The sequence below is a fragment of the Melospiza georgiana genome, chromosome Z (genome assembly GCF_028018845.1).
Source record: "Melospiza georgiana isolate bMelGeo1 chromosome Z, bMelGeo1.pri, whole genome shotgun sequence".
NCBI classification, from domain to species: Eukaryota; Metazoa; Chordata; class Aves; order Passeriformes; family Passerellidae; genus Melospiza; species Melospiza georgiana.
Window position 1 is genome coordinate 20644937 of NC_080465.1, and position 72089 is coordinate 20717025.

The 72089-nt window shown below is 38.7% G+C and overlaps 1 protein-coding gene across 4 annotated transcripts; it reads right to left on the reverse strand.

Moving 5' to 3' along the window:
* Positions 1 to 12267: 12267 nt before the first annotated feature.
* Positions 12268 to 58781, reverse strand: PCGF3 (polycomb group ring finger 3). 4 transcript variants are annotated; one of them, XM_058043731.1, is made up of 11 exons: positions 58694 to 58733; positions 37480 to 37522; positions 32959 to 33021; positions 30136 to 30253; positions 25357 to 25453; positions 21511 to 21566; positions 20419 to 20529; positions 19829 to 19917; positions 18070 to 18207; positions 15992 to 16072; positions 12268 to 14671 (listed from the first exon to the last, which is right to left on the reverse strand). In XM_058043731.1, exons 4-11 carry the CDS (start codon positions 30242 to 30244, stop codon positions 14624 to 14626), a joined length of 729 nt encoding a protein of 242 aa, XP_057899714.1. In that variant the 5' UTR covers positions 30245 to 30253; positions 32959 to 33021; positions 37480 to 37522; positions 58694 to 58733; the 3' UTR covers positions 12268 to 14623. The 4 variants fall into 4 exon arrangements, with proteins under 4 accessions (XP_057899714.1, XP_057899715.1, XP_057899718.1 ...); XM_058043732.1 differs by lacking the exon at positions 37480 to 37522 and having other exon boundaries at positions 58694 to 58761; XM_058043735.1 differs by lacking the exons at positions 32959 to 33021; positions 37480 to 37522 and having other exon boundaries at positions 58694 to 58781.
* Positions 58782 to 72089: the final 13308 nt, after the last annotated feature.

The following is a 72089-nucleotide window of genomic DNA, read 5'->3' on the forward strand; positions in this document are numbered from 1 at the left end:
TTTAGTCTCAGAGAAAATCAGCTGGTGACTCCAAAGTTCAAATGCTGCACAATGGCCAACCTGCTGGAGTCCTCCTTCTAGCAGTCAAGTGTCAGTTCTTTGCCATTAAGCTACAGGAAGAGACCAAACAGCAGTGCACAGAGGCAACTATGGACATGACTATTCAGTGTTTGATCATTTCTGAAAATGCTAAGGTTTACATCAGTGGCCCACAAGAGGAGAAGCTGTGAAATAAATGTTTTCTGGGGCAGAGAGACTCTTCCTCTTTCTCTCAGAAGGAATCACATCTTCTAAGAGTTAAATCAGTGTCTTATGCCTTGAATATTTTCAAGTGCTCTCTTTTGTCTCGCAGGTAATAGCACTGAACAGCAGCACCACCAGATCACCATGCAAAACATGAGACATATCTTTAATTTTGCAGGTGTCAATCTCTCAGTAGCATTTCTGATTTTTTTTTTCAAAGAAGAAAAGGCTTTCCAGAAGAGATGTGATGCCTTAAGAGAACAACATGGGCTTGTATGTTTTCTCTTTTCTGTGTTGTTCCTTCTGAAACATTAAAATACATAGGCATTGCAAGAGGGAGCCTGCTGAATTGTCTGTGTTCTGGTAGAGGGTCTGAAGGGCAAGAAGCAAAGCAACCAGTGATTCTTTATTTCTGCCATTACATGTCTTTGCTTGAATAGAGGTGACCCCTGCAGAGGGTTCAGAGTGATTTGGTGACACGTAAAGGTTATTCACAGCCTTGGTGGTCTGGTCAGACACTCCATCCCACGGCGAGTTTGCCTTTCTGGGAGCTGCAGAGCAGGCTTGACTCCTCATTCCTTTCAAACACTGCCACTTCCCGGTTTAACTGAACCACTGCAGCTCTTCACTCATAAGGAAAGCTGGGATGTGGACTAGACATGCCCTAGAATGGAATTGCTCCAGGAACACCTTGCATTACTGTAAGAGGCTGAAGTCCTAGACTGAAGCAGGGAGAAGTCTGATAAAGTTTGTTCGTATCTTGAGGAAAATTTCAGTAACTGTTTTGGGACCAGTTAGACTGGTCTCAAATCTTCCATTTATTTGTCCTAACTAAATCTGCAGAGCAGCCACCAAGCTACAGTATGCTTCAAATGTCCCCTGCTAGCTCCCTGGAACAGATGGGAGACTTTCTACTCTTAAAAAGCATTACCCAATTAGCCCCCTGAATTTTATGCATTTCTACTATCTTCTCATCATTTCAAATATTCCTTTGGAAAGTTAAATAAAATTTGCAGCTATGAAATATACAGGAATTTCTGCTGTTTTCCCATAGCTGAGTTTATTGCAGACATCTCAAATGGAAGTTTCTTAGGGCCAACAGTTAATTTGCTTCAGATATTAGCTATGAAATCTCACAGAATCCTGCAGTCCTCAAGTGTTTCTCTAAGGCACACAGTGGTCAGCTGCGGGCTTAAAAAAGAAGCATTTGAATATGAAGAGACACTATGAATATTTAATCACTTGCACACATTGCTTTTTAGGGTACCACAAATATTTGGAGAACATCATCCCTGTCTTTCTCCAAATGTAAGACAGGTGGTGCTAATGGAACTGCAGTGGGTGGGTTTTAAAAATACCTCCCTGCAGAGATTTTTAGGAGTGGTTGGATGTGACTCTCATGCAGCTTTCCTCCAGTACTATTTATAACCAGCCCAGCCATCTGAGGTGCCCTTGAAATATTTTATTTTGTCAGCATATAACATTCTGCATACACTGCTGGTTCCCTCTGGCGCAAAGCAGTTGAAAGAATTGTTCTGCAAACAGTAGCTTTAGGTTATGTTCCAGAAAGCTGATGAAAGCCTGGAAGGACCTCCAAAATGATCCAGACCTCCAGGACTAACCTGACTTAGATTCACAATCTATTTCTATTGCAAACCTGGAAAGGTCCGCTTTACCAAAGTACTTCCAAACTTAGTGCCTAGCACACCAAGAGAGCTCTGCTTGTCCTGTCCCCAGGCCCCTTAATTTTGTCCAGCAGTCCAATACTTCTATCAGTGAGCTAAATCTATTAAAGTACCTTCACGCCCACAGACTGCACATAAAAAGCATGGCTGGATGAGGGAGGTTTTAGAAAATGGTTAGAGAAAGGCAAGGCTGACCAGGATGAAGAGAAGACATCAAACAGCACATTAAACTAAACTCAGCTTTTTTTGCACTCCCTGGACTAAGATGTGCTCAGCAGAACCTGCAATTAGCTCAAGAAAATTGACTTTTGAAAGTGCAAGCATGGACAGACCCCCAAAATGTAAGCCAGGAGGAGGCATAGTATAAAATAAGCCATTACTTTAAGTGCTCTCTAAATGTCAGTCCTCCTTCGTGCAACATTTCACAGCAGTCCACCTCTGACTGTGACCCCACTTCCAGTCTGTCTAGAAAGCCTGTTGCTTTGAAAAGCCATCAGATAGATGCCACACTGCTGTTTGTACACTCAAAGCCTGTGGGCAGCTCAGCTTGCATTTTACTTTGCCAGCTATAATCCTTTATTCTTGCCCTGAAGATATATATTCCAATCCCAGCAAGGCTGAACACATGAGGAGAGGAATCTGTGCAAAGCACTTACAAAACCTCATGATGATCACCTACAGAGGCTTTCCAGGAAGAATGGTTTTCCCTGCAAAGGTGAACACTGCCACCACAGTGCAAGAGATGGGAAGTATTTAACATAGGCATGCTTGATAGTGTTAAAAGTAATAGGCTTCTTCTTCTCTTCTACAAAGTAATGGTGGGCTTTAAAGAGAGTTTATTCACAGTGCTTTGACACAAAGTCTGCACAGACACAAAGTCTGCCTGCAGCTGAGCTGAGATGTGCCTCATTGTCCTTTAAGGATAGCTTGCAGCAGTGGGCATCTTGTCCAGTCTCTCCAAAAACAAAAGTGAGCAAGATCTGCAACTGGCTCTTGTCTACTACCCCTCCTGCTACTCTGCATGCCCACAGCAGCAAAACTGTATCACTTTTGCACCAGAATGATTTATTTTTAGCCTTCATCTAATTCTGACACTGGGACAATGGCAGGAAAATTAAGGACTCTTGAGGAGCCTTGTTCGACCCCTCTGAGGGCTGTCCCCGGAGAACCATCAGCCCAATGTTGAGGTGTCATACCCACACTCATTCAGGAGCAGGTCTCCAGATCAGGTGTCTGAGGGGGTTTGCTGCTTAGGGCTATGAGATGTTTTATGAAATGCAGGGGAAGAGCAGTTCTGGATGGCACAGGACTCAGTCAGGGTGCAGGTGTCTGGGGATGGTGAGTGATGTGTACGTGATGGTCGGTAGCAGGAGCTGGAATGGACCTGTGGCCTCCAAGGCATGTATGTCCAAACAAAAGCAGCTGGGGAGACTGGGATTTGGTGTCCAGCGATCAGATGGGCTGGGTACTGAGTCCAGTTCACCTTGTACTGAGTAAATGCTTTCTGTGAATGACTACAGCTGAAGCTCAGAGGCCCCAGCATACACAAACACACACAAGCACGTGCAGTCCACTTGTTCTGCTACTGGTGCCAGTTCTGAGCTTTTGTTTTTTCTTTGGTTTCTAGACAGAAGTGCCTTTTTTTTTCCTCAAAACTTTGCTCTTCCCTAACAAATGCACTTTTTGAGCTCTGTGCTGTTCAGCACCTGGTTTTTTTAATGTTATGCATGGCTTTGGCTGCTCTGAAACAATCTGCAAATGGCTAGCAAGGAACACAGTTTTCAAATAGACCCATAGGCACAGTAAGACAAAAAACAGATGCATGAGTGTCAAGGACAGCCCATCTAACTCAGCTTTCATGTCTATTATCGAGAAGTTGGGTTTATACACTGTGGAGAATAAAACCAAGAGGCTTCCTGAATTACAATTTTAATGGTAAAAGAGATGTGTTAGCATACAGCCCAGGGTACAGTAACAAAGTCAGTTGTCCCTAGTGTATCACATTATCTGCAGTCATCATCTACCTCATCCACTCCTCTGAGATCTGCAGGTCTCTAGACCCTGTAGTTACAAGGGGATTTCTAACTGTTTCTATACTGCAGTTCAGAGAATGGATCCACCATTGCCTTGGCCCAATTGTTTGCTTCGAGGGTGGTCAGCTGAGCAATCCAACACTGCCCTGCTACCATTAACAATCACTGAATTAACTCGACCAAAAAAAAACACTTGGAAAGGTGCTGCCATAGTGTGATACAAGATGCCCTAAAGTGAAACAAAAGAAGTAAGGGAAAACAAAGGAAATAGCTCTTTGATAAAGAAAGAAAAACTGCAGCAAAATCAGGAAAATCCAGTTGTAAAATAATCAGAACCATTTCTGGACTCCAAGACCAAGAAGACTTAGAGAAATGGAATGAGCAAAGAGTCTGAACATGGTATAAACCTTTGAGGACTTAGAATGCCAAGTTGTGCCTGCTTTCATGTTGAAATCTTGCAGACACGTGCTCCTATAGCTCCTGCAAGCACCTGCCAGCAGATGGATGGGATCTAGCTGGCATTGGCTCTGGATCAGTTTAAAACAGCTGCATGCATCTCTGATAAAACTGATCTGTGGGAGGGCAGGTGGACTATTGACTTCTCAGTTAATAACTGTACCCTAGCTGTCACTTTGATGGAGTGGCATAGCCATTCTCTCAAATATATGCCTTCTTTTCCCTGAGGCTGGCTGGCTGGCTGGCTGCCGTCCATAAAGCTACATGCTTGCCTTTGGATACCCCTGTTGCTACTTCCAGGGCTTACCTCTCCCACTGGCTCCTTGACCACCTCAGAGGTGGTCAAAAGACCCTGGAATACCCCAGGACACAGTTTCTTCCCCCCTAGCTGTGACTGGCCATCTCGGAGCCTCCTTTCTAACCAAGGACCTGACTCCCTCACAGCCACAGGACTCAGTAAATGCCTTCATGCACAGCTTCTGCACTGGGGCTGCTGGGTCACCAGGAAGTGTGCAGGGGCACCGTCCCAGCACTTCCAACATGCAACAAGACATTAAGTGGTATGTGACACAAAATCCAAAGCAACCTCATGTACTGAAACAGGCATTTCTCAACTCATCCCTCTTTTCCATTGCGTCTTTTTCCAATTACTTTGGACCCAGAAGTGTATAGACTTCTCAGACATCCCAAGTAACCCCTGTGAAGCCTGTATTTTTTCCGTTGTCTAAGTACAGACTTCACTGTTTCACAATCAGCTCACCCTTCCTGATGACCTTCAGAATCTCCTGCAGAATTCCAATTTTTTCTTTGACTTTAAATTAAGTCTATCATCAATTATGTAACAGTGGCTGTCCTTTCAGATCCACAGCCACAATAATTACGTTTTGTATGTTCCAGGCACTTAGTGTGTTAGTCTACACAGTTCTTAACTCTTCCATGAATTATGGATAATGACTGATTAGTAACAAAATCAGCCTCCTCTCCAATTCCAGCACAAAATCCAGAAAACAGTAGACAATTTTGAAGATCATGAGTGCCTGTGTCTGCAGAACCTGATATTAAGAGAAAGGCTACAAAAAGCACTTCATTGTTATGTCTGCTTGCCAAAATCTCCCAGCTTGAGATCCATAAATAGGAAAGCAAAACCTGTGCAAAATGTGGAGAAGAAAGTGAAGGGCAGAATCTCTGACCTTTGCCTTCCCTCACCCACCAGCACCTGCTGTGAGACACCCCAAGGCCTCTGGGAGCCAATGCTGCCAGCTTGAGAATCCTCCGATCCTTCTTCCTTGGATCCAAGTCACAAATGAGCTGTGGAAATCCCCCATCTCACTGCTCCTGCCTTCTGTGGTGAGAGTTGGACCACAGGGATCAGGCACCATGCCTGCATTTCGGGGGAAGGGTGGCTGCTTTCTACTAAGCTGCTCCTGAGATTGGAGAAGGCAAATAAGACACTTCAAATGGCAGAAAATAACAAAAAAATGCAACAGTGTGGTGGTGAGCAATACTATACTTTTTAAAGTAACCTTAGCTTTTTCTAACTTTTCTCTACTTTTCTTTCTCCTTGACTGTTTTTACTGTTAAATAAAATATATAAAATTTTTTGGTATCATTGTCTAACCTTGTTTTGGTTTTATTCTTGTTTCTGGGAATAACTGAACTTTTGAGTTCATCCTGCTTTATTCACAGAGCGTTTTCTTTGCTCCTCCATGGTGGGGGTGGACTGTAACAGCACCAACAGAACTGGCTCCTGCTCCCAGCGTGAAACAGGATGCTGAACTGTCACCTGCACCACCTACAACACAATGTGCAACATCAAATGGGCCACACAGATCAGAGCAACTGAACAAGGAAAGAGGGAGAGATGAGGCCTTGTCATATCCAGAAGGAACAGCTCCCACACTGCAGCAACAAAGGCAGTCAACCCACCAAAGCCAATGATACAAGAGGATGAAGCCCAAGGCAAGCTGAAAGCATACTTTCTTAAGAAGGATCCTCAGAGATCAGACAAACAGTCTCAAGATGCCAATCAGATATGAAAAATGCTGAAGGTGGGACCCATCTACTATCTCAGATCTGAGACCTTTCCTGAAGGCAATGTGAGGTACCCCAGGTGCCCATCACAGCCCTGTGAACAACTCTTTGCAAATGCTTAGCCTCCAGCCATTCTGATTAAAACTGGCTAAGTTGCTTGTGAGAGCTTGTGAGCCTGAACAGACAACCTTGTCTGTAAAGGATACTCTAATCTCAAAAAGCTCTTGCAGAGGGAAAAGGTAAAGCAGTCCCTGTCATATTACAACACACAGACATGGGACTGCTTGTTTCCTAGGGAAAGAGAAGACACTCATCAGAATGAAAAGCCTGTTTTGTATTGAGTCACAACACAGAGATCTGTTGAGGTGCCACTGGTACAGGATCCAGAAAACAACCCATCATCTGTGCTTAAAATCAGCATTGACCATTTTTAACTAATGCCCACTGCAATGGCTGCAATAAAATCTAGAGAGACCCTCAAAGCTGAGCATTTCAGTTGAAATCATCAAGTCTCAGATGTTGCAGCTGCAGTCCATAACACTGACACAAAGCAGAAAAAGGAATCTTTTCCAGAGGCGTGCGAGCAGCCTAAGGGATACATTCTACCTGACGTCCAGATTCACTAGTGTACTCTCTTTCCAGGCACTTCTGTAAAACAGCAAAATGCATTTAAACAATAATCCAAGTAATGCTAATACAGTCCATTGCAGCTAGTTACAAAGGCATTGCTTAAATGGGAAAGCAGAGGCATTTGGACAATACATTGGATTACAAAATACACCAAAGCGGAACTTCTGCTCTGCACCCTGCTGAGAATCAGTAGAAAAGACCAGAAGTAGAGGCATTATTTGCTGCATCAGCAGTCAGTTCTGTTCCCAACAGTAATGGAAACTGTCATATGGCGCAGCCTTGGAGCACCCACAATTAAAGCCTTTGTGCTCTCTTTGAACAAGGATTCAGGCAAGCGACAGTGAACTTTGCATCAAAGGAGAAAACAAATAAACAAATAGCCTTAAAGAATTTCATTTAAGTTGAATAAGAGAGTTGAATGAATTAAGAGAATGAAGTTTCACTTTCTTCAGGTGTTTGAAGAAACAATTGCAAACTACAAACAGGGGCGGGAAACAATAAAGGCTTTAATGGCAACATCTCCTCATGGAAATCACCCAATCAGTCTTTGGACTAAAGCCAATGGCTTTCATTTTTGTTCTGTTCTTATTTCCATGGACACATCAACATGCAGTCATTACACGAAACACACAAAGCACAGACATGTCCAATTCAAGCCCTTCAGTAAAACACATCTAGACAGTGACAAGTGCAAGTGTATTGCCATGTGAAAGACTAGACATATTTATACAGATGGGGACCACATCTTCCTTTTAGTAATCAAATCTCTCAGAGTACTCTTGTAAACCTTTCTCCACTAATGCCAGAACATTGCTTGACTTTCTCAAAGAAAAACTAATCAAAAGAAAGCCTAAAAAAATCAGGAATATAAAAAGCTAAACAAGGATGAAGCTGGAAATTAAAGATGCACAAGCATTATGGAGGTACTGGGGATTTACACTGCAGTATACCTCTATTCATATGCACCACTGCAATGCACCATGGATTAGCCTAACTTGAGTTGTGACCAATTGAATCCTGAGTGACTACACCTACACCTGGGTTTAAACAGCTGAATTTATCTATCTTAAATGCATATATTCAATTACATGGATTTTTTTCTCTGATTCCTCTAATCCCAAAGAATAAGTTATTGCACAAAAAGAGGTAGTGCATTCAAAGTAATGATTTTTTTTTTATGGCAGAATAGTAAATCAGCAAAATAAGAAAATATCAGTTACATATAAAGTAAGAAATACCAGTAAAACTTTTTCATATTGTTACTTCTTCTGGGGAAAAAAACTTAGTTAGCTCCTACAGGCTGCCGGGCATGTTTATGCTTTCAGGACTAGCAAACACAACTGTTGGCAAAATTTCTTTTTGTGATGCTTGGGAATTTCAGTCAAACAGGAGAATTTTTACTCCTTATTTATAAGAATAACACCGTGTTCAGGAAAGGGATGGAGCCAGGCCCATCACTGGTTACTTCACAGACAGATGGAAACAACCAGTGGTACAAAGTTCAGGTAAGTATTAAAGCCACTTATAATAAAGGCATGAAGACTTCCAAAAAGTAACACTTGCTGAATTAGTGCTAATTTTCATTCCATTTTAAGTGACTATGCTCAGGCAAAGGGACTTTTCTGCAGTTAGTCTCTCATACTGATATTTAAATGAAGATAGTGAATGGCAAATGCCTCAGAACAATTGTGCATGGTTAGTATCAGTGCAAATAAGAAATGCATGTATGAATAAAACTGACTTCAAAGTGGCCTGGATTTACTGGCAGTTCCTAACAAGCCAAGAGTATAAATAAAGGTACTCAGCATGTAGAGCAGTTCACAAGCTATACATCTGCATTACATGTAATGCAGATGCCGCAAGAAATTCACCTACTGTAGTATCTGTTTTGCATTATTAATGTCTCAACCAGGGTAAGGTTGTAAGAGTAAGATTGAAAGGAACACATACAGATCAGGAAAGTACCTTTTTATTCAGGTACATAAAGACACCAGGATAATGCTGTTTTCCCTCTGAGCGACTGAAGCCGTTTAATTTCCTATCTGGCAGTTACTTGACACACACTTGTCACAAACATACTGCCAGTGGAGTAATACTTTAAGCCATCCTTCTGTTTTGAGTAAAAGGCAGATTTTATGACAATGCAATGCCACACCACCTCTGTTTCAGTCACACTGTATTTATTCAGTGCTACGATGACTGCTAGCTCCTTATGTTCCTTCAAGAGAATGGGACAAAAACTTTCAGCCTCACAGCATTTCAGTTAGTTTCTCTGCTTTTATTAACAAGCATATAATATTCATTGGCAAAACACTGGATACAAGCTTCACTATCATAAAATCAAAACATTAAGCATTAATCCCCAAAAGGCTTATTCAGACAAAACTAGCCACCAGTAGTACAGAAATTACACAGCAACACAAAGCATAAAAAATTGTAAACTTTTAAATGAAGCTAAGCCAAAAATATGGTTTTACACTCTGACAGTTCCAGAATCTTTATTATGCCACATATGAGGATAAAAGGCTTAGTGGTTGCACTGGCTAATTGTCCCTTAACTGCAAAATGATCCTGTTTGCAGAAGGAAAGAACAAACTTTCCTTTTGTCCAGATAAGTCACTTGAATTAAAGATTCCATCAAACCAATATTTTCCATTTCAAACAGAAATAACAAAAATAGCAGAGTATCAGTACTCAAAACTCAGGACTTCTTCCTTCAGCCATACCTCTGTTTGAATGAATGATCCCACTGGTTTCTGTGGAACCATCCTAAACTTTATTACTAAAGTTACCAATGTAAATGTTCATAGAATTGGACATGTAGTTCCTACCCTACGACCAGGACATGCACAGGTCATTGTGGCTTCAAAAGATTTCCAAAAAACTCTTAAGTAGGATAAAATATGGAACAAATAGTAGAGTCATACCTTTATTTTGTATATAAATAAACAGGTAAAACATTACCTGTTGATTTGCCACAAGACCCAAGTTCCTAGGTAATTTTTGTCCTGACTGCAAATTTTGATGAGAGCAGAGATTGAAGCATTGTTCCATGTTCTTTAGTATTGTTCTCTGCAACTTTTTCTTCAAAAATGGATCTCAAGACCCAAGTAGCATCTAGTTGTATCTTATGTAGGGAGATTCATGCGTGGAACAATTTCTGTTACCAACTTTAGGCAGACTAACTAAAGTTGCATTAATGTTTTCAGTGAAACATCCAAACTGAAGTGATTACCTGAGGAAAAGCAGAAACTTGATTTTTCTGTTCAGTAAAGCCTTCTGTACAAAATGTGTACCTAAGATTCATCTCACTGATGTACAGACTGGTTGGCTTTTTCCTATTATCTTTATCTCAATGTAATATTGAGAATGCTGTAAAACAGCAAGTTATATTTATCATCTAGTAGAAAAAAAAAATCTGTATATCCCCTAGGACTGTGTTGTTATAAAGACAATAAGAGCCAGATAAGCTTTCAAAGGCTCATAGCCTACTGGAAAAAATAGCACCATCATAGTTGTAGTCTGATATTTTTTACGGTCCCATATCTCCTGAGTGACAGTGTTGTGTATACTATTGCACAACCATAGAAAAAAATATTCCCAGGTGTGATGGTACACAAATATACCAGACCTAACAATGGCACAAAACATTTTCAGATAGGCTGCAAGTCTTGTCGATTGCTTCCACAATTCACATTAAGGTTTCTTGCAAGATCGTTTATTTTAAAATATTGCTGACAGATAGTTCTTGTACTTACAGAAATTTTAAATCCCCCATTTCACTCGTAAAATAAAAAATGGAACAAAGCATAAAACACACACACCCACCCCCAAATAACAGCCCCAAACAAAACTCCATTTGAACAAGTGAGAAAAGCCATCTACATTCCTTTTCAATGTAATGGTAAGTAGATGCTACATTTACAATTTAAACATAAGCCTAATAAATGCATGTTTCAAACCTATTGCACAAAAGCATAAGTAATGCTCTTTATCCATACAAAACAAAAACATACAGATGAAAGCTACTCAAACTCAATGTAAAAGGAAGAAGCTTGTAAAAACATCTTACAATTTCAATTTATATGCCCGTAAATAAAGCTGGACCACTAAAACCAAAAATACTTGGATGGTAAAATAAGACAGAAGGCTTAAAATAGAATAAATAATTTTATAAAGTTAAAATTTAAACCCCCAAATCTTATTTAAATTCAATATTATATATTCTATCTGAATTCTTTATTTTTAATGAAAGTATACTTAATGAGACTCTAAGCCCAGGTGATTCATCAGTCTCACTGCTGCTGAGGATAATGCAACAAGATACTTCCTTACTGCAACTATTTACCAGCGTAAGAAATTATAAAAACTACTTCACAGTAATGGCATCTTCACAAAAGCCAAAATCAACGACCATGATCTCATCAGAACTAAGAAATATGTATGGCCGTGTCCAAATTTTAGTTCAACTTTCAACAGTATCAGGGTTACTTTACTCAATATAGTCTTGATATAAACTGTCTCTTAAGTGTCACAGAAATTAAACAAGGCTCTGACCCAAAGAAGACCTCGCTCTACACTGTAGTCTTTTAGTGAGACTAACATATGGTACAGACAGAGTCACACCACTCCTGAGGGCAATTTTTGAAGTGAAGATGTTATCACATGTGATTTAGAAAAACAACTGAGTAACTTTGGAGTTTTTTGTTGGTTTGGGGGTTTTTTGTTTGGTTCTCTTAGTTTGTTTTTTTGCTTTTTTTGTTTTTTTTTAATGGTGCGATATTATCAGATTAAACACATTGCAAAAGCAGTTACACACAATTACAAGCAAAAACCCCAGCTATAGGTATTAATACTGGCTTGAATTTATGTATCCACATAAACAGAGTTTTCTATATACTGATAGCACCATAACAAATTCAAGTGATTCTAAAGATGGTTATGAAGTTTTAAGTTTTCTATTGTAAGTTGTTACAGCAAGAGATAGATTTGAAAGGCTTCTGAATTTGCGTGTTCGTAAATTAATTTCTCAGTTGCTCAAGTACACAAGGAAGAAATGAAATCCCAATGTACTTTAACAGCACTGCGTCAATATCTAGTCATACAAAAGTTTCCTGCAGTACACACACTTGAGGTAGACAGATCTCATTTATATGTGTATATGTATATATATATATTTTTTGTGTATATATATATATATATATATATATATATGTATATATTCTGATTAAGGTGGTTAACCAGAATGCTGTCTGGCAGCTTTAGTTTAATGTCTACATCAGGTACAGCCACTTGGTGTATACTCTGTGTGCACAGAGCTGGGACCCTTACAGTCCTGTCCACATTCTCAGGGCCTCGGTGGCAAAGCCAGACTCTTTTTCACACTAGAACAGTAACAATCATGTAAGAAACAGCTCCAGAGAGGCCCAGTATGTCAGCCTGTGTACACATCCATACCACCTGCATTGACTGCTTTCATGGAAAGTTTTAAAAATGGTAGACACATGATCTTGTTTGTTCTTTTCTGCCAGATCAAATAATACTAAAGACAGAAAAAAAGCTGAAAATACACAAACAGCAAGACAAAATCAGAGCCAAATTTGATTGCACGAATCACAGACATGCACACAAACACCACACAAGAACCAGATGTGGAGTTCTGTGTGACCTAAACATTCAAATACAGCTATCTTAACACTTTCGTCTGTATGGACAGCAGCATGGTCTGGCCTTTGTGTGGCTCTCCTTTCCATCTCCACAATTCAGGAGAATCCTTTTCATTCTCTGCTCACATAATTTCTTTTTCGTTTCCTTCCTCCTCACATCTGTGACTGTAATCAAAATAAGGAGCCCTGTTGTCAAAGGTAAGCACAAGGAGCAGCAGAGCTGGGAAAGGAGAACTGAAGACTCCAGAGAGGGAAATTAAGGGAAATGTGCTGAGGAATGTAGCGCTTTGAAAACTCAAGAGGAAGAATATTTAAAATGCTTACATAAATCTCTTGCAGTATCAGCTTCTGGTTACTAAGTAACACTTTCTAGCAGAAGCAGCAAAGGAGCACAGCAAGAGGAAGCAGGGCTTCTTATCAAAAGATAATTTATCAAAAAATAACAGGGTTTAATAATAGGAATAGCGACTAGCATTTTCAGCTGACAGGAAAACTCTTCCAAAAATTAGGTTAACTATTTCCAGCTGGCCATAATAGGGCATACACTATTTTCAGTGACTTCACACCTGCGCCAGACAAATGTTCTTACAATTGTACTATGGATGATACATAGTGGATATAGCTTGCAGAAATCACTTTCAACTACAGTTTTTTAAAAGCCAATTATTTCCAAAAGCCTTACAAAAAGTGCAGTGAGCCCTGCTAAGTGCCATTGGGGGTGCTTTCTATAACATATATAGTTATATGTGTATACAGATGTATGTACCCATACATAGATTCATGTGTATTGCCTTGCATCCATTAGGGCTGATGCAAGCAAAATTACTAGTTAAGGCCAAAAGGTGCTAAAATAATCTTGTCTTGACTCCCCCTTCCTCCCCACCCCATATAAGTTTGGAATTGCAGTACAGAAAATGCTATGGTTTTGTAAGAAAACAGCTAAAGAAATTTAAAGTTGCTTGTAAGTTTTAATCAGTGAAATGAAAAATCTGCAATACTCCCACAATTGTCCAAGAGCCACTGTTTCAATAGCTAGTGATAGCAAATTCTCTCTAAATTAAAAACTGATTTCTGCAAGCCACAATACATAAGAAATGTTTATTTTTTAAGAAATTCACAAATCTAGCACTTGTGAGTACTTGTCATTACGTGGTGCAATTTATACCATAGCAAAATATATATCACAGCACATTAAAATCAACTGAAATTATTTCTATTAGTCTTACCAAATTAACACGTATACAGAAGTATCAAAACTTTATTAAAACACAAGGTGAGGGAGAGCAATAACTGGGCAAAAATGACAAATTTACTGGTTTCCCAGATTTTCTTAAGTTTTCAATGCAGCATAATAAATTATCACCAGTCACTGTATTATCAGGTATGTTCAATGCTCTACAGAGTAACTTGAATAAAGCCAATGCAATCAGGCATACTATATAAGACAATAACACTTTGCAAAAATATAGTTTTTAAAGATTTAGAATGCGAGAAGTAACTAAAGCAACTTGGTGTCAAAAGCAACATATTTATATCACCCCACAACACTCAAACTTTTTTTCTGTGTGTAACTGTAAGAGACAAATCAGGCTGAGCTACATGGAACTGTGAAGTGTTTTCAGTATCTGTAAACTTAATGCTGGTAGTGTCTTGCTGAGTTGAAACTTCTTTCTTCCATACAAAAAAGTATAAATATTGTCTGCCCAGAAGTCTAGGTAACACATCCCTAGAAGAAATATTCAGGACAGCCCACTATGAAAGCCCTCCAGTCTTCCAAAATTATTCAGCTGGTTTGTGTCATGTGATTAGTGATGCACTAAGAAGGTGCCAGATGATAGTCTCTGCAAAAAGCTCTGTCCAGAAGGACACTTAAGTTCCCTTACAGCAAGTCCATTTTGGGTCTATAATGTAGCAGTAGAGGTGCTTTCTGCAAGACAGAAATACCAGTAAGTTAAGAAACAAATCCAGAACTAATCTGTTCAGTAGAAAAAACTTCTGTGTCATAAACTAAAGCTTCAATTAAAGTCAAGAGCAGCTATCTGATCTGTCAAAAATTCACCAAGACAAAGACAAGGGGTAACTTCATCTGTGGGGCTCAAACAAGTGATAAAGAACCCTTTCCCCTTTATCTCAGGAGCAGATCTGTTTATCTTGGAAAACTCCCTGAAGTAAGGGATGTCCAGAAAGCAGAAATTAGAGTATGCGGTACTTCATATTTAATAGCTCTCACTTGATTCCTCTTCTGTGATAGCATCCATTGATTTTTTTTATGAATAGGCAAACTTTTACACCACAACATCCTGCACCATGGACTTTTGTGTCTCATAAAAACAATTACTTCAGCTTGTTTGTTCTGGGCCTTTCGTGTCTCAGTTCCATTTTACATCCACCACTTCTTTCACTTGGGAGGGCAGTTCACAGTTCTGCTTTCCATATGACTCACAATTACACAGATCTCTCACAGGTGAAGAGTAGACTGTATGGATGCACATCAGTTTGATGCTCCTGTTTGGTTCTCTCTGCTACACCACAAAACCCTAATGTTTACATTATATCCTTTTATCTATACCTACATTCAACTTCAGGTGTTTGTTAATCTCCTGTCACTCAGAACTGTAAAGACCATTTCCAGGTCATTCAGAAACACCATATGAAACAGATTCCAGCAGGATTCCACTTGTGACATCTCTGCATTTTTAACGCTGACCATTGACTTTATCCTGTGACTCTTACACAGGTGAATTATTTTGTAATTCCAAACAGAAAAATACTTCTCTACTCCCACATGGACCTCTTCTAGATATGCATCCAAAGCCACCAAGTGATTTCACCTCAGTGTACACTGTATGCTCAGAATGTGTTACTTTTGCATTACAAATACAAACTTCTTGTTCCAGTAACTCTGTGTGTACATATACTGATCTCCCTTCCTAAGTGTTCCGTCGTTTTGCTACTCATTCTTACTGCCTGAAGGAGTTAAAAATAATACTTTTTGTAGCTTCTACTTCCTCTGACAGACTTGAAAACAATTAGACTATTAATACAGTGTTTCCTTTTCTCTTCCAATGAATACTTACTCCTTTCCTTCATTTACTGGAAACAAATAAATACTTGGCATCTAGGGATATTGTGGTAGATACTTATAAAAGTACCTTCTATAAAGCTATACTGCAGTACAGTTCCAAATTATCACTATTTTATAAACATTTGGCCATTTCATGATTTACATTGAATCATTGTGTCATACCTTAAATCTCCATCTAGTAACAACTACAAACTTGAGCGTATGGTCCTTGCCAAGAATCTCTTCATTGCATAATATGTCCAGCTGGCAAAATAAAGGGGACAGTTAATTCACTGGGACCCAATTCACCAAACAACATATTTCACATATTACTATACATTTGACAAGACTTTTTTTCTCTGAAGACACTGGAACTGGTAATCCTGAAGTTGCCCTGAAGACAAAAATCACACCAGGAAAGAAAAGATAAAATCTGCTCACAACATGAAGTACTGAAAGACTATGTCAATGCCCGCCTAAGAAATATAGTAAGATATGGATTTAATGTTTGATTTATCTTCCCAAGCAGTACTAAGGTCCTTTTCTGAAAGCTTCACATGCTTCTAAAATGCTTGAATACAGGACAAGGGGAGAGAACTCTCAAAGAGAGCTGTTATTTAGCATTCTATGAATTTTTTTTTACCTAACACCAGTCAGGTGGCATTGTTACAAGGACAGAGGTTTTTTTAAAAAAACAGTCTGCCATATGCTGCATTTATATGCATTTATATGCTGCATTTATAGGGGTTTTACAGATACTAAACAAGTATTTTTTGTTTTCTATCTCTGTTTTTAAAAATCTTGGTATTAGAAACAAGGGAAGATCTCAACATAAAAGTATGAGGGATCATATGACTACTAATCAGCTGAACTACAATAGCTGAACATGAACTAAAACCAGGGAACATGTATGAAAACAACAAGTTCCACCAAGTTGGGTTATGTTACAATGTTTTACCCCATAGCCCAGGAAGGCCTGAATATGCATGCTGTCCACTTACACAGCAGTAACTCAAACCTGAAACAGTCTGTATCAAGCAACCAAGTAACCACGTGCTCAAATTCTCCTTCTATATGACTTAGTACTAGTAAAATGATTACATGACCATTTATGTATTTTTTAAGAAGGCAGAAAGGGATAACAAAAAAATAAACAGTACTCCAGAAAAGTTTTTCTTTCAGTAGAAACCAAGTAGATTCTTAAGTCACATCTTGGCACACTGCATCGGAGAAGCGGCTTACACATGCATATACCAAAAGAATATATTAAAAAAATCTCTTCTGAACAATCCTTGTAGCTATGTCAGGAGACAACCACCTCTGAGCCAGCTCAGGACAAGACAGGATACAAGGTTTTGTTTCAGGAAAACTGGCGGAGTTTGGGGATATACTTGAACCATAAGAAAGAGAGAGTGTTAGTTTGAAGTGTACAGAAGCTATGGAGGAAAAGTGATAGAGATGCAAATTGGCTGTTGACAAGGTGCTGACACACTGGACTGGAAAGCAGATTATTTGATTTGTATGAAATGCCTTAATGAAATTCAGTGAATCCGTGTCATAATATGGATTTGAGAGATGTCAAGCTGAGAGTCAACTGAGATGTCCAGAAACTGTTACCAAGATCCAGCCAAGTGATAAATAGGGGCTGCATTCATAGTTTGCCACTTTTAATTTTTGAATCTAGTCTAGGACAAGTTCAAAGTATTGCCTTTCTTTCTGTACCTTTCAACTTAAATTCTTCTCATGACATCCTGTAAAGACAGGGAAAAGTAGGCATCTGATAACACTCTGGATGAGGTAGGCAGCAACTTCAGACTGAGCTTCACTAAGAGCACAGAAAAGAACAACATATTTGTGGTGCTTTCTCTTCAATGGGACTTCACTGTTGAAGTGGTTCTGTTTGACCCCTGTAGAGTGCAAACTTCCTAAAATGTTGGAGATAAACTCAACTACAATATATCAAACAAATCATCTTGCCAGAGTCCGTTTAAACACATGTGGAAGCACATAACCAAACTTTTTGCCCAACTATTTAAAAATGCGCATGAAAAGATGCACTGCAAACTAAGTGGAAAGTCCTGTACAGACCCAAGAAAGGACAAGAAAATTGCTATGTAACATATATAGCATTCAAGAAACGGTGTACGCTTCTGTTTTCTGAAAATAGAATCAGAATAAAAGACATCCTTTTGCAAAGGAACAAACCCACCCCTTTCAAGTTTTTGTATCTGTAAACTTACTTTTAAAAATTAAAATATTACCTCATTAAAAGAAGAGAGGTTGAGTTTTTTGGCAATGAACTTCTTTAGATGCAAGACTGTTGCTTGTGCAGAGCAACGAATCCATTTTCGTTTCAATCCACGCAGTTTGCTGCTATTGCACTCCAAGCAGATGCTTACCTTCAGGAAAAGGCAAAAAATCAAGAGTTGGCTGCAACAATTATCTGCAGTCCTATGTATTCCACATGCAATTTTTATTAATCCGACATAGCGAAGTACAGTACTAGTGTTCTTTACACTGAAACACCTATTAAGAAAACCATATTTTCTAAGATTTCCCAAGTTGAGTGGTAAGTAATAAGACAAATATGTTCCAGTAGTAATTTCTCATGTTGGAACAAGGCTGCCTCAGTCCAAATTCATAGGTTGTCAATAGCTTAAGAGGACCATAAGCTAAAAGCTAGAGCAAAAAAACAGTACGAAAACCATTGTCAATTCTTAAAGATTGCTTCTAACATAATTTTTTGCTGTCAATGCAACTGCTAATCTAGTTTAATTTTAACATGTTTAAAAGGAATGAATACAAATGACATGACAAATATTTCAAATTCTCACTTTTTCTCCCATCCAGCTATTCATTACAGTCTAAACTCTTTGTGATGGTATGCTTGTATTACACTAGGAGGATCTAGTAACATGTACAATCCCTTTACATGGCAACTGGGAAGAAAATTAACCCAAGCTAAAGTTACTCTGGATACTCGCATAACCAGAAGTCATAAAAGGCATAGCTTGTTTATACCAAAGGGAAGTTTCACCTTCAAACAAGCTTTGTGTTCTAAACTTAACAGTGGGCTTCCCTGCTTTTATAATCTTTTTATGATTCAGGGCTAACACTGTATTAGTATTAAAGGTTGAAAACAAAATATGTAGTAAGTTAGTAAGACTGCTGTTAAGGAAACCTGTCTGGCCATCCAGGAGCCACTCTGGCAGCCACATTCCCACCACCTGAGCTGAGAATGAAGCCCCTTCACAGCTACACCCCTCACACTCACATTCAGACCAGGATTCCCTACTAGCTCAACCCCAGGTTTTCCATAGCAGAGTCTCAGACATCCAGGTCCTTCAAACAGCTTAATCGTGGTGCAGTAACTAAATAACAGCTCCAGCTGGTGCCTCTGAGAAGGGGCCCCGAACAAAGGAGCCCTGGGCTCTCATACCCTCACAGCACCAAAGTCTGGGGGTCTCAGCTGCTTCTGTGTCTCGGTGTCCAGTCCCCAGGCTGGTGCCACAGGTCCCTGTGCCCCTTCCCGTGCCAAGGGTTGGCAGTTCATGGCCTCTTGCCTCGGGCTCCCATCCAGAGCTCAGCCTGCAGCTCTCATTGCAACAGCACCCTGAGCTACCTGCACTGAATGTGTTAACAGTGCCAGAGGTTTAATTCATAATTACCAATACACATTCAGCTTAATGTATCATGGTAACACTGGGGTACACTCCTGTATAAAGCAGAAAATTACATTAATTTGTTTTGACAGCAAACTTCAAAGACTCATAAACAATCAAAACTATAAAGATATTTGGAAGAAGATTTAAATGTATTCTCCATTCCTGGCAAAACCCAAAGGTAAAACCTCATGCTTACAAAAAAGCATTGTCCAAACTGCATTGTGTTTGTATCAGAGAACAGAAGAGGTAGCTTGAAATAAACTCATTTTCTTCTCTGTTAGATTATCAAAGTTACCTTACCAAACCACAACAGCTAAAACACAAGATAAAACTAGAGCATGCCCTATGAGCCCACCTGTTCATCACTTCGGTGGTAGTCATTATCTTCTTCCTGTTTTTCCTCCGAAGTTTCTTTATTTATATTTTCATCTGCTTTAGTTTCACCTTAGATAAAAAAACCCAGATATATGGGATACTCAAATATTATTATCATATATAAACTCCACATACACTCAGCAGCATCTGATAGCACCAATACAATTAAAACAGCAAGTTTCAGGACTGCAGTATAAGAATAAGAATTTGCTATTCCCAAATTGTGCTTATCAGCTCAAGCTACACTTCCAGCCAACAGCCCGTGACATGAAAGAGGAGAACACCTATGGAGTTCAGCTGCTAACAGCCCAGAAGCTGGGTAATTTCACAGTCCCCATGTAGGCACTGCTATGGAGACCAACTTTGCCACAAGCAACATGCAATTAACACCTAAAACCAAAATTCTGTGCAGAAATAAGGGACAAGGCAACAATCCTATGCTGACTCTATTCCTTGCTGTTACAAAACAATGATTGTAATATACTCACTGGGCACATACTTCCAAAAGATCTGTTCATCAATTTACTATATATCACCCACCAAAGACAGAATAAATAAAGGACTATTTACCATTTCGATGAGAATCTAGGTGCTGTTTTGTAGAACATGTCTCCCCTTTGATATCCCCTGGAACTTCCATGCCCAGTTTGTGATAAAACTCCCTTTGCTTTTTCATTTCCGCTGTTTAAAATTGCAAATATTAATTCCTGTAATAAAGTTCTAATGCAATATTTATGAAGTTATTCCAAATCCCTTCCCACTTTAGGATTGCCAACAAGTGGCGGTACTGTCATTATTTACTGTCTTCCATCACTCCTATTGCATCAAGTTACGCCTAATCTTATTTTTCAGAATTAGAAAAGCATAAAGTTATCTGTATAGTTACTACTATACTATTGCTGCTAGAATGAGATGGAATTTAAAATACTGCAGCTAATTTTGAATATCCCCCATTTTGAACATGACCCCCATTTTGAATACGATCCTCATTTTGAATGTTGAATATTTCAGTCAAAACATTGGTTTTGAATTTTTATTCATAGTTCTGGTTTTCAATATCCCAGAAATTATTTTTAAAGTATGTATTTAATCACACTGACAGTTGGAAATGCCCTGGTTAAAAAGCAGCTTCAATAGATTAAAATACTCTATTTAAATGAAAACTTTAACATACATTAAGACCAAAAAAACCCACTGAGCAATATTTATAAAGTATTTCTTTAGTTTAACAGATCTAGCATCAAAGAGGATTATGAAAACAGTAATTGAAATTTCTCTAAACAGAAACTAAAAGCATTTTAAAATTGAATTTTACCTCTGAGAATTCTAGAAAGCTTGCACAACAGGTATAACAAAAACAAATTAGAGTTATGGTATGGCAACATTTGAAAGCTGAACGACTATTCTGCTTTACATAATACTGCTTTTGGAAGAAACATGCCATGTTGCCTCCTACCACCCCCACACTCAGTTGTTGCTACTACAGGTACAAAACTAAATTAATTGCTAAAAATTACACAAGTGAAAGAGTCTTGTTTTCCACTGTATTCTTCCTCAGTTGCCCCCCTGGTCCCTCTTTACATCACTTGAAACTTTCTTTTATCTTTAATGTCAAAGAAGTATGTGCAAACTGACCTTTAAAAAGGTCACACTGCAACTTACCTTCTTGGAGGCCTGGCACAAGTTTGTAAACAATATCTTGCATTGTTCTGTCATGACTAGCAAGGAAAAAACCAACAAAAAAACAAAATCAAAAGCTTAAGTTCATGATCTTGATTGAAAACATTTCTATTAAAAAAGTTCCAGTACTAACCATATGCAAAAATCTCTAAATTCATTTAAGAAGAATTTTATTTTCAATCAGTATTTCTATCAAACCAGAAAGAACAGCAACACAAAAGAAACTATGAAAAAGTATAAGCTAAGACAGAAAACAAATGGAAGTGTGAGAAAAACTATTCTGTAGACTAGTTTTCACAATTCAGCCCACTGAGTATGTCCTTCTGCATCAAGACAAGTATGACAGTAATAACCTAAAACTCTTTTCCAACCTAAACTCATTTTTATTACAAAAGAATCAATAATAGCTTGTTTCTCACCCCTAAAGACTAATTTCTCACATTTCTAGATTAGTTATCTTTACTAGGATCTTCTAAAATGCATGAGACGAGTTCAGAGAAAAAGATCACAACAAACTAAATTTTAAAATTTTTGCTATTCCCAAATTGTGCTTATCAGCTCAAGCTACATTCCCAGCCATGCTCTTTTTTTCTTAAAAGGGCAAAGTAACGGTGAGAAACATTATTTAGCTAAGTAGCCTGTAGAGGTAGTGTGTGGCTCAAATGAAAAAAAGTCAACAATCCCACTGCAGAACAGTGGGGACAGGTAAAATTCTAAACTTTAATCCTCAGCTCACCTAGAAAAATCCTGTTCTAATCTAAAATAAGTTATGGGTCTCAAAGAAATTAAGTATTACATTAAATTCCAATTAAGAAATAGTATAAGAAGCATTTCAAGTGTCTGCCTTGACTGCTGCAATGTCATAATTTCAAAAGTGTCTGCAGTATCAAGTCCTGAATTGGATTTCAACAAAAAAGGCTTACAAGAGTAGTCTCAGGCTTCTCATAACCTGACATGAGCACTCCACAGCAGTGGAGATCAGTAAGCAAGTACAGAAATGGTGACAAATCAAGACATTTACAAGCAGTAATTACAATATTCTAAGTAGCACTACAATATTCAGAATATCACTTATCCTAAATTCATGTCATTTTCACCAGCAGCAATCTCAATTGTACAGGCTGAGATGATGAAATGTGATTTATGGATTGCAAACACTTTGCCAAAATTATTTGAACAAAAATATATAAGTATGACACCACCACTACATCAGAGGTGACAAATTGGGGGCTGGAACTAGATCATACAGATGGTATGATATGTATGATACAGGTACCAAAGAATTTAAGACTCTGTGATGCTTTTTAAGAGTATTTAAAAATGTAAACAAGGAGACACATTTGGTTTACCTGTTTTTCAGACAGATGAATAGGAGTTTAAATCTCCATTTTCAAACACCTTGTGATACTCCAGACTGTCAATTATGCTTTTAAAAAGGTAAATAAATAGACTGGACAAAGTCTGTTTCAGTTTCAATGGGCAATATTTTACAACTAATTTAAACAGCTTACTTAAGTTGAAGTGTATTCAACAATAAAAAACAAGTAACAAATTGCCTTCTAGCTGCTCTCAATATCATGTTGTTTCCTGGCCCTTTTTGCAAAAAAACCAAGTTTTTGAACTGAGGCAAACACGTTGTCTTACATGTCATTTATTCATTCTCGCCTATTTGCATGTACCTGTCCCTTTAATTATACACTCTTACAGGAGTATGAGTGTATATTATAAATGTGGAGACAGCATACTTAGTTACAGGCTCCTGAATGAGGGTGAGCTTGAGCAATATAAGTATGTGTAGAACATAGACAGTTTTCTGTAAAAGTGCAATCAGACTCATTTGCTAAAACCATTGCTTCCAAAATTGTTATAGAAGTGAGAAAGGCATGTTGAAAAATGCTATGAACAAACACAAGCTCTTTATAGTGGAAAACAAAGCACTATTTGATATGCATCAGCTAATGCAGACACACCATTACAATGTATTTTCATCACCAGGAGTAAAATGGAAAGGAAGCACTCAAGGAAAAGAAAAAGAACGTCTTTTCTGACAAGAAAAGGAGGAAAAAACCCAACAAAAATACTTAGTGAACATGCAATTTGACTATGCAAATGCAGATGGAAAATAAAGAGGTGACTGGGAAAAGTCAACACGGCTTTCACTACGAGCAAACCATGTCTGACAAATTGGGTGGTCTTCTATGATGAGGTTACAGAGACAGTGGATCAGGAAAGGGTGAGTCATGGCATCTACCTGGACTTGTGCAAAGCATTTGATGCTGTCCCGCACAACATCCTTGTCCCTAACTGGAGAGATCTGGATTTGACTAATGCAGCACTTAGTGCATAAGGAATTGTTGGATTAAGAAAGGCTGGATAAAGAAAGTCTGGATGGTTGCACTCAAAAGAGTTGTGATCAACAGTTCAATATCCAAGAGGAGACCAGTCACAAGTGCTGTCCCTCAGGGGTCAGTACTGAGATCAATGCTATTTAACATCTTTGTCAGTGACAGTGGGATTGAGAGCACCCTCAGCAAATTTGCCAGCAACACCAAGCTGTATGGGGCAGTAGACATGCTGGAAGGAAGCAACACTTAGGAGGTAGGTCCATGTGAAGCTCAAAGTTCAACAAGGCCAAGTACAAGGTCCTGCACCTGGACTGGGGTAATCCCAAGCATGAATATAGGCTGGGCAGAGAAGTGACTGAGCGCAGCTCTGAGGGGAAGGACATGGGGATATTAGCAAATGGAAAAATCAACATGACCTGGCAATGTGCACTTGCAGTCCAGAAAGCCAATTACAACCTAGGCTGCATCAAAAGAAACTCAGCACCAAATCGAAGCAGGTGATTCTGTCCTTCTACTCTGCCTGCAAAAGCCCCCACCTAGACCAGTGCTTTCAGCTATGAGACCCCCAAAGGATGTGGACCTACTGGAGTGAGTCCACAGGAGAGCATGAAAATGACCTCCTCTCAATGTGAAGACAGGCTGATAGAGTTGGAGCTGTAGAGCCTGGAGAAGGAAGACTGCAGGGAACTGTCAGAGCAGTCTTCCAGTACATGCAGGGAACCCAAAAGAAGGCTGAAAATAGACTTTTTAGACAAGCATGTAGTCATAGGAAAGGGGGAATGGTTTTAAACTAAAAGATGGCAGATATAGGTTAGATAACAGGTAGAAATTCTTCAGTGAGAGTGGCAAGGCTGGAAGAGGTTGTTCAGAGAAGTTGTGCATACCCCACCCCCAGAAAAGAGGTGGGGTGGGGGGGGGGTCAGTCCAGGCTTCATGGTACTTTGAGAAACCTGAACTAGACGATCTCGAAGGTCCCTTCCAGCCCAAACCATTCTATGATGATTCTATGACATTCTTATCTGTTCCTACAACCTAAGCAGACCTTTGAAAGATTAACTGAACAATAAAGCTGAAAATTATTTCTCTTATTACTGTCACACAGAAAAGCACTGTTCAACTGAGACTAATTTTTGATAATTTTGTAAAAGTGTAATTCCTACAAACATTTCATATATATAATTTTTACAACCCAAGCATACAAAATGAGGAATGACTATATCCCATTAAAAATCACACTGAAATTAAAACATTTGAGTGTATAGTTAACTTGTTTGTAAGTCTGGAACAAGCTGCCATGCTAAGGCCTTGCAAACTCATAGCAGAAGTTTCATTCTGTATCTCCTTCTCAGTCGCCTTCATACTTCTTTTTCAATGTTTAACATGCTGATAAGCAACAGCAAAAATTCTGAGAGAAGCTGTACTGTACCAAAGGGGATGACCCAGACTAGAGTGAAGCTACTAGCACTTCTGCTTTTATACTTACCCAATATACTGTAATGGGTGGCTCTGATGTATAACAATCCTACAGGTTGGACAGGTGTTGTTTTCCTCCAAATATTTCACTAGGCAGCTTCTACAGACTAGTAAAAAAGACATTCACAATTTAAAAGGAATAAAAGTAGCATAACAGAAGTCTGCTTTTATACAGTCACAGAATGCACAATACTGAAATTTACACGAAGTTCATTTTTCTGCATCATATGTCTAATCTTGCAGAACACAGTTTCAAGTACCTTTCATAAGATTTCCTGATACAGGAAAAGGATGCAGTAGAATTAGAGCATCTATACCTATCAAAAACCTTAACACATTACACAACAGAAAATCTCACTTCAAAATTTACTACAACAATTTCTAGCAGGTCAACATTCAGCTTGCATTGGATGACATTACAGGAACTATTTGCCATTAAGATACTAGACAAAACATATTTGCTTTAACCATGGCCACCTACAGAACAAGTGGCATGTGTGGTGGCAGCACACAAAAAGAATTCCAAAGCAGGAAAGTGCATATCTAGGTGTTATTTTAATTCTAACTTTCACAGAGTATACTACAGCTGAACTTCCACCAGAAAAAAAAAATGACATTGTCACAGACCTTCAATATTAGTAAAATGTCATGCTAGGAGTTGCTGAGTAGTGATTCACTGCTAAGCTGTATGTTTCTATAGGCATACACACAATCATCCATTGTTTTGAAAGTAAACTATTTATACACCACTCTCCTGCCCCAAAACAGTACTCATAAAATACACTACTAAATTATATCCTCACTCACTTGAAGTTACAACTGAAAAGGTATGGAGAAAAGAAGGGAGGTTTTCTTGAAGTGCACTAGTTCATGTAGTCTTGGTATTAATGCACTTTTCACACAAAACAAAAGGATTTCTGTAACTATAGTGCCATCTACCTCTCAAACAAGAAGACAGTAAAATTACATAAAGATCCGTTGACTAAAAAAAAAAGTAACAGTAAATGAAGTACTATAACTTTGCATTGTTTTGCATTTACACACCTAGGATGACAGCACTGTTGGTGGCAGACGTTAGACAAAGCCTCATCTTGCACAGCAGTTTGTTCCAGCAGAGTGCCAGAACAGAGTGCAAAAGTGAAGCCAAACTCCATTCCTACCAAGTCAATAGAAGCAGAATCTGACAGAGGAAGCAGGGACAGGTATCCTGGAAGGAGTATAGGGATGTTGCTAGCTTAGGTAGGGAAGGGTCAGAAAAGCCAAATGACAGCTGAAGCTGAACTTGGCAAGGAATATGAAGCATTGTAACGGTTTCTGTAAGTAAGTAACAAAAAGAAGGTCAAAGAATGTGTAACCCCCAGACTTGCAAATCAGTAACAATGGACAAGAAGAAGCCTGAGGTATTCAATTTTTCTGCCCCAGTCTTCTCTAGCAATTTCTCCTGCCACAGCTGTCGCATAGATGAACTGCAAAGGAGGCACTGGTGGTGTAAAGTCCCTTCTACTGTGAAAAGACCAGGCTCACGAACACCTGGGAATGTGAATACACGCAAGTCTCTGGGACCTGACGAGATGCGTCCCAGGGTCTTGAGCTGGCTGATGTAGTTGCCAAGCCACTAACAGCGACAGTCCTGACAGTCAGGTGAAGTCCCCAGTGACCAGGAAAAGGGAAACATTGCTTCCACTTTTAGGAAGTGGTAGAAAGGGAGAGATCTGGAAATCATCAACCTGTCTACCTTAACTCTGTGCCTGGGAAGATCCCTGAGTACTAGAATGTGTGCTAAGGCATGTGAAGGACAGGGAGGTGACTCCAGACAGCCAGCACAGCTTCACCAAGGACTCTGAGCAACTTGATGCCACTGAAGATGCCCCTGCCCATTGCTGTGGTGATGCATTAGGTGACTTTTATAGTTCCCTTCCAACCTAAAGCATTCTGTGATATCTAAAATATCATCCCATGTTAGTACACCTTCCAGCTTGGACTAGGTAAACACTAACTCCTAAAATGAACTAGTCACAAGTTAGCTAATGTTCTGGCAGGTTTCAGTCTGAGCACAGCAGCCAAATAAATGCCACTAGATAGCTCATGAAGGGTGCTGCAGCCATCTAGGTTCTTTTTTTCTGGGGTCAGGTTGGGATTATAAACTCTCCTGAAACTAGAAGTCTTTGGAGTAATGGACAGGCAATATGGAAATTGTTCTGTGGTCTGAAACAGTATTACTTCTAGAATTTTGCATTACTTTGGTTTTCCAGTATCTCTGATCTCTGTTTACCCAGATATACAGGCACTGACTGTGGACATGAGCTGTACATTTTCTCATTTCTCATACACATCAGAGAGGTTTCATAAGAACAGGAACAGACAAGGCTAATGTTCACTTTTTTATTTTAACAGTTTCACTTCTCTTGACTTTTTTCATTTCTGTATCTAGTTCAAGTTGACCTTTTATCACCTGATGCATTCAAAAGATGATACATTTCATAATGTGAGGTATTGCCTTTCAAAACATAGAAACATTATAAACTTTGTGTTTATAATTTCAGTTTTGTTAGCATTTACATGCGAAACATGTAAACACTAACAAAACTGATATTACAAACAGAAAGTTTAACAAGACCAGCATGTATCATCTAGCCTAGATGTTTAATCAAGGAACAGACACAAACAAAAAAAAGACTTGACTTTTTTTTTTAGTTACTACTAATGAAATTTTTAGCAACTAACCTAGTGGCCTACCTGTCACCAACAAACTAAAACCATAGCAGAGAAGTAAGTAGGAAAGAAAGTGAAAACACTTTGCTTTCTCCTGAACTCAGTTCTACAAAAATTTGCCCTGTTCCTCCAGAGGGCTGGCCTTGGTCATCCAAATTACTTTCACTAAAGGACCCAAGAACTTTATTTACTACTGAAGAGTCTTTGAATGGTTAAAGATTAGTAAATGAGAGAAAAATTGAAAAGGTAAGAAAAATGTGCAGTTCTGAGTAGAACAGAATGAAAATTTCAAGGTGGTGTAATTTAGAAGAGAATTCACTATCTCAACACACAGGGTAATTTCACGATGGATTTTGCAAGGATGCTTTTCCAGGAACATATATCATTAGCATTATCTTACACAATACAAACAATACAAACACGTATGAAGTTTTGTTAAAAACACAGGAAGGACTCTGTGCCTCTTCCCACAAAACTGATTATACAGGGTACAGTGCAAAGTAGCACTCATAAAATATAAATTGTCAAAATAAGGGAGAAACAAGTTAAAGAAAACCCCAGAAAAAGTAGCAGGAAAAGGTAGTAAGGTGCATGTCCTGACTTTTGCAGTAAATGCCATAGAGCTGTGGATTTCCTCCATAAGCAAATATAAGAGATGGTGCAGACGATACCAGCTGAGGAGTATTTGTGACGCTCCGCTTTATTTTTAAAGAACAATAAAAAATTAACCTCTCTCTAGCTGTTAGCCGTGTTAACTTGTTATGATACTCATTTCGGATACACTCTTATATCTAGCAGCAGTAAAGAAATTTGGGCAAAACTAAGTAGAAGGCTAGCTGTGAAAACAATAGTATGGAAATTGAGACAGGAAGCAAGAAGGCTCTAGAGAGACCTTAAAGCAGTCTTCCAAAAGTTGAAGGGCACTACAAGAGAGATGGAGATGAACTTTGTACAGGGACATGTACCAACAGGACAAGGGGGAATGGCTTCAAACTGAAGGAAGATAGGTTCAGATTAGATATTAGAAATAACTGGCACAGGTAACTGGCACAGGTTGCCTCAAGAAACTATGGACATACCATCACTGGAAGCATTCAAGGCTAGGTTATATGGGTCTTGGAACAACCTGATCCAGTAGATGCTGACCCTGCCCATGACCTATAGATTCTAGAACTATTCTGTGATTCTCAGAATCATAGAACAAACCTTTCTACTATCCTAGATTCTTGAGGATTTCAGAACAACATGAAGTGTGACAAGTGCAGCAAATTGATCACAGCTGATAAACAGAGCTTCTAAATGGAATAAAAAACAATCACTGACAAATCATGAACATTGTCTTTCCCCTTTTTCAGATATAAAAGCTGAAGTCTGCTGACACTTTTTGTTTTATGATAAATACACATCACAAAATAATTGCCTTCCAAGAAAATTTAGGGCTAAGTCATTAAGCTAATTAAACAGCCTACTAGCTTTATCAGAATAAACATAAATATTGTGGCAGAACAATTTTAAAACATGGGATGGGTTGCAAGGTTTTAAGTCATCTTTAGCTTACATGAAAATAGAAATTCACGGAGGAATTCATCAACAAACAACTACTTTATCACAATGTTTTGGAACACAAGCTTATTTCTAGGATACAGTACCAACATACTTATTCTTTATCAAAAAACTACTCTGTTTTCTGCAGAGGAATGGGAGAGAAAGAGACATCTGAAAGGCTCCAGGTGGAGAATATATGCTACATCAACTGTCACAGAAGAGAGAACTAGGTATTCCACATTCCTTTAGCATGAAGACAGACTACATTCTTGAATAGTTACATTATCACTATTATTGTATATAGCTTCAAGTTTATGCAGCACAGCCTTAATGTTCCCTCCATTTGCTTTGTTAAAAAAGCAAATCAACTGTTAAAGAAAAGCAGTCTAGTAAAGCACATGCATTTTTGGCTGATGAACAATAGCTATTTGAAATTTCAACTGAAAACCATACAACATGTTTTAAAACCAAAAACCCCAAACCAGAAACAAACAGAAACCAGCAACTTTAACTTAATTATATTTCTACTTACAAGTATGCAAGCATTCTGTTACAGTAGTAGCATCGATCAGGTATCCATTGCACAGACGACAGGTTATATGGGCATTAATGTCCCAAAGCTTAATCTTCCTTGTTAGCATCTTTGGTGTCTGTGGAAGAGATGTATCATAAAGTAACACAGCTGTAGTCATTTGGGAATAAATGATTAACTTGTGTTAAGCCAGCTTCAGATTTCTGTACAATGTACACAGATGTGCGTGCACAGTGGTGGCACTAACTTTTATGTCACTTCACAGAAACTGAACAATGTAAACTTCACACTATTTTGCAAGTCAGTACTGCAATAGCATAGAAAATGGCCCTTCCAGTACGCCACTTTAAGTTCCTTTACCAACCAACAGACTCAGATTCAAGATGAAACCCTACTATCCTGGTAGCTTGAGTCATTATATTCTGTCCAGTTATGATAGAAAACTCACAAAATATGAAGGGGAAGAAAATCCTCAAAGTAGGTGACTTTCAGATTCAAAAGTGTTTTGACAATTGAAAAGTCAAAGCAACTGTTCAGTTCAACCACATTTTTAAGTGTTTGACTTGTGTCACTATATTAAAGCATAATTTTGAATGGGGCTGGCAAGTAAACCTTCTGAAATCCCTTTTATTTAAACAGAAGGTAATTGAACACTACATTACAGTGTGTAATTTCATTGGCAGAGGAGCAGCTGGTTGTGCTAAAACTTGAACTAAACATTTTTTCTTTCTTTTGAGCATAGGATTGCATAAACATCTTTAAAAGGAAAAAAGAAATTAGAAATCAAAAATGAAAAAGCGCATTTAACTTTTTTTTGTAGTAACACCAATTGTTTAGAGAGAAAATACGCCCATGTCTTTACAATTAAACTGTTACATTTTAAACATAGCTGTTATTATTTTTTTCAAAACATTTTGAAAATTGTACTATTACCAGAACTTGAGCGGCATTCTAGTCAACTAATAGAGCAGGCTATAATTTCTTACAACCTACTATATTTGGTTCCCGTACTGCAGAAGTCACCAAATTACGTTGTTTTCCTTTAAAGTGATTTTACTGTCCCTGGCTCACAAATACTGGTTTTCATCTAGCTCAGTTTGGAAAACATTTCAGAATTTGAATGGTGACACATGCTCTCTAAGTTTCACATTGAAATATTGCAACAAGGTTGTCTGATCTTTAATTTTGTCATTTTTTTCCCCCCTATGTTCAGTGAAGTGGTACTAAGAAAAAAGAACTATCACACAGCAAACTTCCACACCAATCTGAACTATTCCAGTGCAGAGAAGTACAAAATGTTCCACTGTGAACTGTGGAGAAACATACCCAACACCCATCCATTCAAATCTGCATTGTCCTATACAGAAAAGACTAGGAAGATTTCTAGTTTTCATGGTTAAGAAGTAAACAATGGGAGAAAAAAAAATCAGTATTATTTTATAGTATTTGAGATTTAGTTACAAATCTAGTAACCTCCCATTAGAGAAGAATAAAATAACAGCTTGGTTTTGCAGTAGACAAAATAGGTGAAAAACATTCACTTAGAACCTGAATTACTTTCCTAATTTTAGAATTATTTTTAACTCTCTGAAAACCAGACCCACATTAAATCCTTCCAGGTGAGTGCATGAGGTCATCAGTTAAACACTACTACACGACGTATGTAGGTTTCTGTTGTGCTGAGGAAGAGCTATTCAACATCACTCTTCAAGAAGAGTTCAAGGGATGGCATCAAGCCACCAGTTAATTTGAAAGTGGGCATGCTAAAAAACACAATTCATGACAGATAAAAGAGAAATTAGCCTAAAGAGATCCTGGAAAAGGCAGTACCAATATAACTAGTTGCTTGTCTAGACAGGAATTCAGAAGAAGGTGTTCAGGATAACCACAGGCAGAAATCCAAGCACTTCTAAGGCAGAAGAGCCAAAGACTTAACAGCGAAATCTGAAGCAAAGAAATTGGTTTTTTTCTAGAAAGAAAATTGCAATTTTTCTTCCCAACAGTAGAGATAAATGCTGCCACTAGAAGAACCATCAACAAACAAACAAAAAAATTCAGATGGGGTATAATATTATGAGAACAGTGACTGAACCATACAACAAAGGCAAAAATAATACAAAATAGTAATAAAGCCCATTGTGCCTTGGGGAAAAAAAAGAGGATATCAAGATGATACACACTTTTCCAACCTAATAGGAAAAAAATCATACACATTTTGGCACTGGAAAAATGAGTATCTTCTAGAATATCAAGAGAAAGCCTATCAAATCAATCTCATGAAAATCTGGTTTTTTGAAGGAGCACAGAAAGTCACTCTCATTAGATGTCTGAAGGACTGAAAATAAGAACTATTGGAAGAAGCAACAGAAAGTTAAGAGGTTTTTCCAGGGCAGTAGACACCTCAAAAGGTGATAAAACCTACAGAAGGACATTTCTCCAGAGGTCTGTCCCATGCTGCCTTCTTGCAGTTACTAAAACAGGAGAAGGATCCCTTCTCTGCTCATGCAGAGTCCATGGTTGCTTCAGCACACCTTCAATCTCCAGTAAACAACACAGCTTTTGAGGTAACTGGCTTTGTAAGCAAGTTATCAGTGTCAGACTTTATTTAGGCCTGTGTCTTCTACAATTGTGACCCACATCCTCCAGTCTCGGGAAAACAAAGAACTCAGAATGCCTCTCCTGCTTTTCAAAACAGTTAACCTGTTACAACAAGAGGACTTACTAAAAATTTGAAAATTAATAAAAATAAAATTTAAAAAAGGCCAGACCACTTCATATCTGTTCAGAAAGGTAGAGAGAAGCTCGCAAAAAATGGCATATTACCAAGATGTCAGTTCAGTCAGATAACATAAATGCTCAGACTTTGCAGAAAACTTGAATTGCTTCCTAGAGGGAAATAGAAAAAAAAAATTTAGCAGAACTAATGACACATACAAAGAAAAATAGAGACACTAATGTTACAACCTCATATAAGAAATTCACTAATCATAGAAACTAATTAAAAACATAAAGTAATTCCATATTATGTACAGTAATTCCACATTAATCACCAGCCTGTTCTATATCACTTCAGAGGGAAGTAAATAACATAATTGCAGATTTCATCATCAACTACTTTTTTTTTCCTCTTTATTATTGCATTTGAATATGATACACAGTCATACTAGGAAATACAAAGCTAGGCTACTACTCACAATGCTTAAGAAGAAACACTCCACGTGGATAGGTGGCTAATACAGGATGTCTTTCATGTTCCTATCTGGAATACACTATCGGTTCAGAAGAGGTACTTGCACTACTTGAACCACACCATCTTCTCTTGGGAAGGCATCCCAAGATGCTCATGTTTCTACAGCCTAGTGCCAAACAAAAGTTAAGCACCACTTTTATCATATAAAACAGCCAAGTTGTTATCACCACACCAAAATCCATGCCAGTAATCCCATACAAACTGGAACTAAACAGCAAGACTACACAACACCCTAAACATCAAGTCTGACTAAGAATTACACAAGCAATTTTTCTATTTTCTGGACAAATCCAGAAATATCCCTTTGAAAAAGGGATATTTTTTAAAATCTGAATTCCAGATGATCTCTTTCACAGAACTCTTTTCATCTCTCAAACAGTTATATGCTGAAAAGAAAGCTAAAAATGAATTCACATACCTCCAAAACAAGTAATCTAACCTTAAAAACAAAAACTACACAAATCTAAATACATATTCCCAAGAAACCGTGCAGCTTAAAAGCAAAGACAGATATCTGGATAACACACTGATCCACTTGGTCTGACCTCAGTCTACTCTTCTTCGAGCAGCTGGATTATACAGAATATCCTAAATTGGAAGAGATCCACGGAATCAAGTCCAAATCCTGCCCTGCACAGGACATCCCTAACATGTCTCACGTGTCTGAGTGTATCGTCTGAACCCTTCTTGAACTCTGTCAGGCTTGGTGCTGTGACCACTTCCCTGGGGAGCCTGCTCCAGTGCTCAACCACCCTCTGAGGGAAGAACCTTTCCCCAGCACCTAACTTAAATCTTTGCTGACACAAGTCATGCCATTCCCATGTCATGACATCCTATTACAGATAACCACCTTACATGAAGGACATGATCTTTTTCTAACCTGAATCATCATATGATCCAATGAATTTACTACCTCTCCCTATCCATGTATTAAGCAAGCTGAAGTTCTTACTATATTGACTGATCTCAAGCTGCTGATGACCATTAGAAAATCATAGATACGCCAACTCAATGAAGTTAGCATGAGCACAACATCTTAACCAGGCTGCTGCAAAAAGAAAACACGCAGAATCAGGTTGACATTTAAGTCATGCACACCAGCTTGAACCAACAATAGGACGTATGCTTACTTTTCCAAAGCGCAACCTAGGCTGATACCTTCTTGCCTAAAGACATATATATATATTTTAAAAAATCAGATCAAAAGCATTATCGCCCAATTGACACTTCCTTTTTTTTTTTACACTTACTAGACTGTGCAGGATTTAGTAGGAGTAGCAAAGCTCTAAAAGACACCATTTACATTTGCCTTCTTTTGTAATGTGACCCACCAGGCACTGTAGAAGACATATGCCCAGGAGCTTCTTGAGCATGAATCACAGGATCACACTCAAGTTCATAAGAAAAAGTTTCACAGAAAGCTACCATCCAATATAAAAACAGGTAAATTCAGAGGACAGACCAAATTCTGAATATTTACAGTATCATTTTCCAAACCTAATAGCTCATTTGAACACTGTGAACCTCAGGCTCCCACTAAACCCCCACAGCAGTTAGCAGACAAGAGAAAATATCATACCTTAATTTAGTTTTAAGAAAGTCAAAGCCAAGAAAGCCAAATTTCTGTAAAACATAAATTCTTTAGTTCTTGTGAATTAAATTGTTAGTTCTTCTGAGATTTACCTCCTCAAATAGTAACCTTGGAAAGCTAGCAATCTCAAACTTTAAGAACTGTAGATAATCTTGAAACTTTCAATCCACTGAACTGTGACACTTGATTAAATAAATTTAAAGTCTTGTTCTGTACTTAGTCAACAAATGCATACTGGAGCCAAAACACAGTTCTCCTCTGTGGAGGTACCAGTTTTCAGCTTTTCTGGGTCTAGATTGAAGGCACTTGAAACAGTAATTCGAGTTTGGACTCAAGTGTTTATTATTTCTAATCAGTAAAACAGTCTCCTTACTATGAGTTCAGCAGCTTTTCATTAGAAGGCACAAAGTGGCTAACCATCTCTTGTTACAAGGTATTTTAGGTCTAAACTATCCAATTAAGAACTGACACCCAGATTATTTTCCCTTTTAACCCAATAACTCGCCTCAGAGGCCTGCAATGCAGACTTTTCTGCCCAATTACAAAATGCCACTCAAACCCATGAAGAAGAAGGAAGAAGTAGCATGAAGAAATCCAGGGCGACATCCTGTGCCCTCCATCTTGCTTCCATCCACAGCACACTAAAAATCCCAAAACCTAAATTTCTCACCATGTGATACACCTACACTACTTTCTATAATCTATTTCACACTTTTGTGGATTCTAGTCTATCTTGAAGTCTAGGGAACTTTGTCCATGAATGAGGGTCAAAGTCAGTGGTCCCCTGGGGGTCAGGGCACCCCAGGAGCAGACAGAGAAATATTCATGGTGCCCTGGGTTTCCACACTTCTCCCCCAAAACCATGTTGCTGGAATAGTAAGAAGTCACTCCTCTAACCAACCAACCAACCTAAAAAAAACCAACCCACCAAAAAAACCCAAAACAAAAACAAAAAACAAAGCAAAGCAAAACAAAAACAATCCCCCCCCCCCCCAAACTAAAAAATCCCCAGAAAACAAAACCCATCTAAAAAAAGACACACAAAACATCAACCTGAGCCTCAGCTGTTTAACTTTTTTTACAGGAAATGTAAAATTCATAAAAAGTGTTCCTTCAATATGTTACACAGATTCATAGGATAATGTCATGGATATAATGAAGTAACCTCTTCAAGCTTCTCTAATCCAACCTTGCACTCAAAGCAGGCCCACTTAAAAGGAGTCACAGTGGGCTATTCCATGGGCTTCACTCAGAAAATGTTCAACAATTAAGATTCCACAGCCTCTTTGGGCAGCATTTTCCAGTGCCTGACCACCCTCACAGGCAAAAAATGTTCCTACTGTCTCACAGGAATCTCCTGTATTGTAACTTGGGTACAATGCCTCTCATCCTACAAGTGTGCACCTCTAAGAGTAGTGGAGGTGCACCTCATCTTGATTTCTGTCCACAGGTTGTGTAGAAAATAGCAATAACATCTTCCCTAATTCACAGCATCACTTTCTTTAGCAGTTTTGTAAACACTGCATTAAAAAGAGCAACACCAAGATCTTACTCAATAGCTGAAGAGCCACTCTTAACCAAAGTTGTTAGTACTTCATCCTGGTTATTATTTTGGAGGCAGAACAAATCAGCATTGCACTGCTTTAGAGAAATAGGAAGCCCTCCGAGGTGCTTAAAAAGAATTGAGAGATCCCGTTTAAAAAAGCTAAAAGAAGAAAACACTCACACCAATCTTTCTCTTACAAAGACAAAGCCTACTTTTCTAACACATGCCATCACATCTGCTTGAAATGGATGGAAGACCTGGTAGAAGAATTCCATTTTGAAGAGACAGTTTTCTTAACAGCTGCCAAGCAATGAATTGTTCAAAAACAACATACCAACAATGGAGAGAGAAGAGAAACTTTCTTCAGTGCTGGAACATGAAACCCCAAACAAACACAGAAAATGTTCCAAACATTCAGCTAACATGAAAAAAAGATAATTTGCAAAAAAATTAGTATTTCTTCATCTTGGATCCAACTGACATTATTTTAAACCACACTGCTGGCATGGTGTCAGCCTTTCACTGTCTGGATGTCTTACAAAACACCAGAAAGGGAGTGAGGGCATTTACAAAATCTGGACTATAGTCCCAATTAAAAAACAAGCAAACAAATTAACTCCTACACACACAAAGTCATGAGTGGCTGAAAGTGGACATGAACATTTCAGAAAGTAGACTTGTTTTGTTTGTGCATCATCCCCTTCATCCACTAAGGCACTGTTCTCCTAAGATGATCAAGCAAAAAGTTAAGCAACATATTACAGACCTCTCCACTAAAACTGATATGACAAGCCTGCATATCTCAGCACAAGCTTTCACACTGCAGAGAGATGTCAGCACTGAAACTACTATTCATGCAAGATTACAGAGAGGATCAGCACAGGGACTCCTCAGAAGTTCAGCCTTATCCTTTATATAGAAACCAGTCCAGAATATTTTGGCCTACATGAGGCATACCTCTTAAAACAGCATTTCTTTTCAGAGTCTGCCATCCAGAGACCTGAAAAGACAGAAAAATAGTCTGAAAGTTAACATCCAAAATTCCTCAAAATACAGCTGGCACAAAGAAATACTCAGCTCACTAAATTCAGCTAAGTATTTAGGTATCTCTATTAATTTAAGTGAACAGTGGGGCAGAAGCACTTGCAAGCAAGAAAAGGGGGAAAAAAATGATCCTCAGGAAAAATAAAGAAAAATAAGATTTAACACAGTCTCCTACTAGACCAGGAGAATTGCTCCAAAAAGAAGTTCTAATAAGTCCTGTTGTCATGTGATGGAAAAATAAAAAGAAATTCATTATCTTCAAAAGTGCCAGGGAAAATAACCAAATAAATAAACAGATTTCTTTAACGTATGGACTAGAAAGTCTGGAAGAAAACATTTTGAATTGAAGATGCACATTTAGACCTTCTCAGTTTTCAAGCTCTGCTTTCAAATAATCTGCTCTTTGTATCTTAATCTTCCAAAATTCTTTCAAGGAAATAACTAGTATTTCCAGAATCTCTAGCTATTTGCCAGAATAAAATTATATTTTTAAAAATAATAAAAAATAAGATCTTTATTCTTTGGCTAAAAGTGAAACAATCTCACATGAATAGGTAAGTTTGACAGAAGAAGCAATTTTTCTTATTCATTCACACAGAGAAGATTCAGCTGTTACAGTGACGGGTAAAGAGTACTACTAGTTCCATCTTCCTGCTCCAAAAAATCAAAGGCACAGCCTGTAGTTACTGATTTTGCTGTTATATTGCTAAGGGAATTAGAAAACAATGACAAAACAAGCTGTTAATGATAGCACTTCACAAAAACTTCAGAACAATGCCAATAAAAATCTTTTTGCAGTTCCACTCTGAACTTCTTTGACTGAATTAAAAAAAAAAAACTACTATTTACTGAAAGCAATGCAGAGTTGCAGGAGATGCTCTTTGGTTGGAATCCACAAAAAAGATCCCCACTGAGGACACAAAGCTTCTCATACAGTAGAATAAACTCCCTAAGATTTTGTTATTTAAAAGATCTATTTTTCCAGCAAAATGTGGAGAGCAGTCACTCTGCTTCTAAAGACACCAGCTTAGAGGCTTATCACAACTCCAAAAGCACATCACAACATGAACTTGAGTAACCAGTCTTCTAAAAGGCCTTGTCATACATCTTCCCTCACTACTGCTGGAAGAGGACACTTACACTTCGGTTCATGTTGAAAGAGGCATTCAATTTGTGAGGAAAAAAACCAACAACCAAATTGGTCCTAAATCATCACTATATTCTTCCAATTCTAGTTACAGGGTGATAGTGATGCACTATAAAAGCTAACAACAGGGAAATTCAGTTCATTTTTAGATCTAGATGGTTGCTGGAGACTGGGCAAGTGGATCATTGTACTGATCTTGTAATAAGTTAGAAGTGAGTACAAATATTTTCTTTAAGGATTTTTTAAGTGCTAGGATTGCTATTAACAACTTGTCAGATTATCAAACTAACTGGTAGCTTTGTGGTACAGCAAGATGGAAAGTTATTCTTACCAGGTACAAATTCAGAACTGAAGAGAATGGCAGATTTACAAACCATTACAACTTTGCTCTATTTTAACAAAATAAACATGTATTTTTCTTTCGCTGAAATATAGCACAATAATGTTAATTTATTAAAAACCAGAAAGATAATGCTCACAGTGGGGGAACTCTGAGAAAAACAACTATATGTAGTAAATAATAACAGTTTAGCTGAATAATTTTGCTGAAAGGTACTAAAGTCATACAGCACTGAAAGCTGAATGACAACTGTACTGGAAGCAAGAGGTGTACCTCAACTCACAAGGTATTTAAGGTGAAAGTCAAAGCTCTAAGAACAAAGCACTACAACAACAGATCTTTGTTCAGATTCAAAACTAAGTGTGGAAAAGAAGAATTTCAAATCTGATGTTATGATTGTGTGGCTTACATCAGGCATAAGCATCTCACTTTTGTGAGATCACAGAGGTCACACATCTCACTCACTAGTTAAACCTAGATTTTCAATGAGCTGAATTAACCTTGCTATTGCAATGAGTTTCATTATTCTCAAAGCTGACCAACAAATATTGATAAATTAACATCTTAACTATTAATTTAAATATTAACATTAAATTCTTAAGAACTATTATATATGTTCAATTTTTATAACTGTTTCTATCTAATTCCACAAACTATACTAGCTGAATAGGCCTGGAAACACCTTATTCCATAAAGACAGAATTTAAAAACGGCTCCTGATATTGTGAACACAACCATGTAATAAGAAAACTAATGCAATTAGTTTTTAGAACTAAGTCTAATTCACACTTCCATCACAATGCAAGTAAAGTGTTATATGGTCATGAGGTCAGAGATTACGAAGAGATACAAGCACAGAATTTGTCTTTTTCAACTACCTGGATTAAAACAAAAACAGTCTGTTTTTCCAATCAGTTGCAACAGAAAGGTAGAAGGTGTTAATGACTGAACAAACAGACCTCTGTTCCATAAGGATAAAATAAAATAACTTATTCAAATAATACAGTGACCCTCAACAAATGAAGAGTAACAGCTAAATGAAATTAATTAAAAAGCCTCACCAGGTTAAAATAAAGTACCTTTCTCTTTTACAAGTTATTCCACTCTAGGGCAAGATACCTATCACATTTACTTAAGACACATTAAGACATTTACTTCAAGAGAACTGGAGAAGCAGTCATAGTCCTACTTCCATTGCTAGAAATGTCAATACAGCCAGTACAGTATTCTGAAGAAGGATGAGGATATTACCTCAGGTAAGAAACTTAAGGTGCAGGACACAATTTCAACAGATGGACAAAGAAAACAGTACTGTGGTTGCTTTTGCTTCAGATACCAAGGTTTTTTATTTCAACTGTTGTCAGTTGTATGTTGTTGAACTTTTACTTTGAAACAACATACAAGCAACATATAAAAGAGCACAGTGACTTCAACCATTAGCAGTGAGAAGTTTGTGCTGGATTTAGCAAAATGGCGTAACAGAAAATATTTTGTATTTTAAAATTAGTTTTAAAATATTAATAAATAAAATAAAACTCCAATAAATAAAATAAAACTCCAATAAAACTCTTATGTTGTGTTTGCAAAGTAATGTTTCATAAAAGATATAAACAAACCTTTCTGTTGAGCAGAATGCAATAGATTAATAGATTAATAGATTTTAATTTGCTGTAGCAAGCTTAGTTATGAGTACATGTGCAGATTTTTATGACTTAATTCAAGAGAATAATTACATGCTAAGGCAGAAAATATATCCATGTACTTTTTTTAGTATCATGTCAGCAATTTTTCACATCTCAGCGGAATTCCTCCCAAGTGATTTTTCTCATTCCTGGGAATGTCCTAACACCACCAGATGGCACCAGTACCCTGCCTTCAATAAAGCAGTAGCTGTATCTTAATAACTGAGCACAGAAAAAAACAGGATTGCTCTGAAACAGAAAAAAAATACATTGAAACAACACATTAACCATCATTTTCACAATGGAGGCTTCCAGATCCTGCTGTGTCCTTGGAAGCCATCCAGACTCACTTGGTCACCCCAACAGTTCCTCCCATCTCCCCCTTAGGAGACACACATGCCTGTCCATGCTGGTAAGCTTGGCTGGTTTGTCAGTAGCACTCACTCGCTTTACTATAATTGCTGGCACTATAAACTACAGATTCAGACAAGCACATCACTAAACCATGTCCCTTAATGCCACATCTACACATCTTTTAAACACCTTCAGGGTTCCAACACTGCCCTGGACCGCCTGGTTTGATGCCTGACCACTATTTCAGCACAGAAATATTTCTGAATATCCAGTCTAATCCTCACCTGGCATAGTTTGAGGTCACTTCCTCTTCTTATATCACTTGCTTCCTGGGAGAAGAGACTGATCCCTACCTGGGTTCAGCCTCCTCTCAGGTGGAGACTTAGAAGGTGTACCCAAGCCTCCTTTTCTCCAGACTAAATAACCTCAACTCTCTCAGTGGCTCTTCACAGGACTTACAATCCAGACCCTTTCACCAGCTCCTTTTCCCTTCTCCGGACTTGCTCCAGCACTTCAATGTCCTTCCTGTCATGAGGGGCCCAGAACTGAACAAGAACTCGAGGTGTGGACTCACCAATGGTGAGTACAGGGGGGACAATCACTGCCCTGGTCCTACTGACCACACCATTGCTGATACAGGCCAGGATGCCATTGGCCTTCTTAGCCACCTGGACACGCTCCTGGCTCATGTTCAGTTGCTGTTGACCAGCATGCCCAGCTCCTTTTCTGCTGGAAAGTTTTTCAACCACTCTGTCCCTAACCTGTAGCACTGCATAGGGTTGTTTTGATCCAAGGGCAGGACATGGCACTGGGCCTCGTTCAGTTTCATATCACTGGCCTCAGCCTACCAATTCATCCTGTCCAGATAACCCTGTAGAGCCTTCCTGCCCTCCAGATCAACACTCCCACCCAATTTGGTGTTATCTGCAGGCTGACTGAAGCAGCACTTAATCCCCTGACACAGGTTGTTGATAAAATCATTAAATAGAACCAGCTCCAGTACTGAGCACTTGGGAACACCACCTGTGACCAATGACCAGATGGATTTAATTCCATTTCCCACCAGTCTCTAGGCCTGGCCATCCAGAGAGCTTTTTACCCAGCAAACAGTGCACTTGTCCAAGGCCTAAGCAACCAGTTTCTACAGAATACTGTAGGAAATGAAGCCAAATATAAACAAGATAAGCCCTTCCCTCATTCACTAAGCGGGTCACCTTGTCACTGAAAGAGATCAGGTCAGTCAATCAAGATGAAAAACTAGGTCAGTACAAAGCCTATATAAAAGTTATGAGAATGCATTTACCTTCCATGAAGTGATTAGGAAGAAAATCACCACACCCTCCTACTCCAAGCTAACATCCATATCTATTTTGTTTTTACGTATTCCAATACTTCAGAAGGACAAGGTGGATGGGGATGCTGGGACATTTCACTGTTCCTTAATAAACTAGGAACTTTCTTTAGCAGGGATAACTTCATAAGACGCAGAAAAGTCATGGAATTCTTCCCAGTAACTCGTATTACTGCATGCTTGTGTCAGAGGTAACTGCTTCCAAGAACAATGCTTACCAAACACATTTACAAACCCTGAGAACACAACTAAGCAAAAGAGAAGGTGATAGAAGAAAAACTGGAGCAGTACTTAAAGCTCTAGACTATCACATTTTTCTCCCTGCAACACTCCCTAAGTCTATTTATTTCAAGTCCAGTTTAGAGGAAATCAAAAAAGGGAAAAAAACCCCAGAAAACCAACCAAGGACAAAATCCCCACCTTATTTTGCACACAGCAAGTAAAAACATCCTTGATACAGACATATTAAAATTTCTAATTTATACAAGAGCACTACTATTGCCACAAGAATACTGGAGAACATTTTTTACAAAGCAAAGCCTATGATCCTAGTTTTAAAGTGACTGTGTGAGTTGGTAACTGAAAAAGATGTTTAGATTTCGTGGTGTTTTTTTTCATCTCTAGTCTTGCTTTTGGAACTAAACAAATGAGTGAAATGGTTTTTTTCTCCCTCCCTGCAACCAGCAGGCAACTCAAATAAACTCTATCTGAACACTTCTGTGATTAAATTTCCAATACATAGAAGTATAACTTGATCTTCAATACTGCTACCCAAGAGGCTGATTCATTGATGAGCTTTATGCTACACAGATTTTTACTCTAGAAGTTCTTACTATTCACTAGCCAATTCCAACTTCACATTCATGATCAAAAGACAAAGATCTGACAAGTCAACCAAATACAAATAATGGGATTTTAGCCAACTTATTTGTAATTAAGTTTGCCGTGTTATTTTAGAGAACTTGGATCATGATTAATGACAACATCAGCTATCAGATAATACAAGAAGTCATCAAAAAAGAAAGAAGTGTGCAAGGTGTGATAGCACCACAAAAACAAAGAAGTGGCGTGATTACACCACTTTCATGAAAACATCCTTGAAAGTGACCATGTAGTACTTATTTCTTTCACCTATTACACTCAAGAGAACCTGGCTCTTTTTTCGAAAAGACTTGACTAACCTAACTGGTTAAAGAGAAACTACTCAAGATATATTCACAATGTTAGTAATAGTTGCATTGAGGAGGCTTAAGAAAAGTTCACCACAAAGCAAAACACACTCACTTTTACACACAGTTCATTAATTTCAATGTAAATTAAAAGACAGTACTGATAATAAATGATATTAAAGGCCTGACACAAATGTTTGAGATAAAGTAGAAGCAACAATCAGGACACAGAAGCATTAAATCTATCCATCTACTCTTTATTCACATCACATATTTTCTTTTATGGTACAATGGGAGGCTGATCTATGTGGTACTTCTCCACCAAACACGTGTCCAGAGAAAATGAAACAGGCCCTGCAGTAAATTGTCAAAACAGCAAAGATGTTCAAAATTTCTGTCTTACATGTCATTAGTGAAAGGCATAATGAAGAAAAGAAGGATTTTATTTAAGACAGGAGAAATAGCAATGAAGTTGAAGTCTAAGTGACTAAGTGTCTCAAAATTTGGTCCCACACCCCTTCACACAAATTTTGGTAACATCTTCTGTCATTTCAATCTGAAGAATGAAATGACGAACATAAAACACCACCCCCTCCCAGCTGTCACAGGAATTAACTTCCTTAGAAAATTTGTAAGACATAAATACTATTAAAATGTTAAACATATTAAAAATAATTTCACACACACAAAGTGATCACCACAAACAACAAGAGCTATTCAATCTCTGTTTGCCAAATATCTTAAAAATCTCATTTACTAGACATGTGTTTAATACCAGGGTTGAATACAATGACATTTTAATATAAGGTTTTATTTCAGTATTTTCTCTTGTACATTGCTTAGATTTGGAGTTTTTATTAAAATTAATTTACTGCATTAGAATCCTGAACCGTGAAGGAAAGGAAGGAAGCTGGTAAATTTAGCTAAAAAATGGTTGCAAAACTGATCCATCAATGTCTTTGCAGCTAAAGAGATAAATACCAAAATCAACAAAGTAAGAGTTGTTTAAAATTTCAACTGACAACAGATGCTTACAAAGCACTAAATTAAGGAAGATACACTGAAAATCAAGTAAGTAACCATTATTCCTGTAATAAAATCAACCAAAGACAACAAATACCTATCTGTCAGAAAAATGGCAACACTAGAGTATTATTATACATGGTGTTTACTTTAAAAACTCATCTACATCTTCACCTACCAATAACATAAGACTCCAAAGAAGAAAGACATAATCCCTGCACTATGATTCATATTTTATTTTCAATAAATATTGAGTTTCATTAGATTCATTGTAGATTTGAAGTCACAGATGCCAAGACTTAACAGTATAAAAAAACTGAGCATGGACAGATGGACAGTATCTTCCATCCAAACATATGAAAGCACAGGCTTCAAACATTGACAATATTTACTGCAGCCATAATCAGATAGAGACTAATCCAGAATGTATCATGAGCCAACTTAAATAGTTACAGTCTGCCTTAAATTCAATGTTGCAAGCCACTAAGTAAAGCATCTTTTGAAATAATGTTTAATTCTAGATGAACACATTAAGGAATAATGACATGAAACTGGACCAAGTATCAGAACACTCTGTGAGTAAAAAAATCTCTGTCTTTCCTATATTCACCTATCACATCCTGATCTGAGAGGGCTATGTGACTGTTACTTACAAGATAAGTAGAAAACTGAAACAGTTTTTTAAATTAAATATACACTGATAAGAAACTACATGCGCAAACTATCTAAGAGCTATATTTATGTGGGCTTTAGAAAAATGTTCCCAAATATCTGTAATATTTCTATACTTCAGATAATGTAGAAATGTAATAAGGCATCTTGTTTGTTTACTTAAAGACAGGGGGAGAGTGAAGTTAACTAAATGATCCAGACAAGAGTTTTTGGCTTTATAGATTCTCTAAGACAGTGCCTTTGATACAGCAAGGTCACAGCAAACACAGGAAAATAACAATAAAAGTGTTTTTTTCTTCTCAGTATGCCAGCTGCAGAAAAACAAATGCAAACCATGTCATACTCTCAACTCTGACTTGCAGCACAACCATTATTTAACCCCTCCCATAAAGACCACCTGTAACTTCTCCAAATCTTTATTATAGAAGCCCACTACAGAGTTTTGCTGCAGGACTACACAATGAGGAAATAAAATGAAACTGCATTTAGAATGTACATATGGGAATTCAACAGAGCAGAGAAACAAGCACCCTGCCTCTCTACAGGAAGCTGGAGACAGATTTTGGCATTAGCTGCCTTCAGCTCTAAAGGCAAAAGCAAACACAGTGCAAAGCAATTAAAGATTAAGGTTTTCCTTGTGTCAAGCAATGATGATTAAAAATTGTCTTATATTAATATGCATAAAGCACCAATACTAAATCAGAGCTGGCATTTTGAAAGGTTCTGTTTAGGAAGAAGAGCAGTGAGAGTGAAAAATAAGAGAGAATGGCAGATTTCTGAAGTAAGGAACATGTACATACACACACACTAAATGCAACATCCTGGCCTACTTACTTGATTGCTTCCCACCTACCATCACTACTGTCAGCCCCAGTGCATTATTCCCCATATCCTTCCTCCTCCACTTTTTCCACTGCCTCAACATTTCTTAGAGTCAGACAAGGGAAAAATATGTATTACATCCACCCAAGACACTGGAAGTGCTATTACGGAAGAGATCACATTCCCATAATCCATCAATAGGAAGCTTTTCAAGTGGCAACAGATGGCAGACATTCTTATCAGAAATAAAACATGATAATGAACATGAAGTAATACATTATAAGAGAATTTTGTATAGGTACTTTCAGTTTTCTTTCAGTATCAGTATTAACTTAAAAAGTTACAGTAAGTGCAGCTGCAGTACTTTTACTTGAGCTTGTAAGTCACAATACAGATTTCACTGTAAAATGATATCTTATCTTAAAATCAATATTCAAAATTTATTGAAACTAATCCAAAGACTGCTGCTGTTACAAAAGAAAAAGGATTTAAAAAAAAGGGGGGAGGGGCGCTGATTACTGGAGAAAACATTCATCCTAGAGAAAGAAACATTAATTATAAAGACCATGTATTCCTACAGCTAGCCAAAAATGTAAAAAACACAAGATAAATCCAATTCTCAGAGTACTTTCAGATGGGCTAATATATCTTTCCTATTATTTTACTGAAGTGTATTAGGACACTACGGTTTGGAGTATTGTTTGTTTATATAGTGGTTCACTATTTTGTCTCCAAGAAGTCACCTCAAAAACAGCATGCCACAGTCAGTATTCCTAAATGGTATTGGTCTTATGTATTAATATCATCATAAAGCTAGACTGTAAACCTCAATAAAGGGGATAAAAAGGTGATTATATTCTTCAAGGTTTTCTTGAATGACATTTAAAATGGCAGTAAGCATACTACCAGAAAAATACAGGGATATTTATTATTGTGAATTCCTATAATTTAAACATGCTTTTTCCACATCAACATTTCCTTCATCAGGCAGGATGAAGGCAACTGGCTAGCCAGCCAAATTTCAGAAGCAAGACACTGAACTGCATTACTAAGAGACCCTAATTACTGGGATCAGATTTACAAGCTTTTGACCTAGTACTGAATTTCTGTATTTTGGGAGGAAAAGTGTCTGGGCAGAAGATCTGCAATGAGCAGCAGTGTATCTGGAGACTCAAACTGAGAGCATATGAGGTGGCTCCACTGCATCAGCACAAAAATTTTCAAGTTTTGTTGTACCTGCAGTGCCAGCTGCTAAGGGAAATGTGATTCTTTCATTTTCAGCTCCAGCCTTCTGATTCATTCACTCCTTTTAACATCTGAGACAAGTAATGCAGTGGGCAGAGCAGGAGTCAGCAGCACAAAACCAGAGAGAAAGAAAGGGCAAGACAAAAAGGTTTTGAAAACAATAAAATACCTTTAAAACTTGGTGTCTTGTACTTGTTTTGGCTGTGCTTGTACTCAGTATCACAGAAATCAGGGATGCATACTTAACTATAATGTCAGACTATAAAGAGTCATAGGATAAAGAATTATTCTTCACAACTTTTGTACTCATCTGTTAATAGGGAGAGCATGGTTTTTAAAACTCATTTGACTGTCACATGCCAACACTTTGTGTTTCAGCCCAGTCACTACCTTGCCCTCAACAGAAGCCATTTTGACAGAGTTGCTTTCACTGACAGCAAGTAACGTATCTAAGGCAAGTAATGTATTTATACATCTATATGAAATCATGTTTTGGTAATGTAAGCCGTTTCCATTTCACTCCGTTAAGTTTTAGGCAGCTGCAATATAAACAGGAAAATGAGGAAACACTGCCTCAAAGCAAATGTTTCATTTGGTAATAGAAAACCTAAGAGAATCTTAAGCATTTGTCATATAATCCAAAACTAGAAATAGTGATTTAATAGTCTCAAAGTTCTAAAATACCACAGTTTTTCTTTGCTTTTATTTTGGTGGATTTTTTAAAAATCAAATGGACTTACTACCTGTATTTGTGGTTTATTGTACAATACCTGTATGTACACAAAGTCCTATACAGACTAGTAAGGTATACATTTAAATAAAATTGCGTTGATTAAACCTTTAATTAGAAAAGCTTTTATAAATTACATTGTCCATAAAATTCCTTGCAAGAATTTTGTGGCACTTTACATTAGAAAACATGTTTTCTTAACTGACATCTAGCTTGTCTTGATTAGCTGACTTTAGATTTTCACCACTGTACAGTCAAAGCACCTCCTAACAGAGTCACATTAAGACAGTATCTTCCAGACAGGTAGTGCTGTTTCAAAGCTTAGAGATGCTTTGGGAATGACTCAAATCTATGGACGGTCTTCTGAGGACGGCTAAATTCACTTATTAACAGGAAGGTTAATGGAGAACTTGAGAATGCTCAAGCAAAGAGGATACGCTGCATGGTGAAAACTGAATTTTTCTGGCAGCAAAACACCACTGCCTTGGCTCCTCAGTCTGTGAAACCACTTCCTTCAAAACTCTTAGGTGCTTTCCAGACCCTTCTTCCAATTAAAACATGCTTAATTGTTTAGACCATGAGATGCTCACGACAAGGTCTTGACACAGTCCTAAGAACCAAGTAACAAATACAAGGACAGAGAAAAATATTTGTGCAACAACAGATAAAATTCTCTGCAAGATAGCTTGAATAAAAACATCTGTCTGGCAAGATTTTATCGAACTAAACATTTTCCAACTTCTGACAAAAAACCACAGATTTAATTACATTCAAATTGCTCTTTACATTCTGCTATTTCCTTTTTAGTGCTGGGGTCATTTCCAATCAACATCCATTTACAAGCATGGATAAAACTGGGAAGCAGTCTTAGAGTGCCAAAGTTCCCAAAGTTTTAAAATATTATAAAAGCAAAGCATTACTGCAGAAGTGATTTTCTGTAATGAACACCATTATGACCTTCTCTAAATAAAATCTGGCTCATTATCAGAAATCAAAACCATTGCTAAAGGCCTCCTGGCTTTTGAAGAAAAGACCACTCTTTACTCTTGAGTGCTATCCCAGATCAAGTCTTGACAAAATGTTATGGAGACATTTGTAGAAGACATATTCCAGCATATTACATGCTGATAATTTAGAGATGTAAACTACAAGTCATTAAAAAAGCACTTTGTTTCACACAGACCAAGAGATCCTTGACTTCCAGTAATTAAAACTGAGATCAAAAACAGTCCTGAATATCATGAAGAAAAAAATTTTCAGCAAGATTTTACTACCTGATTTCAAATCACTTTTTGAATGTTTAATATCCATGCACTTCAGAGAAGTAATTTAAGGTCTTAACCACAGCTGAAACAGACTGTTACATTCATTATGAAGACCTCTGCAGAACAGATGGACAACTCAAAATAACAAATTACTTTCAGCTGTCATTTGAATCTGATGGTGTACATTTGAACTGATTGCTCTGACTCCATCCAGACAAGAAAACCAGGGCTTGAAAGGTTTACCCCTTAGAAACAAGAAGCCTCATGGATCTGTGCCATCAGCTCCTCAAAATCTTTAAGGTTTGGTGATCTTTGCCTTCCTCTACTTACACATGTATGTTTTAACTTCCACTGTTGAAAAATCCTAATTATACAATAAAAATGTCTAGTTATATAAGAAATTAAATGTATTACCCCAGAAATCAACCACTTATTAACAAAGACAAGAAAAATGTGTATCCCTGGTAAGTAACTAACTGTATGATAAAGTGAGCACTAGGATTTTTTTTATCTTTCATCACAGATCTCTATCAGAAACAACAATTTTCTCTACCAATTATTTCTGAAATAGAGAGGAAGAATCTTCATGTACTTGTCCTAAGACAACTCCTCTTGCTATCTATTAAAAGGTCCTTAAAAATTCTGGTTTTCAGTCACCTGACTCCACTTATTGGTCCAGGTACACTGGCAGACCAATAAGAGATGTTAAAACAGAAATACGTAGTGACAGGCCAGAAGCTACCAGCTGGTAAGAAGCAGGAGGGTACTACAATTTAACTGAAGACACATTTTACCAACAATTACTTTTTCACATTCCCATGTAGATTAAGCCCAGATAGTAGCACTTGATGGTTAAATAATCCAAAGATTTGAAAGGCCCTGAGAAACTACATATCCTTTGGTTTAAAAAATTAAGTGACTAAGGCTTTCAACTTCATTGGTCTGCCAAATAATTTCATCTGTGCTGCTACAACAGATAACAAAAAAACATTGCTAGAATTGCTCCACAACCTGCAAGTGGTTAGCAGGTATTCTGGAGTCTTTGTGGATTGAAATGTACAGACAGTAAATTACATAAAATTAGCTATCCATCTACCATATAATTCAAATAATAAAGAAGCCTTGCAAAATTGTTCTTTTGTTCCTGAAAGCCTGGGAGGACTCTAAGATGCACTCTGTTCATATGCTTCTCCCATTATTCTGACATTCTGCTCTTTCTGATATAAACTGCAGCAATGATACAACAAACTTAAAGTCTCCTTTGAACTCTTGCTGCAGCAGCTTTCTTACTCCAGACACAATCCTCGTATCTGGCAATGAGAAACAAACAAATTGTTTACATTATTTACTTTATATTAAATATTACAGCAGGAGTTTAAGCAATAGAGCACAAAAGCTATTTTTCTTTCCATCTACAGCTGTTCGGTCCTCCATTTTTTTTAGCATTTAATTCCCTCAATTCTTCACTAGAAGTCTTAAAACTCTGGTTTTTGAAAACATTTTCCATCTTTTTTCCTCTCTCAAATGTAATTGTTAAAATGCTTAGTGTATTAAGTGGAGGAAGAAAGAGGAACAAGGAAAACATTGGCATGATGGTATTTGTCTTCTCAAGAGACAGTTAAAAGTGATGGGGCCCTGTTCCTGGAGACGGCTGAACAACTGCCCATGGGTAGTAGCGAATGTATTTTCTTGTTTCTTCTGCTTCTGCATACAGCTTTTGCTTTCCCTGTTAAACTGTCATTACCTAAATCCATGAGTTTTTCTAGAGTACACCCTTAAACCATCACAAAGGCTTCAAGATAACGACAGATTCTATTGGGATGTATTAGACTGAACAGCTGTTAGTACTGTTCAGCTGATAAACAGCAGCCTCCCGTGCTTGCCTGGGGGCTTGCTTTCCTGACATGTATTAAGAGCCTAGTGCTTGCTAGTGCTTGCTTTTTGCTTTCACTGCTTTCTGTACTGCTGCACTGCTTCTCACCTTCCTGAGTTATGCCTTGGAACACCTTGGTAACACCACATTGATGTACCTGGACTGGCAGATGGCCAGCATAGTGCCACTGTGCTGACAGGTTCAACTTTGGTCTGAAGATGAGCTGAAGAGACTGGGATGTGTTCTCAATGGTGGAGGAGTGATACATGCAGCCCACACAGAATCCCCTGCTAGAGCAGGCAGATGACTTAACAAGTAAGAAAGAAACCCATGCTGAAGCAGGTTTGTTGGCAGGACCTGTGTCTCCACAGGGGGCCCTCACTGGATCAGTTTATGGACAACTGCAACCCATGGCAAGGACACATGCTGGACAACGTTACCCATTAGTGGGGCCACACACTGGAGTAGGGGAGGCAGAGAGTGCCTTGCAGCCTGTGCTGAAGACCATGGTAAGGCAGGCTGTGTCCCTGCTGCCCCAGGAAGGCCTACAATGTGGACTCCGCTAACAGTGGATCCTTAACAGGAAATCCCTTGCAGCAGGGCTGGGGACAAGAAGAGGATTTCTCTGCAATATTACACCTATAAACCCAAAAGGATCAGGTGTGAAGATTATAATGGATGTATCATTAAATTGTTACAATCCATTATCTGAATTGCATGTTACAGAAGTAAATATAACAAGAACTACTCAAACCAATGGAGGAGAAGCCTTCCAGAAGTCCAAGCACAGCAGTGACACAATCTGAGTTGGCTTTGGTCCCCAGTAATTGGACTAAATTAATTGCATGCAACACACCTCCTCTCCTGTCCTCAGTGACTACCACAACAGATGGAGCCCAAAGTCATGGACTACACAAAATCAAAGGATATATTATGGACATTTTGCAGGGGTGGTCCACAGACTATTGGAATGACATCCGGGTGTTTTATCAAAGAGAGGGAAGGGGGAAGGAGAATGGTGGTTAATGAGCTTGTACGGAATAGTGTGGGACCTGAGCATGATGTAAACAACATGGAATAAGGGGTGGAATCTGCTGGTTTTGAATAGGGCAGAGCTAATTCTCTTTAGAGTGGCTAGTATGGGGCCATGTCTTGGATATGCGCTGAACAGTGCTGATAATACAGGCATCTACTTGGCTGCTGGCTGGAGTTAAACCACAAGAGGTTTTTATGAGTTATTTACAAAGACTGGAAGATTTCTCCTTGTTAAATATATGCTAGAATACACTATTAAAAGCTTCCCATTTTTAACAAGGAGACCTACAAATAATTTCAATGATACAATAATCCATTAACAGCTGGGATAAAGCCACACTTGTCAGTCACTGCAAGCAAAATAATACACCAGGAAAAAATCATCACTTATTATTGAGATTGCATGTGTCATGAAGAAGCATCCACTCCTTCTATTCTAGCAGACCCCTCTTCAGTGTCAACCCCACAGGCCTCGTACTGCACATATGTTTTTCATGGTTAAGTCTTTTTCAGGTACCACTCATGGCATGTGATGAACTTCCCTTGAAAGACAGCAGATAGCCAGCAGTGAAGGTCCAAAGCCATTTCCATCAGCCTGAAACTGAGCAGCAGAACTGTCCAAAAAATGTGAGACACTATTCCTCAGCTGCACAAAAACCCCTTAGGCCCATCTGTCCTCCACAGAATCAAGGGCAATGAATAAGCACTTGTCACCCCTACAAAGGCAGGGAGAAAACAGTAACCTGGGCAAATCAAACTTAGCAGAACTCTCCTTTTCTCCCTTTGTACCAATGCAAACTGAACTCAAGTAACAGCCCTCAATATAAACAGACTAAAAGGAAGGTTGCCAAAACAGAGTGACAAAAACATGTAGGCTTATAGCAGAAGAAGGAGTATCTAAGAGGAATTAGGAAAGAAATGGGCACATTGACCGGTAATAAAAAGGAAAGTGAAAAACAACAGTTTCAACAAGGAGGACTAAGACAGGGCATAAAAATCTCTAGACTCATCCAATAAGCACGAAACCACCCTTCCAATACAGTAAAACTCTAGCTTTTAAGATCTGAGCTTATTTTGAACATACCACTTTTACCATATTAAATCAAAATAGGAACATAAAGAGCAGCTCTAAACTACTAACCCAGCTGTCCTAAGAGCGTTTTTTTAACCTTTATTTACAATTTTTCAGCAATTAGGTGCTGTATCCATTCAGACAGCACATAGTATGTTCTACCAAAACACAAAAGACATTCATAACTAGATTTCATCAGCCATGTCTCTCACATTTCATGTATTCTGAATTTTTCTAACTATGTTTGTACTCAGGATTGGTCCCATTATGTGAAGGAAAGATTCCGCTCATGCTTGTGGCAGGTTTAAAGAAATAATTACAGAGACATGAGCCAGGCATCTCTGAAATTTCTTTACATTGCTATGTGTGCTCATGTAAAACAACTACTACACTTCCAAGTTGGAATGATTTCAGCAATAAGAATTACTCCACTTCCCATTTCAAAATATTCTCAGCAGGACAACAACATTTGAAAACTTACACTTGTAGAAAGAATGATACCTTTAAAGCACTCACATTCTATTTTCATTTCTTCTTTCATTTCAGCATTAGATCTGATGTTTTGCATGCATGTAGGAACAAAGGGAAGAAGTAAAATGTCTAGCATTATGAAAACATGCATTATCTTCCACAATGAAATGATACTTCACAGAAAAAAATATCTACAGTTATCAAAACTTTTTCTGTTTTGCTGGGTATTGGTTTGAGGTTTTTTGATGGTTTTTTTTCAGTTTGTTGAGTGGTTTGTGGATTTGGGGTTTGTTTTTATATTTCACTGTAGACACTGCAGAAAGAAAATACTTCCCAAGTTTTACTGTAACAATTTTTTTTCATTGCATAACCGAATAATGTGTCACAGTTCAAGAAAACCTGATAGTAAATACAGAATATCAATCATTCCAAACATTGCATCAAGTCATTAACAGGTACTTCCTCAAACTCTGACCAAAAAGCAGAGTGACACGATTACACCATCACTATTTTGTCCATCAGTGTCAATGAAGAACATTGCCCACAGTGAACCATAACACCATTAGAGACTTCAGCACTTACATCTGAATTCTTTGCAGTGACCTAATCACTGCCATGATGTGACATTAGCTGGTTTACTTAAAATTGAGAAAATTTGCTTGGCAGTATGTAGGAGCTGAAAGGTCTAAATTACTAAGGCAACGAAATCTCACCCAAGGCTCGTTTCACTTGTGCAAGAGCCCAGACACATTCACTTCTGCAGTTTTAGAAACTGCTGATTGGAACTGCCCACTCCCCTTGCTGGAGATGACCACCTGAAAGCAAAACCTTCTTATTGATCAGGTGCTTATTTTAACAGATACTACCACAAATTAATGATGAAGGCAACTTTACGGCAATACAGGCTTCATATAGCAAAAGAGCAAGGAGAAACTTCAGGGAAAAAGGCAGGTGAAAGAAGAGATACATCCACCAACCTGCCTGACATTAACTCTCAAGTGCTGTTTTAACAGCATACATTATTAAGATCTGCCAAAATGATAGTCTGTACTTCCTTCCCCTCGTTCATTAAGAGTTGTAGTTTAATCAGGAAAGAGTAGCCAAGGAAACACTTGCTAAATTGCCAAATACCAGCTGGTTAACTGAATCCCAGAGAAGGTAAGCAGTTAGTTACCAGTTTCTCTTAAAAGCACCTCAGTACCTGCTGCAACATTAATAAAAGATCCACATAATCCAGGTAGTACAAGTTTCCCTTTCCAGTCTTGTCTTTTGTCATTTGGCCAGACAGAAGGCTGTCTCTCTGGAGTCATAAATATAGAAAATAATACTTGAGCAGTGCAAAAGTTAGGTTGTTCTTCCTTATCCAGTCCTGGTAATGGTACTCTACAGTTTCTGGAATAGTTCAGTTTTAATCCAAAAAAGAGCTGAAGACATGTTCTGCATTTAGATCTTTGCACAAAACTCTCAGAATCCCTTATAACAAGACAATGATGTCAACTTTTATAGGTAATGGGAAATTGTTAGTGAAAATAAAGATGTCCAAAAAGAAACTGAATAACCAGTTACCTCTTGCCAATTTCAAGTAAAAAAAGACAGCACTAACAGACATGTGAAATGAAGTAAAAACACCTATGTGGAAAACTAGTATGAAAGCAGACAAATAATGACTAAAATAATTACTAAAATGGAAATGGTTTTTTTTGCTGTGAAGCGTCATGACAGCATTTCAGATGGTCATAATGATTTTCTGATATATGAAAACTTTTATAATCCACAGTTTAATATCAGAAAGCAGCAAAATACAAAGAAAGCACTGGCAAGTCATTGATGAGCTACAGCTTTTTATAATTATCTTTTGCTTAGTCTGTATAAAAAAGGTATCCATCATTAGAAACATCACTGAACTTACAGAATTGACAATTACCATCCAAACAGATAGTCATTACCACCCAAAACTTTTCAGCTGCCCATTGATACAAGTTGTTGAAAAACTATAGAAATAAACTATTCTCTGAAAAGGCTCAGCGTAAACAGACCCTGACAGTCCATGCAAGGAATAAGTAAATAAATAAACATCATCTCTGCTACTTATCTTAATAATTGCATTCTAGATATACTTTTGAACTACCCTCAGGAATTTCTTAAAGCCAAATCTCTTTCATACACCCCTAAATTTCAAATACTAGATGGATGTATGACATGCAGTAAAAAGAAAATAAAATCTTCCACTGCAAGTTATTAACTACTGCAGCCTACTAGTAGTATCTGTAGGCTTGAATTTAGTCCTCTGCAATTCATGAAGACCTGCTTTTGGTGACTGAACTATGCCATAAGAGACAACCAAATTAACTTACTAATTTTATTAAAAATGTAATAGTTTTTTAATAGATGACACCCACACTGACACTTGTCTCCCTCCATTCTTCAGAACACAACATTCATCACAACCAGCATGCACCAGTAAAAGTTTGGCCGACAAGCTCAGAAAGGACCGTGCCTCCAGCGATCTTCACAAAGCAAATGCTGGGCATCTCAAAGACTTTCTTTTCTCAGGATTTACCATGTATAGGTCTCTTCATACTAGAAAGATGTAATTTCAGAGGAAAAAATTTTAAAAATCATTCCTTTGGTTTTGGATTAAAGTCAGGAGAAGAGAGCTGAATTTGGAGTTTTTTTTCCATTTGAATGCTAAAATTGTCAAACTCTGCAGATGGCGATAATGGATGAGTAAGTTGAAAAAAGGTTACTTATGGGAAACCATAAATGGCTAAGGAATCTGGGGGAGAAGCAAAAGCAGCTCATTTTTCCCTTCTCTTCACTCTTACAGTGAATATATGTATGGTATTATCAGGCCTAATAACAGAAGAGGACTCGAGAAACTTTTTGCTTTTACTTATACCCTGGATTTCCCATACTAAAGATTAAGGGAAAAAAAAAAACCCTTAAGACACTTTCCAAACATCTCCAGAAATTCAATTCATTGGCAACTGATGCTTGTGACTGGAGAACAAATGCTCTGACAGAGCACTGGCTGTGGAAATGTACATCAAGTTCCACTATGAAAGTAATTTGACCCACTTGGTGGAGTGATGGAGAGTGGAACTGAAGAATGGGGACAGGATGTACTTTCTCTTCCCTAAGGGAAGCAGCAAAAGAAGACCATAATCGATTTATGTATTTGATCACAGAATAGCTTATATAAATAATTACTCCTACAATTATTTTCAACCCACAGCATTGATAAATTCAGCAAATTAGAAAAAAAAGGCCAGGGTAAAATACATCTTTGTCAAAAACAAAAAAAGAAAAAAACAAAATCAATGGGAAACAAAACAAAATATTATCCTCCCTGTATCTGCAAAACTTTGTCCAAATTCAAGCCATTTTTAGCGATAAAATCTTAACCACACAACTCAAGAGCTATTGTTGTCTGGATAAAATAACTTTACATAATTTGAATAACTGCTACAGATTAGAGAAAACATATTTAGATAAACAATTTCCAGTGTTACATAACATACATACATAACAATATCTATGGTTATCCCTAAAATGTTACATTAAAAGTTACTGCAACTGAAACAGTACTTTTTACACCTATGTATTTCTAAGACAGTAAAATGAAACCTTGAAGTGCCAAGATTCACTTAATACCATATAGATCAGTTCTGGTGACTTTTTAAAACACTTGAAAGAATCTCACAAGCAAGAAAGTGAAGAGAAGAAAACTGCTCCACCGGGAGTGGTGTGGTGCCATTTACAACACTAGGCTACTTTTCCTATGGCCAATGGTCAAAAAATGACAAATGAAGTATTTTACCAATATGAATACAAGTCTTCTTAAATTGTCGCAGAATAGCTTGATCTTGGGAGGGATTTCTACTTCATTCTAGCCAATCTAGACAGAGAAGTACAAGACTAGAAACAGAAAATTAATAAACTGATATGAAAATAAATTACTTACTCTGGTACTACCAAGTCTAACACTACTATTAACAAGAATACATGATATGAAAAAGCAGTAATTTCAGTCACAGAAAAGGCCTATGTGGATTTTTCAAAGGAAAATAGAAAAATACTGTCTATCTGAAATTTATCTGAGAACAAGCATAAATCAGAGAACTTTATTTTACCAATATTCAAAGTAAATATCTGTGAAGTAATCATCGTCTTATGGCACCTCAAGAAAAAAAGCATGATCTTAAAGCATAAATTGATTTAAGATGGAAGTCTACTTTGCAATTAGTTTAAGGCAAGTGCTACAGGAAAACATAGTTTAATTACTTACTTCATTTAACAAATTAAATAAATCCATGCAAATGTTACTAAAAAAGGTAAACTTTTTTCTCTAAGGCCACGGATTTCACACAAGAGTGTAATTTTTACTACACTTTCCGCACCATGGAACTTTTCCACGAGTGTAGTCTTTTGCACGTGGTAAGAACAATTTGCACATAGGGGTAAGACATTTTAAGCGAGCATTTAACAAGTTATGCTTGCTTTTTCCTAAAAAAGGTTTGGTAAAGCTTCAAAAACAGACAGTAAACAGCCCCTGTACTTAGGGGCTCCCCTGAGTACAGACAGAAGCAATCAGACAAACACAGTACACTGGTGTGGGGTTCAGACCTCAGAGGAAAGGACTAACTCCAAGATGGAAAGAAAATCTTTCCAAGCATTAGGAAGATGGGTTTGAATACAGTGTGTTAGCACTTTCTTAAAGTGATGAAATACCATTAGAAGTATCTTTAATAGATATAGATTTAACAGAAGTTACATTCTAAAATGTAAATACTTGGATGTAGGAACAGGGGTGTATATACACTTTTATCAGCACGCATGATTAGGTACTTACAAAGCACATAAAAAATTTCCTTACCTCTTCCTATTTTGAATCCTGATATCAATATCTGAGTCCTTGTGTCCAGAAATTAATTTATATATTAGGGGGAAAAAAGTAAATAAAAGAAAATCCAGTTATTATCACAACAAAAAGGTAGGAAATACAATCATTTGAAATGCAGGAGTTAGGATCCCAGACCACCTTGATGTTAGTGCCAAGACAAAGCTTAAGCTTCTAAATGTCTCCATGTTCCAACAAATTTTGGGAAAAGTCACTCTGAAGGAACAAAAGATGGTACTTTGTATGGATAAGATGTTGAAAAAACAAAACAAAACAAAACAAACAAACAAAAAAATCCTGTTCCTCAGATCTCTTCTACTGATTGCCATTGCACAGCAAAACAAATAATTTTTTATTGTAAAAACATTTGTCTAGGCAGTTAAAATAAATTTGGCAATGTCCTTTAATTAAGTAATCAACTGACCCATGGCCTTTATTATGCCAGTCTCTATACTCAATAGTCCAAATACAACAGTGTCACATACAATTATTAATAAATAAAAAATTTCTAACTTAGCCAGCTGTACTGTATCTTTCAGATTCTTCTTTCGAGTGACAAACCAGAAAAAATTATACAGCATAACACATTCCCTGAAAATTCATCAAACACTGCACTGACATATTTGCATGAAAAAATTACATTCATGATTATAAAAACTGTAATGTTTATATGCATATTGTAAAAGAATAACAAAGATGACCTGTACTGGTATAATATAATCATAATTCAAACAAAAATTGCATTATATATAATAATTGTGATGTTACTGGATAATAATCAGCTAGAGAAGGCATTGTATGCTGTCTCGTTATGTAGAGAGAAAAAAAAGTTCTTAAGGGAAAATCTTGACAAAACAGTGATTTGCAAGTTGGCAAATAACAAACTCATTCCATGAACCTAAAAAATTAACTTTTCCTCTCCTAATTACTGCACAGCATTTTCTCATTGACACCAAACATACACAGAATGCTTTCTGTCTTAAATCAAAATTAACTTAATGCTATTCATAAATCAACAGTTTCCAGCAATAAGGACAGTCTCAGTATCAAACAAGGAGGATCCTTACTGCTGCCAGAACACAAACCTTTTTAATGTAGACAAAGTTCTAAGTTACTGTCAGTTAAAAATTCAGAATACAAAATAGTTATCTCTTAAGATCCTCCGATATAGACATCTGCAGGGAGAGTAAGTCTTCTCCATACCACTTTGCAAGGATGAAAAATAGTGTCAGAGCTAGTTCAAGTTCTTCTATTGGCAACAAAACTACAAAAAACCCTGATTATCACTCTTGCATATTTCTTCCTTACAATCCCTGCACTATCATAATGCTACCATACATAACTTGATTTACTCCAGTTCTCACCCCCACCTCCTCAACAATTTCCCCACTGGCTCCATCAACTTAAAATTGTGATTTGAAAGAGGCAGTCATAACTGTGAGAACACTCATTTTCTGGCACAAAGAACAAGTAACTTGAGCCCACCAGAGTTTGTCATTCCCCCTACTTTTAATGACCTGTACCATCCCCTATTTTTGGAAAGTACATGTTGTGTTTGTCAAAGGAATAAAGAGACCCTTAAGTTCCTACATATAGTGTGAAGTTCCAAGTCTAAAGTATTGTTTCTGATTAAAGAGATAAAAGGCAGACATGGAAAGAAAATAATGTCATTGAAGAACTCACTGCTGGTTTATTTGTTCCTACAATGCTGGCTCTTCGGTATGATTGCAAAACTTCAGGTCTCTACAAACTTCAGTCAAACTACCAGCAGCACATAAGGTTTTCAGTCCAATTAGTTCTCACCACACTGAGCATTTCAATTTAATATTCTGTTGATTTAAGTACAGATGCACTTATTCAGTAAAATTGACTTGAGAAAAGCTAATTTTCAGTCAATGAGGCAGCATCACCAGCAGTGACTGAGGAAAGTGTGAGGGTGAGCACTAGATCAAGATGTACAGGGGGGTTCCCAAGGTCAGGGACTCCTGAGCAAGAGCTCAGAGCTGCATCCAGACCTGGAAGCCTTGGTGAGGCAATCAAGCTGGCAGATAAACAGACGGAGAGCCGCCCTGGGGAGAAGGACTTGGGCTTCTGGTGGTGGCCAGCAGGGCTGGGGAGCGGATTCTGCTGCTCTGCTCTGGTGAGACCGCACATGGGTCTACCCTAACCCTGCATCCAGCTCTGGGCTCGCAGCACAGGAAGGACATGGACCTGCTGCAGCGAGTCCAGAGAAGGCCATCGAGACGATCAGAGGGTTAGAGCAGCTCCTACAAGGAAAGGCTGAGCAAACTGGGGTTTCTCAGCCTGGAAAAGAGAAAGCTTTAGGGTGACCTAACAGCAGCCTTCCAGTACTTGAAGGGAGTCTATAAGAAAAGACAAGGACTTTTTACAAGAGCATTTACTGACAGGACAAGGTGGAATGGCTTCAAAGTGAAAGACAGGAGGTTTAGACTGCAAGAAAACTCTTTGCTGTAAGGGTGGTGAGGCACTGAAAGAGGTTGCCCAGAGAAGCTGTGGATGCTCCATCCCTAGAGGTGTTCAAGGCAAATTTGGAAGCTGCCCGGAGAACAGGGTCTAGTGGGAGGTGTCCCTGTCCACAGTAGAGAAGTTGGAACAAATTTACGTTTAAGGTCCCTTCCAACCCAAACAGGCTATGACTGTATGAATTTCAATAAAAGCAGCAAGTTTTCTCTAGGCTCCTCAGAGCAATTATAGAACAAACCACTATTTATAGTGTTTCTTCAGTTAGCAATGAAAATGTGTTACATATCACAATAGGTAAGATTGCTTTTAACACAGAATAACTTGATTCTTTTTTCTCTTGTACTGCTTGCAAGACTTTCACATACCACCTAAACTTGCAGTCTAATACAGCAAGCTTGTATTTTAAGAAGGGTGGTGTAAGTAATGCAAAACTACTTCAAGACAGAGCTTCCAAATAAGTCTTGTGTAAGCTAGAAGACATGGGCACCGTCTGCCTGGCTTCTAACCTACTGCAGTCAGATTGCTCTGAGAAGGTTTTCCTCCCCATTTCCTTTAAATATAACAGCAAACCTAACCCAGCAAATAAGAGTTTAAAAATCACTGAACATCTTTAGTAGCACTGACAAAAAGAGACCAGGGTTCAGATTAATAGCCTCTCAGGAATGCTGAGAGTCTTAAATCAACTGCACCTCTAAATGCTACTATCAAAACAAATTCCCACTTAGTAACTACTGACTTACTACATACATGTACCAAAGAGCAACAGTTCCAAAGCAAGAAGTAGAGAAAATATTTATTGTATAAAATACAAGATGTCCTTATACTTTCTTGTAAGCCAGTATTGTAATTTAGAACAGTAGTTGTAGAGTGAAAGGCTATCAACATGCATGCTTTTCAAACATCATGTCCACAGCCACTTTGCAGCTCAGAGCTTAGTAGCTCCACTTAAGAGTTTCAATGGAAATGCTTCAACTTCTTCTCACGGTGTCACCCAGAGAGTTCAGGAATTTTATGCAGAATTATTTCAGTCTGGGGAGTTCATTACATGATAAAAGCTAAAAAGGCCACACTACCTATATTGAATGGCCATATGGGAAAAAAGAAATGAAAGCTATTAAAGTAAGCGTAGAATGGCTCTCGACAAGAAAACTTACCTGTATCTCAAATATAAAGCTTTGAGATGACCTCCTCTAAATCATGTAAGTGGACAGGAGATGTAAGACCAGGACAGCTGCAGCGACTAAAAGCTGTACTTTACAGCCTCTTAGTAGCAGAAATCTTTCATACCATGGCAATTAATTTCTGCCATTCTTGGCATTACTATTAGGCTAGGATAATTACAAACTCTAAGTCTACTTTATTGTAACATTTACAAGTGTACAAGTCTTGATTTCCAGCAGTGACAGCAGAGTAACAAGATCAAATCAGCCACACCAGCCCACAGAGAGAAATCTAATAAATTTTCCTCCAGAACTGGCTTATGAAATGTTATATTTCCAAGCTTTCTGTAGAAAGTCGCATGACCCTCTTCTAATGCATCCTATGTGCTTCCACCACATATGTTGGGTTCTGCACAACTTCTGTATTCCCTTAAACATATTATAAGCTGTCTACAAGTACAGCCTCAAAAGAAATAGCAATGCTTCTGAAAGTGTACAAAGTTGCTGTTTCTATTCCCCTTGTCACAAAAGAATTTAATGAATTTCAGAGCGCCTTTATGAGACACATGATGAGTAACACAGTTGAGATTCTAATCTGATCTGCCACTAAAAGAATGAATAGAAAACTTCACAAGTATCCTACCCCAAAATAACTAATAATAATCTTTAAACAGCACAGTACCTAGAACTAAAATGACTCCTAACAACACAGCTACCACATGCTTAATTGTTCATTCTGTATGAACAAAAACAATCTATAATGGAGGACAAATACATGGGATGCTCCTTAAACATAAAGGCTCATCTCAATTTTTTTTTTTTTTAATTCAAAGCTTTTCATCCATGGACTTAATTCTTCTGTGATACTCTGGAAGAAAATACACAGTATTATTTTGAAAAAACACCAAAGAAAATATTTTCAGAACATTCCAGAGGATGTAGGGGTAATAAACCAGAATTTCTTGAACTGGTTTCTCAGACGCATGCATTTCATACAGAAAGCAGGAAGAGCCTAAACTGATCTGACAGAAAGCCTGCACAGTTTTGTAAGAAAAAAAAAAAAAAAAAAAAAAAAAAAAGAAAAAAAAGAAAAAAAAAGAAAAAAAGGAGAAATTGCAAATATGTGAAGCAGCAAAAGAACAACCAAGCGCTTGATAACCCTCAATAATCAAACCTCTTCGAACCTTATAAACTATGGGACATGCAAAACTTTCCACACAGGACACTGAAGTAACACCCAACACTCTGAGGATAGAGGTGACCAACTTAAAAGGCCAAATGCGACACCACAAGTTACTAGAACTCAGTGGTTTAGAAAACTTTCCAAATTTCTTAATACTGAACACATACACATGTATGTACGTGTGCGTGTGCACATACATGTGTATTTGTTTCTAGACTGTAATAGAGACTACCGACTATAGACTGCAAAACAGACTACAGACTGCAAAACAAGCCCCGGTACTTTACCTACGAGTACCAATTCATTTCCTATTTCTCACAACTTCATATCATAGATACACAGCACTGGAGCCACATACCTGCACGGCTGAAGTCGCACACCCAAGGGACGTGTCCCCTCTATCTCCACCTTACTGGAAACGCCATCTTCACCCCTCCACTCAAAGAGACCCCTTCTCCCCAAGCCGTGGGATTCTGTTCCCTGCCCAGGCCCCTCCACACAACCGCAACTCCTCCCGCGGGCAAGAACGGGTGGGGCGGGGGGTGTGCGGGCTGCCTTTCCCCCAGCACCGAGAGCCTCCTTCCCCCGCGGTGGGCACACGCGGCAGGACAGGGACAGTCGCTCCCCTGGCCCACGGAGACTCCCTGACAGTTTCGGGAGAGGAACCCCACAAAACCCCCCACCCCGCCTGCGACCACCCCACGCCCGCCCCGAAAGTTCCAGCGCGGCCCCCCCAGCCCCAGCCCGCTCCTCCGCAGCCCCCTAAGCCGTCGGGGCGGAGAAGACGCTCGGCCCGCACCCCCTCCTCACCCCGCAGCCCACACCGCAAATACCCCGCAGGCGGGCGGGGGGGCGCCGGGCCCGCCCCGCCCCCGAGCCCCTCGGCTGCCCCTCAGCCCCTCGGCGGGGCAAGGCCGGGACCCCCACGCCCGCCCCGGCCCCGCACTGACCTGACGGGGGGGGCGCGGCCGCCGCTCGGGGCTACAGCGGGGGCTCCCCCCGCCGCCGCCGACCCTCCGCTCCCCGGCCCGTCCTTCTCCGAGCGCCACCGCAGGGCAGAGAGCACAGGAGTCGGAAACGCCAGGCGGAGGGAACCACCGGCCCCTCTTCCCTTTCCCAAGAAAATTTTAAAAAGAAAAACGGGGGATTTAAAGGGCTCGGCCCGGAGTTTAAAACAAAGAGGCGGAAATAGCCGAGTGCGGCCCGAGCAGAGCCGAGCGGGGGCGCCGCGCTCGCGGCGCATGCGCGCGGGGCGCTCACCCGGGCACGGCGCCGGCCGCCCCCTCCTTCCCTCCCCCGGGCAGCGGGGCCGGCGAAAGGGGGTCCGGAGCCCCCGACAGGCCTGGGCCCGAGCCACGTCCCGGTCACAGAACCGCACAGTACGCTGGGTTGGAAAGGAGCCATCAGGATCATCGAGTCCAACTCTCTCATCCTTGCACAGGACACCCCTGAGAATCACAGAATCACACCATGTGCCTGAGAGCATTGTCCAAAGGCTTCTTGAGCTCTGTCAGGGTTGGTGGTGTGACCACTTCCCTGGGGGACCTGTTCCAGTGCCCAACCACCCTCTGGGGGAAGAACCTTTTCCTGATACCTAGCCTAAAGCACTGCTGACGCAACTTCAGTCCATTCCCTCCGGTTCTGTCACTGGTCACCACAGAGGCGAGATCAGTGCCTGCCCGTGTGTTTCCCCTGGTGAGGATGTTGGAAACTCCAATGCCCCCTCAGTCTCCTCCAGGCTGAACAGACCAACTGACCTCAGCCACTGCTGGAATGGCTTCCCATCAGAGCTGTCTTCACTGCCCTTCTTTGGATATTAATGGCTTGACACTTTTCTTACACTGAGGTGCCTGGAACTGAACATAACACTCAAGGTGAGGCCACACCATCAGAGAGCAGGGGTAGGAGTGGAGGCTGTGTGCCCAGCCTTGAAAAATCCACGCAACTTGTGAGCAGGAAGGTGACATCAGCAAAGGTGGTTGGCTTTTAGGCAGGATGTGCCTGTGCGTTGCTCCAAGCTGCCTCTTCTCGCTGAAAGGTTTTCCTCAAAAGCGCACAGGTGTCTTTCCAACTGATGAGAGTGGAAACTTCAGTAGGAGCTCGGTGGAAGGAGAAATTTTAATAAGAGTGCTGGTCAAAAGACACACTGTATCAAAGTGTAGGTGCCTCAAAACACTCCTGACTGATAAAATGACAAGATCCTGTCTTCCTGAAGGTGTAAATTCATAGGTCAAAGAGCATGCACAAAGCTTGGGAAGCCCATACCAATTTCAAGTTTGTACCAAACAGCTGAACGTTTAACTTGCAAAGGCAAGTACTTAAAAATTCACCTGTCCAAAGACTAAAGACACCAAACCAATCTTCACCTTCTCGAATATGCACATATTTTGAATGTGATCCTTTAAAATACCTGCATATTTCCCTCTATCCTTTCTTCCTTTCCAACAAAGAATGAGCCATGAGACAATCTTCCACCTTGTCTAAAAATGCCATTGGAAATGGGCTATCTGATATGGCACAAGCCCTCCATGTTCTACAAACTACTGAGCTTTTATTGTGTGCCAAGACAGGGGCTGTGCTTGGCTCTGGGAGCTATGTTTTCCAGATGCTAAGCCTGAGTTAATGGAAAATATGTCAGCATTTTAGATTTGCTTTGTTTCAGTTCAAGGGTTATGTAGTTACATGAGTGCATCTTGTCTATCTGAAATATAAATTCTGTTTCCAGTTTAACCACAAATTACTTTGTTGTGTGTTGTAGAAAATAATGGGGCTTCCTATCTGACCCCTGGAACTGGGGTTCAAGTATCCAGAAGAAAAAGTAACAAACTATAAGTATGTGCAGGAAATTATAAACTGTATGCCTGCTTTTCTTGTTTGGTTGTCTTGTTTTTTCCTAGTGTTTCCAGACCAAACACTACAAATTGGGAAAACCATTAAGGCCACGGTGTATAGGTGTTGACTTTCTCTTGCTATAGAATTTTTTTAGAAGATGGCCCCTTAATCAAGATGATACGACCATGTCTACTACAACAATTTACGGTAATATACCCATTGTGACAAGATTTGTGACCCTCAGAGCACAGGCAGTGGTTTGCTCTCTTCGCAACCTCATCACCCAACATCAGTGCTAATGCCTTCGGCAGTACCATTAAAGTGTGTGTTAGACATAAGTGGTGTCTCTGCAATATAAGCTTTGCCAGTGACTAAAGCATCTAATATCACAATTAGAGTGCCTTTTCTGAACTACAACACTGGATATTAGAAGGCAAGTGAAAGTTTTTGTTTGCATTGCAGTCAGTGAGCTGTGGTCAAACTACTAAATTTCTGAGTGACTTGAGGAGAACTAGAAACTGCATTTAAAAGAATCTTGAAGTTCGCTTTACATGCATTAGTCTTCACAATTTTCACCCAAATAAGAGCATGATGTGAACATGGGTAAATTGAATCTCTACCTTCCAGAAACATTTCCTCACTAAAACAATTCATGGAACAGAATCTGAGAACTTGTTGACAAAAAAACACCCCAGACATCTCAGGTAAAAGAAGGTTTTTTTACTTTCTTTAGGTCTTCTACCAGTGAAAAGGAACTGGTCAGCATGAGAATGTTAATGGTATAAACAAAGAAATTACTAGAAACCCAACAAAGCAACACATTTTCATAAGCAAAGCAGAAAAGTAGCAAATAAAATTAATAAAGCACAAAGTAGGAAAATAAAGGACAGAATTACTCTAATTTAAGACTTACTATGATAAAGTGTTTAGGAAGAGAAATATTGAGAACTAATATCCAGTAGTTTCTCAGAGCACAAGAGCTACATCAATTCTGTAGGTCTGTGAATGAGACTGCGAGTGCTGAGAGAGTCTGTTGATGCCATTGCAAGGCTACTCCCCAGCTATCACCTTTTTGAGATCATGGTGACCAGGCAAGTCCCCCAGTACTGGAGAACAGTAATTATTTCACTTGTCTTTGAAAACAGTAAGAAAGATAATTTAGAGAACTACAGCCTCACTTTGGTCCCTGAGAATCATGGAGAAATTAAAGATCTCAGGGCTGGACTCAACCATCTTGCAGCCTAAAACCAAAGAGCTCAGGCATTGACCAGCTTATTTCTTATACACATATGCACCAGGCACAAAATTTAAGCACCATATTCTAATGGGCCAATCTGTAAGATATAGGCATTATCAGAACACACACACAGAATGTGTGAGGTTGGAAGGGGCATTTGGAGATCACTCAAGATCCCTGCACAAAGGAGGATAAGGTAGAGCAGCTGTGTCGCTTCTTTAGTTATCCCCAGACCAAGCACTGCCATTCTTACATTATAGATCCTGCATGGTCATCCTAAGGACCGAATGATAACTTCACTCTTGCCCAGGAACCACTGGAAGACAGTAATTTGAATGTCAATTTCACTACAGCGATATTCTGGCTTCAGACATGTGGTCTATTAATCCTCTGATCTAAAAATAAAGACCTGGAAGTCCTTCACAGGAGGAGCTGTGAGCTACCACCCCCTACAGACACAGCTGCATAGGTGACAGGCCAATCAACCAGCTAACTCTCTTGGCAAGAGACTATTTGGAGGTTCACTGCTTCCCAAATTCTGACATTCTGAAATATTGTTCAGCATTTTGTTATAGATGTTACCTGAGCATAAGCATAATAACCATAAGTGTTTAACACCAATAACTGTTGTGCAAACTCCTGCATCTATAGAATAGTAGGAAATTCCTGTTTCTTTCAACAACCTTTAATATTTTGGGTTTGGTGAGTTGATATCTTTCTCCCTGTTGTCCTTGCTAAAGAATTGATAAAGCATTTTCTGAGTCTCTAGCTAAACAGTTTTATTCCTAAACTGATTTGCATAATTGTTTTTTATGAATTAAGGATACTATAAAATTCAGAGAGGTTTAAACCCAAGTGATAAATATTTAACTATACCCTCAAACATTCCATCCCACTTGAGCTGTTCAATTGTCACTGTTACTTGGCTTTCAAGGTCCTCCATTTCCCATGGAAAAAAAATCCTTCATTTTCTCTCTGGTCTCAATGTCAAATAAATCAAGTTCATTCCCTAGTCAAATCCACTGAACTGTATGAGACAAACTGATTCAGCAATCATTTGTAAAAGAGGAAAAAGCAAATACCAGACGTTTAAGTATCTCTAGTCTTACAAATATTTCCTCTGGTAAGTGAAAGATTAATGCTCTTGCCAGAGCATGTAACTGTTAGCTAGCAATTAGAAACTTCTGGTTATGAAGTCCTCCTCACCAGAAAACCTCTTAATGTTTCAGAGATGAGCATTAGATAGAAAAGTAGAAATAGTGAGGGATTTAGTGACTCAAGAAATAAGAATCTTTTGCAACTAGTCCTTACATAAACACAGCTTAGATCCCTTCAATGATCTGGGTTTTAAACACAAAATCTTTACCAATATACATACTTTTAAATTATGAAATTTATACTGAGGGCAGGGGGCAGCAGGGAGAAGCAAAACAGAAATTCTTTCTCAGGTCCCAGGAGTTCTTCATCTTGGATATTCTGTTCTCAGAACCTGGAGCTTGCTCCAGTAAGAGGAAAGTTATCAGCAGTCTACTGCATTGTGCAAGGCAATGTGTGGTCCCTGTGACTGTCACCTATAGATATTGCATTGAAACTGAGGAGGAAGTTCTCTTCCTGACTAGTGCTTACCTTCCTGACTTCTTCATGACCATCAATTTTAGTTTGGCTCTAGTTTGCCACATTGAACACTGACAAGAACACTGGTCAGTCTTTTGATCGACTACACAAGTACAAACCACAAAGATCAATACTTAAATTCCAGCAATTTAATTGCAGACACACTTCCATGCAACCTGTACAAAATTAAAAGCAGAGCTGGTAAGCCAGAAGTAAAGTCTGTAAAGAGGAGCAGGCTTCAGGAGAAAGGAACATTCAGAAAAAGGGACAAAAATAATTTCTTCCTGAGAATTCAGCATGTGCTGATTTACCACTTAGACAAGCACAAGTCCATGGGACCAGATGGTACCACCCAAGGGTACTGAGGGAGCTGGTGGAGTCACTGAGTAATTTTCAATTATTTGCCAGCAGGTGTGGCTAAAGAGGAAGGTCCCAGGTGACCAGAAGTTAGTCTAGACACCCACTGCCAGGAAGGGCTGGAGAGACAATCCAGGGAACTGCAGGCCTGTCAGTCTGACACTGGTGCCAGGGGAACAAGTGGAACAAACCACATTGAGGGCCATTATGCAGCACATACAGGACAAGCAGGGGATCAGGCCCAGCCAGCAGAGGTTTAGGGAAGGCAGGCCCTGGCTGACCAACCTGATCTCCTTCTATAACAGGATGACCCACTTAGTGGATGAGGGAGGCGGTGGATGTTGTCTCTGTGAACTTTGGCAAAGCCTTTGACACCATTTTCCACAGCTTTCTCCTGGAGAAACTGGCTGTTCATGGCTTGGATTGGTGCACTCTTGGCTGGGTAAATATCTAGCTGAAGAGCTGGACTAAGAGAGTGGTGGCAAATGGAGTTACATCCAGCTGGCAGCTGGTTGCAAGCACTTTTCTGCAGGGCTCACTATTGGGCTGACTCTTGTTTAACATCTTTATCAATGATTTGGACAAGGGAGCAAGTGTCCCTTCAGTCAGCCTGCAGATGTCTCCTTGGGCAGAAGTGTTGATCTGCTGCAGGGCAGGAAGGCTCTGCAGAAGGATCTGGGCAGGTTGGATTGATAGGCTTAGGCCAGCTGTATAAGGCTTGACAAAATGAAGTGCTGGGTCCTGTCCTTGGGTTACAACAACCCCATGCAGTGCCACAGGCTTAAGGAAGAATGGCTGGAAAACTGCCTGTTGAAAAAGGACCTAGAGGTGCTGGTTGACAGCTGGCTGAACATGAGCCAGGACTGGCCAAGAAAACCACTGGCATCCTGACTGATCCTGACCCATATCACCTATAGTCTTTTGTGCTGAAGTGCAAATAACTTTCTTCCATGAGAAGACACATTAGCACATGTTGTGATCTTCAGCAAGGCATGGGGATTTTTGAGGCTTTTAACAATCTCCTTTTAAAAACTGTCCTGAGCATCCTTGGACTTTCCCTCCTAAGCTTTCCAATTCTTTGCAAGGCTTCTCTATAGCATTTTTCACAATGTTATTACAACAGATTAATTAATTATCTTGGAAGTAGATGGAGGTGTTCAGTAGGCTGTTGGAAAGCATTTTTCCTTATAAATGTGGTCACCTGGTAATTCATCCATATGGAATTGGAAAGTAGTTAGGAAAGTCTACCATAGGATTTCTAAATTTATGATCAGGTTTCTTGTGGCAGGAAAAATAGGGGAACATCCTAATGATAAGCTAAAGTTTGTCAGATCAGTGACAATATTAGATGTACTGGAGTGCAAATGTTTCCAGATGCTGCTGCAGCTTTTGAGGTAAAGTATGCTGTTGATCTAGGAATCAGGAAAACTACATAGGAAGTAAAAAAGGCTCAATAATAATAATAATTTTTTGCCATCAAGACCTCAGGAATTCATATGTTCACCTTCTGATTATATCCATTTGGGGGACTAGCATATTCATACTGTGCCAACCACAGCCACAAACAGCCACCCCACTCTGAAGAAATAGTTATAGTCCATGATGAAAAAGTTATCTTATGATAAGCTGCATCATATGGCTGGACTTAAGTACAGCAAGAACAGGCTGCACCTGCAGGCACAGGGAGAAACCACCTCCTGAGCAGCTTTAGAAGGGACTTTATGGGATTTTCTGTTGTGACTGAAAGAGCTACAGGGATTCTGCATGAGACCTGTGCTAAGAGACACGAACCACCCAGTGAAATACCTGGATCTGCATCATGTGGGTGATTCTCACAGCCTTTCTTGAAGCAGGAACTACTAACACCACCGCCTAATTACCATGAAGTTCCACAGAAGCATGTGAGCTACCCAACTTTAGGCAGAGACTCCCAGATTTGAAAAGGATTCAGATGTATGTATATATGAAGGGCAAACAGGATGTCTAAAGCTGTTTGATTAAACCAGTTTGCTAGTGACCTGGACCTTTCAAGAGCTGTGCCCACACCTAGGAACTACCTTTTTTAATTTAACATTCAGATAGATAATGTGACTTAGTGAAAAATAGCCACCTTCGCAAGGCACTTGGCAAGGCAAGGCCCTTTACTGTAAATCACTTTTTTTCTGGTTGATCTTTGTGACCCTGTCTCACAAGGGAACAAGTTTCCTCCTTCTGTGACATATACCTGGAAGAGTATACCAGGAAGAAGGAACAGACAGAACCTTTGACATAGAGAAATGTATAATGGTGAGTGAAAGTCACCAAAGTAGCTATTTATTTTGGATGAGATACTGATGTAATTTTGTGGGATAATTGTCCAAAGACAGTCTTAGACACCTCAAATTGAAAGCAAATCTCTTGTAGATGTTGACAGTGAAGGTGTTTGGACTGTATTCCTTCTTATAATCACTGAACCTACCCATAAATCTTTACCTTTTTCCTCCACTTCTCCATCATCTGATACTG

What these genes read in the sequence shown, in the direction of transcription:
- PCGF3 (XM_058043735.1), bottom strand. Translation starts at nt 30,244, where the DNA reads ATGCTAACAAGGAAGATTAAGCTTTGGGACATTAATGCCCATATAACC. An exon ending in AACAGAATGCTTGCATACTT is followed by an intron (nt 25,454 to 30,135) that starts GTAAGTAGAAAT and finishes CTTTTTTACTAG; the next exon opens with TCTGTAGAAGCTGCCTAGTG. An exon ending in ACCTCTCTTCTTTTAATGAG is followed by an intron (nt 16,073 to 18,069) that starts GTAATATTTTAA and finishes TTATTTTGCCAG; the next exon opens with CTGGACATATTATGCAATGA.